Raw genomic sequence first — 72,089 nt, 5'->3', positions numbered from 1 at the left:
GTTTCTTAAAGAGAATGCTAGGATGTCTACCTAGTTAAATATACCTCACTCAACTACTATAGTTACATGAGTATTACTCATCTTTGTTGGCTTGTGTTATACTATTTCCATGACTATACCACGCGCGGGGGGAGGGGGGGAGGGGGGTTTCAAGGGTGGGGGGGTAGGCACCCCCACTGTACGTTGCACCGAGTGTTTTTGGGGGGTCACAGGGGGGGACGAATGCCCCCCTTATCGGGGGGTATGTAGGGTGGCGATAGCTCTCTACATGGGGTTTGGAGCAATGCCCCGAGAAATGTTTTTTGGACCCTATATTAGGTGGGCAGACCTACCTATGGTTTTATGCATGAATTTCACATATGGTTTTGGGCAAGATGGTTTTTTTCCATGGTATTTTGTAGATCCGGTCAAGGGAACTATGATTATGTTCTAATCTAGGGTTAATGGATTGGGGTTTATGGATGCTTCAACATGTATATATATGTATTATAACATTGAAAGGAACATAACGAAAATCAATCTGGTAGTCCCAGTTTGGGATCTAGGGGAAAATCTCTGTGTATATCTATTTTGTGTTTTATACTCTCGGCATTGTTTATTTTCTATTTTTATAATTCGTATGCAGGTAATTTTTGTACAGGTTAAAACCTACATTTGGTATAAGAGCTATTTTGGCTTCATGGGGACACCTTTGTTGCTGAGGGGTTTTTTCTCGGGCCTGTGGTAGACCCTCTTTAGTGGGAGATCTACGGGATCGATTCTTGTGGTGAAAGAAGATGGCGAGCAGTGGAAAGATAGAGATCGATAAATTTAATGGTCAGAGTTTTGAGTTGTAGAAATTCAAGATGGAGGATTTGATGGGAGATAAAGATTAGTGGATCGCGGTAGATCTAGGTACTAAATAGATAGCAATGTCAGCTGAAGACTGGGAAAAGTTGGATCAGAAGTCAAAGAGCATAACATGATTGTGTGTCTCAGATTCAGTATTACTGAATGTATCATGGGAAGCTTCAATGAAGGCTTTGTGGGAAAAGTTAGGGACTTTGTACCAATCTAAGTCTCTCATGAATACACTGTTCCTATGGAAAAAGCTGTATAACCTAAGGATGAAAGATGAAGACTCGATGACAGAGCATATGAGCACATTTAATATTGTGGTAAGCCAATTATTATATGTTGATATTAAAATTTTAGATGAAGATAAGTGCATTAGTTTATTGTGTGCTCTACTAGATTCAGGGGATAGTCTGGTTGTTGCAATAGGTAGCAATTCAACTGCCTTCCAATTTGATGAAATAGTTTCACCCTTGTTGTCGAAGGAGATGAGACATAAAAATATGGAGGGCTAGAATGGTGATGCCTTGTGTTACTGTCGGTATCTTCATCCCTCCATCAGTGATAAAATTTCTCTTTTTGCATGCATATTAGGTGTCTCATCCGATCAGATGCATTCCATTAGGTCATGGATCATCTGATGGTAGTGGTTCTTTGTCAATTTCCCTCATGCCATTTATCTGCTGGCCTATTTTCACATGTACAGGTCATTTTTTGTCATTTTATTTCATTCCATTTGCAAAAGTCATTTTAGGGTTTTTAGGTGTCACTAGGTCTAGGGTTTGCCACCATGGTCTTCGAAAATTCAATAAGAGGTCAGCAAGCACATGAGGATGTCCAATAAGTCCATAAAGTTACAAAATTCACTGATGATTTGCTTCATAAAGGGTTTTTACCTCAAAACTCTATTTTGAGGTGAAAACAGGGTTTTTTTTTTTTTTTTTTTGTTTTTGTTTTTTTTTTTTTCATGTAAAAATTTTATGTAATTTCATTGTTTTCATATGTAATAAGCTCCAGCTACTACCCTTGGTCACCTTGCCAACTCCAACACTCCAGCCACTACAAGAAACAAAAGTATCAAAGCATCAACTCATCAAATGATCAAAAAAGTCAAATTGCAAAATGAAAAATAGGGTTTTTAAAGGCAAAGTGAAGAGAAATTTAGGAAAGTGGGTTTGTAAAGGAAAAAATTAAAGTCAAGATGGATATAAAATTGTCCTTGTGTTTGGAAGATTTAATTTTGTGCAAAAGAGAGAGCAAGAGGGAGAAAATCGAGTTTGAGGAGAAGGAAGCGAAATTTGCAGCAAAACTTCAAGTTTTCACCAACGCTACGCACCTGGGCACTAGTGTGATGCACCTGCCTAGTGCTACGCACCGGGTGCATGTTTTGAACTAAATTTTGGTCATGCGCAATGCATAGAAAGTGTGTTATGCACCTGGGAGGCAGCGCTACGCATCTACCTAAGGAGCTTCAAATCACATTTCATCAATTTCACAAGCCTCCAATTTTGCAAATAACCTCTCAACAAGTAAGTACATCCTCTCATCTGGTCTAGCAATGAATTGTTTTATCCATGGTGGTGATTTGAGTGCTTAAAAATGAAACCCTAGCTGCCTCCAAAATTTCCTTGCCAAGCTTGCATAGGGTTTTTTTGTTTTTGATGTTTTAACTCCCTTGTAATCATCTTCCTATATCCCATACCCCTGCACTAAATTTCCCTAAATTCCCTCCTCTTTCCCTCTCCCATTGGCACTCACCTTACCCCCCTATTACCAAAACCCTAGGCCCTATACATAATTCTTACCATTCTCTAAACCCTAATTCCCATTTCCTAAACCCTATACATTCCCTAAAACCTCTCTTCTATCATCAAAACCCTTATTCACAGTTCTACTATCAGTCAATCCTTTTATCCCCAAAAGAAAAATAGCAATCACCCTATACTTTAAAAAATCTCTTCATACTCATCATTCTTCACTCCACATTTACAAGTATGGAAACAGATTAAGTATATGAGAGGGATGATGAAACTGTCAGTGATTCTTCGCAAGAGGATCATGCACCAAGAAAACCACATAAAGGAGGAAAACACATCCGGGAGGAGCCCACCACTCTCACAAAGTTACTAGCTTTCCCTCTTGCAGTAACATGTTTTAAACATCAGCCTTGTTACCAGTTTTGTGAGATGGTGGAGAGGGTGAAATATCACCATGAACTTGCTAGGTTACTTGTTCTTCATCTTCACAATGGCCAGGTGAACCTAGCTGGTGTCTCTTTCACTTTGACACCTGAAACCATTGCAGCAGCAACAATCATTCCTAATGTGGGAGAACAGTGGAATAAAGGGAAGCATGTGGGCAGAGAGCATTATGAGCCTTACATCAAGGCTAGTTATCAAATGCAAAGCAGTAGAGTCTTTCCTTTTAGATACTTACAAGATACTTATGCTCCACTCATGAAACTCATAATCAAGTATTTCAACTGTGAAGGGAGGTTTTCTCGTTTGTATACTTACCATGTTAGATTGCTGATGCATTTCACAAGAGTGAGGATGATGAACCTCCCCTATTTTATATGTATAAATATTGAGAAGATGGATAGATATGTGCAAAGGAAACCTCTTCCTCAGTAGTTCAGTAGCATTTACCATTTTTCATTGATTAAGATTGTTGTTTTGCATCAGCTAAGCTTGCTGAATATTTCATGGGATTCCTTCATTGCACATGAGATTTTCAAAAGCCCTCAGGTGACTCCATCAGTGCTTCAAGAGGAAGGAGGGCCTTCAAACCAGCCAGAGGTTCAAGAGACTGAAACAACAGGTGTTCCAGTGTTTGTCACTTATGAGAAAGGCACAAGGAGACTATTTTCAGTTTCCAAACGAGTATTATCTCCACCAAGGGTGGAAGGGGTCTTGTTTCCTTCACCAGACCACAAGAAAATGCTATCTTCACCTGGGGTGAAAGGTGCTTTGCCTTCTTCTTCAGTAGTACAGGTACAGGATAAAGAAAAGCAAAATTTGCATGATTAAGGGCCTTCTGAAGGTCAAGATAGAGATTTTATTTTGATTTAGGAAGAGGACATTCATTTGGGCAACCAAAGCTCAAGAATCAAGGAGGTCATCAAAGAGAAAGAAGCTGACATCCATGCCTTATCACTTGACCTTGACAGGGCTAAGTGGATTGTTAACTTTCTTGAGCAAGAGAATAAGCAATTGATGGACAAACAAACAATCATGGAGCTGCAAAACATTAGGGAAAATAGGCAAACAACAAAAAGAAGGAAAATCAAATTGACACCCCTTGAGCAAGAAATTGAGGCTGATCGGGAATCATGGCTAGAGAGGGCAAACATTCACTTGGAGAAATTGGTTGATAAGGCTAACAAGGAGAAGAAAATGTTGCGCCACATGGCTTATCACTATTTGGCATGGAACAAAATTTGTAAGACAAGGATAAGAAGCCTAAAAGCCAAGTTAAAGAGAACATTGAGGAGAGAAAGAGTGCAAGATAAGCTCATGGTCAAATTCATGATGTAATATGATGTAAATTTATGTAATATGATGTAAAAATGATGAAAATTGACTTAAGGAGGTAGATACATCAGTTTTAGGTGGTTTTGAGTTGAATGAATAAGTTTCCATAGTTTTAGAGGCAAGCTGTTCCACTACCTATTTTTCAGTTCCTAGTTTAGATCTTGTTAAAACAGCTCCTTGACTCATGGATTCAACCCCTGATGGCTAGCATAGGTGGTTTGATGCTTATATCTTGTACTTTTTTAGTAGTTTTTCAAGGTTGGACTCTTGTGGATGCTTTGAGCACTATTGTACATCACTTCTGCGGTTTGGCAAGGAAATAGACCAGGGTTTTGCAACATTTTGTGGGATTCTTGTGGCAAGGTGAATTAGTATTGTTTTCTTCTCTATGATTCAGTTTATCATATGTTTATGTGTGCCATTATCTCTCTCTTTTTCTGCATAACTAAATGAATCAAGCGTAAAAGGTGGAATTCATTGATGTTTCAGTGCTCTCCCTTGGGGTTTATTTAGTTTTACATGTTTTCTGTTGTTTGAAGAGGAATCATGACACTTGCATGCCCTCTCCAACTCCTCACTAGTATTTATACTCACCATCACACCTAATTTAAAGCACTAAAACACTTGCCTACTTCACCCCACAGAAACCTCTGCAAATCTAAGTTCATTCCCCGGACCCAAAACTGCCTTCCTCACCTAATCCAACAAACAATCACTAAAATCAATCAAACTTCTCTGAGCATATACCTAGCCTAAAATTAGTATTTAAATCAATCATCTCTTGCATTACTTTCCATATTTCTCGAGATTGACAAGGAGAGAGCCCTCTCCCGACCTAATAGGGCTAGCTACCAGGTTAAGCATGGTTTGATGTTACCCTAGACCTGCCTTTCTCAGCCTGAGGTAGATTTAGGCTATAACACCTTGTCTGTACAAGGACGGTCCCAAAACATAAATAAAAATAAGTCCTCGAGTGGGAGATCTAAATCTAGAGGGAGATCTAAATTTCCAGGAAAACTTGTAAAGGTGTGCTGGAAATGTGGAAAGGGGTTATAAATCTAAAGCTCCTGAGAAAGGAAAGGGATCTGATGATGCTCCTTTTGTAGAGGTGAAAACCAACTCATATGAAGGTGGGGATGTGTACTTGGATTCTTCTTCAAGTACACATGTAGATCATGAGGCATGGTTTATTGACTTAGGTGCATCCTTTCACTTCACTCCCCATAGGGAGTGGTTCTTCAAGTATGAGAAATATGATGGTGGTGATGTCTTCTTAGGAGAAGATAGGAAGGCTAGAATCTTCAGTCATGGAAAAGTCAAGTTGAAGTTGCAAGGTGGAAGGAATAGAACACTTCTAGGTGTTCTACATATTCCTGCATTGGCCAGAAATATGATTTTTGTGAGCAAGTTGGATGATGCAAATGTAAAAATAGTGTTCAAGAAAGATACCTGCAAGATGGTCTGGGGAGCACTGGTATTGATGTGGGGAGTTTGGATTGGAACTCTATACAAGATTCAGGGTAACACTATTATTGTTTGGTGCAACATTTTTCTGGTTCCTGAAAGTGGAGCAGAAAATCTAGTGGTCTCTCGAAAAAAGACCATGTTATGGCATCAAAGGCTTGGACATATTAGAGAGAAGGGCCTTCAAATACTTCATGGTAATGGTATGGTATAAGGTATGTCTAATTTCTCTCTGGATTTTGATTTCTGTGAAAATTGTGTATATGGGAAGCGGAATCCGGTGAGTTTCCCCTATGGTGGTAAGAGGGCAAAACAAATATTAGAGCTTGTGCATATTGATGTGTTTGGACCTATGTTAGTTCCATCACTGGGTAAGTCTTTGTACTACATATCATTTATAGATGAATTCTCAAGGAATACATGGATATATTTCTTTAGGAAGAAATTTGAAGTCTTTGACAAGTTTAAATAGTTTAAGGCTCTGGTGGAAAACTAGACATAGAAGAAGATAAAGGCGCCGAGAATAGATAACGATGGAGAGTTTTGTAAGAAGGAATTTGAAGAGTTATGTAAGAAGTTTGGTATAACATGGTAGAATAATACTCCATACACACCTCAGAAAAATGGATTTGTAGAGAGAGTGAACAGGATGTTGATGGAAAGTGAAAGAATCATGCTCAATGGTGTCGGGTTAGGACAGGAATTCTGGGCAGAGGCGGTGGAGACTGCATGTTACTTGGTCAACAAATCATCTTCATTAGCATTGGAAGATAAGAATCCACAAGAGGTATGGACTTGTACGAAACCTTCAATTTCACATTTGAGGGTATTTGGATGTGATGCATATGTACATGTTCCAAAGAATAAAAGAACAAAGTTGGATAGTAAATCTGAAAGATGCATATTTATTGGGTATAAGGATGGTTTAAAAGGTTATAAGCTTTGGAACCCAGAAATGAGGAAGGTTGTGTACAACTGAGATGTGGTGTTTAGAGAGGCGAAAGATGTTATTAAACGTGAATTCCTACCAAAGGAACCCGAGAAGATAGAGTTTGTGCGAAATGAGGAAGAATCAAACTCTACAACATAAGAGGAATCAGAAGATGAAGAGCCACAAAGTCCAGCCCTGAGAAGATCAGTTCGAGAAAGAATGCAATGAGAAAGGTATAGTCCATGTTTTTTCTGTTCAAATTTTTCTTTATCTATTATTGATGATGATCCTAGAACTGTGAGGGAAGCAATAGATTGAGAGGATGGAAAACTCTGGAAAGAGGCCATTGTTGATGAAATGACATCCTTGCACAAAAATGAGGCTTGGTATCTGGTGGAGTTGTCGGCTGGAAGGAAACCCATTAGCTGAAAATCGGTGTTTAAGAAGAAGATGAATGAAGAAGCAAAAGTGGAGAAATGCAAAGCTCGATTGGTAGAAAAAGGTTATTCCCAGGTGTTGGGAATTGATTTTGGTGATATTTTTTCTCCTGTTGCCAAGGTAGCTTCTATTAGATTACTTTTATGTGTTGATGCTGCTTTCTATTTTGAGGTAGAGTAGATGGATGTGAAGACAACATTTCTTCATGAGGATCTAGAAGAAGAGATCTACATGAAGAAACCTGAAGGCTTTGCAGTGAAGGGTAAGAAAAAACTTTTATGCAAGTTAAGAAAAGTCTTTGTATGGGTTAAAACAATCACCAAGGATGTGGTATCAAAAATTTGATACATTTATATGGGGACTTGGCTTCACGAGAAGCAAAGCAAATCATTGTGTGTATTTTAAATTAATTGGTGACCCTGTTATTTATCTGGTCTTGTATTTGGATGATATGTTGATAGTTGGAAATGAAAAAGAAATTATCCAGGATTTGAAGACCCAATTTTCCTCTGACATGAAAGATCTCGGTTCTGCAAACTATATTTTTGGCATGGAAATTAAACGAGATTGGGCAAAGAGGAAGCTCTGGTTAAACCAAAGGAAGTATGTTGAGACAATACTGGAGAGGTTTAATATGCAGGATATAAAATCAATGAAGGTTCCTATTCCTGTAGGTGTAAAGTTATATTTTGAATAGTGTCCTAAGACACAAGAAGAGGAAGAGGACATGTCCCATGTTCCATATGCAAGTGCAATTGGTAGCCTAATGTATGCAATGGTCTATACTAGACTAGACATTGCATATGCAATGGGAATATTGATCAGGTTTATGTCAAAACCAGGGAAGGAGCATTAGACAGAAGTGAACCAGGTTTTCGGGTATTTGCGTGGAACTATTGATTATGATTTGTGCTACCAAGGAAGACCAAGATTGGACAAAGTTTTTGACATCCGTGGCTTTGTTGATGCAGACAGGGCTATAGATGTGGATCAAAGAAGATCTATAAGTGCGTATGTGTTTAACCTATTTGGAGGTCCAGTCAGTTGGATGAGTAAGAGATAGTTTATAGTGTCACTTTCAACTACAGAGGCAGAATACATGGCAGCCACTGATGCTGGCAAGTAAGCATTTTCATTGCAGAGATTGTGTTCAAGTATGGGGTTAGTACAACGAGCTATAAGGATAGACTGTGACAACCAACGTGCAATTTTCTTGGTAGAGAACCCTGCTTATCATTCAAAGACAAAGCACATTGATGTTCAGTATCACTTTGTGAGGGATATGGTTGAGGACAAAAAGGTGTTGTTAGTAAAGGTGGACACTTTGAAGAATACTGCAGATGCATTGAAAAAGTCTATGAGCACTAAGAAGTTCTCTTGGTGTAGAGAAACAATGGGCGTTGTAGGGTTGGATCAATGACTAAGCTCTTCTGTGACCCCTTGTGGAATGAAAATAACAGGTGGGAGAATATTGTGTTGTGTTATATTCTTTCCACTATTACCCTATATTAGGTGGGCGGACCTACTTATGGTTTTGTGCATGGATTTCGCACATGGTTTTGGGCATGATGGTTTTCTGTCTATGGTATCTTTTAGATCCGGTCAAGGGAACTACGATTATTTTTTAATCCAAGGTTAATGGATTGGGATTTATGAATTCTTTGGCATGTATATATATGTATTGTAACATTGAAAGGAACATAATGAAAAACAATCTGGTAGTCCCAGTTTTGGGATCGAAGGGAAAATATCTATGTATCTATGTTTAATGTTTTATGCTTTTGCCATTGTTTATTTTCTATTTTTAGAAAGGTAATTTCTATACGGGGTTAAAACCTACAATCTTCAAGGAAGGTCTCAAAATTGGATCGACCATATAAATAGAATGGAGATTTTAGCATCCTTACTAAGTATCCTTTATTTTCATGGGTCTTGAAAGTTGCTTTGTCAAAAAGAATTAAAACCTGTCATCCACTCCTCATCTAAATTTACTTACTTTTTGGAATCTTGTAGTACATTTCGATGTCTAAGGCAATGAATGAAGTGATGGGATTTCCATGGTTGTCCCTAATCATGACTTCCCCAGGGTCCAACATATTTCAATAGGAACTCAATTTTTCTAGTCATAGAAGAACATGTGGATGAACAACCATTTTAGTCTACGCAAATGTTTTAGTAACATTTTAAATGTCTAGTCTTGTGCCATTTGGAGAAATTTTTTCTTTCTGAAATAGATAATACACTTCCAACCATGTATATGTGGTATATTTTCACATGAAGCATGGAGTATCCCATAACATAGGACCATATGACTTGTCAAGTGCCTCTTCATCTAAGGTCTTAGCCAATGGGGATTTATAGGCCCTCTTCTTTGACACGTACATGATTCCCATACATATCCAATAAAATAATATGCACCCATTATACATATTAGATCACAATATTATACATATTTGGGTTTAATTGAACCCAAGGTAACATGTTCCTGATGTAAAAATGAAAAAGAAAGGTTAGCAAACGGTGGCCATAGCATTATAATCCTTGAAATAAAAATCTTAGGCAACATGGATTCACATCCTACCACATAAATGAGTCATTGTATAATAGAGACTAAGTTTAGTTCTTTTAGGTGAGGAACACATGCATTCATGCATATAGTGCTAAGGATTGAAGTGACAGTTAAAATATGGTTGAAAAAGCTAAGCTAGGGCATACAAATGCTACCATGGGCATGAAATCCTAGGTACCATAATGAGATTAACCCTAAGAGGCAAGGAAAGAGAGAGTTCTTAGTGATGGTAGCCACAAAGAAAGAAAAGAATAAGGCTTTTTGTGTCGTAGGGAATCAATCTGGAGGCTAAAAAACTAAAGGTTGTTAGGATGCTCTTTTATAGTTGAAATGCTGGAAACATGAGCGAGATTGGTTGGATGGGGTCATGAGGTATTTTCTCTCATGTTGGTGATGCTCTCTATGGATCATACAAGGTATTACAACACATTTTGTGTGTTATGGGAGCTTCAGAAGACTATGGTTGATGGAGAGAGAGTTTTGTAACCATATTATTAGAAGGGATTGCTAAAAATATTTATTAGATGAAATAAAAGGGAGTGAGGGAGTGTTCTAAGGAAATAAAATATAAGACTAAGAAAGATAAGGGTCTTTCATCCATCCGAGATCATGACCATGTTATTCATCCACAACCTAGAGGTGTATCACCTAACACAAGGCCCTATAGACATCCACATGCACAACACGTGAGATTGACTGCATGGTTCAACAAATGTTAGAGGTAGACATCAGTCAACCTAACTAAAGTGATTTCTGTTGAACAATGGTGATGATTATAAAAAAGGATGGTTCATGGCGTATGTGTCCATATTACAAATATCTCAACAAAATTACAATCAAAGATAAGTTTCCTATTCCTTTCATTGATGAATTATTAGATTAATTAAATTGAGCGATTTTCTTTACTAACTTGTATCCTCGTTCTAGATATCATCAAATCATAATGAGGCAAGAATACATTTTGAAAAAGGTCATTATGAGTTTTGGTTATGCCATTTTTACTTACAAATGCACCTTCAACATTTCAAAGCTTGATGAATTGTATTTTCAAACCCTTCATTAGAAAATTTATGATAGTATTTTTTTGATGACATACTAATCTACCACAAATATTGGGAAGATAATGTAAAACATGTTAACAAGGTCTTGAAATTATTGGAAGAGAAACAAATATGTGCAAACCTTTCCATATGTGCATTTTGGGTTCAAGAAGTAGAATATTTTGGTCATATTGTATCACATGATGGTTTCATGGTGGTTCATAACAAAATCAAAGCTATGAGAGAATGACCAATCCCGAATACATTGCAGAAACTAAGAGGATTCTTAGGATTGATAGGATATTAGCACAAGAATCAATAATTATGGTCAAATCAAAATACCTATAACAAAATTATTGAAGTAAACATTTTATTGGACTAAAGAAGTAACCAAAGTTTTTGAAGAACTTAAAGAGGCAATGTGTTCAATTCCTGTGTTGGTGACACTTGAATTCACAAAGATATTCATTGGGGAATGTGATGCGTTAGGCCATGGCATTGATGTAGGTTTGATTTAATAAGAAAGGCCCCTTTCATTTGAAAGCATCAAACTTAAAGGAAATAAATTACTTAGAACCATCTATGAAAAAAAATGGTGTACATACTACACGTTGCTAAGCAATGTCATCCATACCTAATATGAAGGACACATCAAAGTAAAAAAATATCATGATAGTCTAAAGTATTTCTTGGAGCAAATAATATCTTCTGAAGAGAAACAAAAATGGGTCAAAAATATTTTCTTTTATGAATTTAAAATTAAATACAAAATAGAAAGCAAAATATTCTGGTAGATGCACTCTCAAGGAAAGAGGAAGACACAAATCGTTTACTATGTATTATTTCCGTTCCACAATCTGAATGGGTGGAAGAAGCAAGAACAAATTGGTAGAAAGATGAGAAGATACTAAAGATCATTCAACAAATATATGATAGTCCCGATGCATTAGAAAATTTTATGTGGAAAAATGACTTTTTATGGTATCAAGATCGCTTATACTTATGTAAGGATTCTAAACTCAAACATAACATCCTTCTAGAATTACAAGTTTCCTCTATACGAGGAAATTCAAGGTTCTTGAAGAGATAATATAGGATCAAGAAATATTTTATTTGGAACGTATTAAAGCATATGTGAAATTTTTTTTGGTGGTATGTGTGGTACTCCAACAAAATAAAGGAGGCCCCAAGGCTCGTTCAACCATTAGCCATACCAAGAAATCATTGGGAACATTTTTGAATGGATTTTATTACATGTTTATCCAAATATGAAAGAAAGAGTTTCATTATGGTAGTGGTAGATCAAATGAAAGAATATTCCACTTTTTCTCTCTTTCTCATCCTTTTAAAGAAAATATTGTGGTAGAAGCCTTCATGGAAACAATTCAAAATATACATGGAATATAAAATATTATTATACATAATAGGTATCCAACTTTCACTAGAAATTTTTGGACTGAATTATTTTCTAGTTTGAGTACTCAATTGGCTCACAACTCATCCTACCATCCTCAATCTAAAGGGACAATTAAGATAATGAATATATGTTTACAACGATATCTATGTTTCTTTGCATCTGAAAAATACGTAGAATGGGTTAAATGATTTCCCTTGGTAGAATGGTGGTACAACACATATTTCCACAATTCATAAAAAATGTCACCATTTATGGTACTTATGGATATCATCCTCCATCCACCACATCACCATTGAAAGGGACTATAAAGGCTCAAGTAGTAGAGGAAAACATACAACATCAACAAGAGGTTCTCAAACTATTGAAATACAACATAGTTATGGAAAAAAGTAGGATGAAACAATAAGCAGATCAACATTAAAGTGAAAGGGAATTTGAAGTAGATGATTTGGTATTTGTGGGACTACAACCACATAAGCAGATGTCCCTCAAGCTACTAAAAGAAGGATGATAAATTATCTCTGATTTATTATGGCCCCTATAAGGTGTTGCAAAGGATTGGAAGTATGGCTTACAAATTGAAGTTGCCTCCATCTTCACATGTACATCTAGTCTTCCATGTTTCTTTCTTAAATAAGGTAATTGATGACAAGATCCTAGTCTAAACTATTCAACTAGATATTAATGAACAAGGGAAAATAATAATAGAACAAAAAAAAGAATTGGAAACAAGGAATAAGTAGCTCAGAAATCAAGCAATTATTGAGTACCTCATCAAATTGAAGAACCTAGCAGTGGAAGAAGCAACATGGGAAGATGAATTGTTCATATACAAACACCCACAAATAGTCAAGTTTTGAGGAAAACACTTTTTTGAAGGGGAGGGGCATGTTAAGCCCTATGTTAATCCAAAAACTCCTTATTAAGCCCTAGATATTGAGTGATTATATTTATATTATTATAGTTTTATGTAGGCTAGAACCCCTCAAGACCCCATTTTATTATAATTGTATCCTTTGTCTCCAATAGATGCTAAGGAGACCTAGTCTTAAGATCATCAGATATTGTCTTGTATATTGTATTCTTTGTAAAAGGAGGTTTCCCCCTCTAAGAGGACTATAATTATTGGTTTATTATCATTTTAAGGTGCAAGAAGAAGAACACATGTTTTAAGAGATCAAGAAAAATATGATGTTGTTTGATGACTAGCACCTTGAGGATACCACTCCCTATCTTCCCCTAAGAATGCCAAATTTTCCTCCTCTTCTTGATCGAAACCTATGTCTTCTAGGTCCTTTATTTGAATTTCTTTGGTTCTACATATTGGATATAATTTTGATGAATATTCTATAGCTTTTAGACAGGGCGAGGCATGTTTTGTAAGTGGATTATTAACTAGTTTCTAATAATGTGTAGAATTTATCTCTTTTTGTAACATGTGTACATATTTATATATTTATATTATCCATATTTATTTTTGTATAAATAAAATATTGTTTGATGTAGTTCATGGCTCCATGGTTCTCATTCAATCATAAAACAACCATGGAAATCTCCACAACTTTGCTACACAACACATTAAAGATATTCATTTTATTTTCTCAATACTCCCTTGGTGATTTTCTTCCCTTCCAATTCCCTTTAATGTAGGTAGAAACATATGCTTAGTATTTTGAATGATTTATGGAAATATCCTTTTGATTTCAGCAACCAATGAGAAGAAATACGCAGTGATGAAGGATTCCTAGCATCCCCAAACTTTATTTTCATTTACATCCTCTCTATATCTTCCTAGAGGTTCAAAATTCCTCCTTAAAAATGTTGTTTTTGTCAATTTTCAGTTTTACTTTACAAGTCTAAATGGAGAATGTATCATGAGGAGTGCCAAAAAATGAATAGGAGAATAAATTGATCCCCACAATGGAATGGGTAGTTTTCATGAAAAAGTAAGGAAACAAAATCCCGTGAAAGAGGATTCATTACATCTTATCTCTTGCAAATTGTACCTATTGTGGCACTAAAACAACCCCCCATTTATGTATTTATAAAAAAACATAATGCAAACCCTTATGCTTCCGAAATCTCATTCATGTCATATTAAACTTTTAGAACTATTTACTTTTGAATCAAAATATTTATAACAATTTGATTTCCAATGTATTATAAGTTTATATATATATATATATATATATATATATATATCCGCTCTATGTCATGACATCATCACGTCTCCACATCCCTAGGTCAGTCAACTAAATTTACATCACAAGGCCACGTGGTTGTAAGTTTGGGACCCTTGTAGTCATATGTTAAGTGTTGTTAACCTTCCTGTCAATTGAGACAATATTGTCATCAACCCAAGCTCCCAAGTGAGCACATCCAAAACAACCTTCACAAACCTTACTAGGACCATGAGGTTAGGGCTTGCAGTTCTTTGTCGATTCCTAGAAACTTTTCCCATTAGCTAATGGTAATATTTCCTTCATGTCTTGAGGTACCAAGGTGAGTTTTTTTAAACTCACTTTGCAAAATAAGTTGGGGCCACAATGTAGTGCCACACATTCCTCTATTAATTCCTAGAATAATTTCTTATTAGTTGACGTTGATATTCAAGTCGAGTCCTTGGACCATTTCCCCTTTAGCACCAACTCCGTTTAAATTTTGTCGCACCATGCATTAAATTTTTCCCATGTTCACAGAATGCAACGTTATCCTAACCAATAAAATGCCATGTCATAATGGCCTCGTGTACTCGTTATTTCTCATAATATAACATCACACACAATTGGGGCTATGAGATCAAGGATTAGGATTAATCACAAATTAAATTCATTTAGCAATGATTAGTGAAATAATTATTAGCTAGTATCATGATTAACATGTGAGCTCATGAAGCTATCATTTGAATACCAGTGTTTTCACAATGTTAATGTTCCACTCTACGAAGAAGAGTTTAATAGTTTATCTACAAAATTGTTACTAAATTCAAAAGTGCACCTCTAGCTTTATCAAAACATAATTTTTTCTCTGGGAAATTTCTTTGGCATTCTCACTTATTGATCCAGGTGGATCCCTAAAGGATAAAATATTAAGTTGTTGGATTGCAGGGAAAATGATACTATATTGAAGAGCTCATTGCAATATTTCCAAAGGTGCATATGATGCCTCAAGTCGATTTCATATGCATAAGTTACACTCAGTCAAACTTTTGGTCAAACTTGTCCTATGCGATAAATTAGCTGGTATGCAGATAAATATGGAAGAAACAAGAAAGTTGGTGTTATAGTGATCTAGGTAGATATGGATGGCCACCTAATTATTCCACTTCGACCCCCACCACTGTTTCTTTCAGTTTCCTTAATTATGGCATAGTTTACTATATTTGGCCGTTTTTCAGGTCTTGAACTTTCGGAGCCGTTTTGAGGCCCTAAATGATGTTTTTTTTGGAAAACATGAAAATTCATAGCCCATAGTAAGAATTTGCAATAAAAATTTATATTTATTAGATAGATATTTCTAAATATGTATATTAATCGTCAAACGAAGATCGTATGCCAAAGTTGTGACCCCGAGAAGTTGGAGTATGAACTAACTCCAATATGGCCGACAAACTTATTGTGGTTCATCTCCTAGGGTTAGGTTTTTGGATGCTTATGGTTTTCCATTTATTCTAAATAATAAAAAGACCTGCAAACCTCATTGTAACACAATTCAAAAGGCATGTAGTTGTCACAGATCTTCTCAAAGATAAGCTACCATCGCCTAAGCTAGTTTGTTTTCATTCTGCATGTAAACAATTTTCAGTATTTGTTATTAATCAATTGAAGTTTAGTTTTATTGTAGCTCTATGTTTCTATTTAATTCTGTAATTCATTTTGTTCCTACATAAATGTAGATCATCTAGATACGTTTTGCAGCAGACAACTAAAATTTGAAGACCTCCAGATAAATTTTATGAACCACTTTAGTTGGTCGAATTGCCAAATATGGCAATACTCTACTAAGTTTGGTGGCAGTGACTAGTGCTAGTTGGACCAATACAAAGAGGCAATGTGGCACAATCAGCTGGCACCACATGGCACGCATATGGTATTCCATTGGCCCCGAGTAGGCTAACTTGGTGGATGACGGATTTATTAGCGACGATTTTGACGTTACAAGGACTATTTCTTTAAAAACAACAGTTACAAAAAATATTGGCTCAACGATTAAATATAATACAAATTCGGCCGAAATTTTTGATTGCTGCAATGAATGGTTTGAACACAGTCAACATTTTTTTTGGCATATGATGGAACCAACACATGATTTTCGGCAATTGTGGTAACTTTTATAACAAATATGGTAACGACAATTAATGTGACGACCAACAATTAACACATATGTTCGGCAGTCAACATTTTCAATAAATAATAGTCCAACAGTTATACCAATAGTGTTACACACACAGATATATCTATATATATCTATGTATATATCTATATCTATATATATATATATATATATATATATATATATATATATATGGTTATGAGTGGTAAGAATAAATGTTTAATATTTAGTTGCAGTTATGAATTCTTACAATGAAAACCATAAATGGCAGATGATAAATGGGCAGTCATTTGTATTATATATAAAAATGGTTTGTGCAGGGATTCTAACCTAGGACCAACCACACTGCCCACCCTCTAATGTTACTGCACCAACCAATGGCCCAATGGGCCAACTTTGTTAAGTTTGCCCATTGCGACCTATATAAATCTTATTTTCCCATTTGATGGGGAGTCGACGGAGCAAAGATGTGAGTAGGTAGTGGAGGGTAGGAACCTGGGGTAACGAAACCCAATTCCATGGACCAATGCACGTGAAACTTTGAAATCACAGTTCTAAAGGAGCATATTCTAGGGGAATATTCCCTAAAATATTCACAAAATATTCCTTTTTGATGTTGTGTGGAATCTTTAAGATTCTCTAGGGGGTTCTAGAGATGACAATGGTGAAATATAGCCAAGTTTATACTCATTTTAACCATAATTTTACAAGGATTGCAATGGTGTAGTTTATTTTTGCATTTGAGTAGTAGATCTTAGGGGCCATGGTAGAAACATACTTCTTTCATTAATTGTTGGGCACGAAGTCTGAGACAACAATGCACCTTTCATAAGTAGGTAATGTTAATAGTCAAAATTCTCAGGAGGATGAGACGAACTTGCTGGTGTTGTGATTGTTGTGATTTGAGAAGTTAAATTTCAAGTCAATCCCAGGATTGGAGGTATAATGAATTATATTTCCATGTACTTGCCTTTCTTTTTGATGAGATGAATGAAGCGACCTCCCACTATTGAAGTATGGCCTAGAAATGTAGTCCACATTGGACGAAATCAATTATCGGACTTTGTGTGCATTGTATTTATGGTGTCCTTTATGTTGTTTCTTCTTTAAGTGTTTTCACATATGGTTTTTACATGCCTTTTCATGCAATTATGAAAAAATCAATGAAGAAAATATCTTAGATAATGCTGGTATCATAGGAATGCTTGATCACTTACCACTTCCCTTCTATTTACAGGTCTCACATAGAGCATTTTCTTCAACAACTCATATCATGAAGAAAACTTCCAAGAAAATATAGAAGGCCACATCAAAAGAAGCACAAACCCCACATATGGAGGATTTTCATGATAAGAATTGAAATGAAGGGATTTTATCTTACGCTACATTCATATTTGAAGTTATTACTCTATCCTAGAAAGAATTGTACAAATTGTTTGAAGAGGAGGGCCAAGTTGTGACACGTCTAGTATGTTTCCCCTTGTTTTTGTAATGTAATGATACTTAAAATTATAAAAGAAAAGTATATTTCATGTAATGGACCAAAGAGTCAGACTATAGATACATGATTTAAGAGGGAATAGGAAAAATAAACCCAAGTGGGGTTAGCTGGCACCTTTAATTAATTTTATGGTACAAATAATAAGAAAAAGAAGAGGAAGAGTCCAAGCGAAACATAGAGAAACACCTCAAGGAAATGATAAAATAGTAAATGAACAACATTGTGGGGGTTGGAGCTAATCTTGGTGAAGCTCATGAGGAAATTTGGTAAGAGCTATGAGTTGAGGGAATGGGACTCCCCAAAAGAGGAAAATTATGACCAGAAGTGCAAGAGGATAATGAGGAAATGAGAATGAGTGTTGGTGAAGGACTGGATGAAAAACCACTAAGGGTGCTAGCTAGGGTTGATAAACCACATGCATATGGGTGCTTACTGAGAGAAAGCTAATAAACCACCTAGTGTGATTTTTGTGAGTTTATGACCCACTCTCAAAGTGCTTGGCATAGCTGATAAACCAACCAATCTTATGAAGGATACTATGCTTGACTAGCTAATAAGCCACTGAATATCATATGTACTTCCTATCCTCTATGATTCAAAAAATTGAGATGCAAGAAGAAGAAGAGAACACAAAGAAGACAAAACCAGAAAGAAACACTTTTATTAAAAGAAATAATAATTCTAAAAGCTACATTGTGGTGGACAATCTTCCCTCTTACAAAAGGAGGCTTGTTAGTTATAGCCTTTTTTAGTTACATTACCATGGGTAAATTGCATGGGTGGATGATACCATTTAGATCATTCCTCCCCCATTAGGAAGTAAGGGTTCCCATTGCGTTAAGTTCCCTTCAGAGAAGCCTTTGTCGAGGATGAGTTGTGGATGAACAAGTGTTATTGGAGACAAGGGTTTTGCATTGTTCACCCATAACTGAGGGTTTGTGGATGACCCATAACCATCATGCACGAAGATTCGAGGATAAAGATACCCTGTAATTCTTGTGAGCAAAGTGTGTGGCCAAGCAAATGGATTTATATGGTAAGGGCTTTGCGTGGTTGAACCATAATCATGATGAACGAAGAGCTAAGGATAGAGATACCCTGTAATGTTTGTGGGCCAACTGTGAGGTGGATAACGTGTGGATGATAAAATGGATTTCATTGGCAAGTGGTTTTTTGTGTGGTTGACCCATAACAATGATAAGCAAGGGTTTCAGGATACAGATACCATGTAATGAACCTTGAGATTTATTATTGATCTATTTGGTAGAGATTTGGTGGCTTATCAAGTTTCATGTTTTTATTCCTATTGCTATGAGTTGATAGCCACACCATGACACTACCTTGGCATCATAAGGGGAATTTTGTTGCAACAAAAAATATGCTATAACCAAAAATGATATTAATTGTGTGTTATGTATATTGCTTTCATTAGATTTGTACATTGGCCACCAAGATCTGTATCGAAAAAAATTCATAATATGTTTCAAGACACAAAGAGAATATAAAATAGTCAACATGGTCCTTGATATTTGACCCTTTCTAGTCGACCATAAGAATGCAACGAGAAGCCAATCCTTGACAACACCAGCGATGTCAAAAGAGAAAATAAAATTGTCAGCATGGTCCTTGATAATTGGCCATGATATTGCAATGAGAATCCAATCCTCCATGCATAAGCGGGCCCATGATAAGAGCGGACCCAATTGATGTATCCTCCGAGACTTCTTCACCAGTTCTTGTAGATACATTAGCTTCTCGATGTCATCTTCATTTTTTATTTTTTTCTACCCGATAACCTATTGAGGTCTGGCAATGTACTAAATCAACATGAGAGGAGTTGCTCATCATAATCCCGATTAGATTCTTTTCCATTGTTGATAGTCCTAACTAGAATTTTGGATCCAGTTATCCTTTACGAGACAACACTCCAATAAATGGAGACTTGGTTTGGGAAAATGTTTTTTTTTTGTATTTTTTTTGAAAATATGATGAGAAAACAGAGCAAGAAATTAATCTAAATGAAACTCTTACTGTAAACTATTGATATATTTACAGTCCCAGGGTTAAACTTATGTTTACGGAAACATGAGATGCATAGAAAATTTGATAATTAAATGTTAATCGAACAAAACTATTATTGAGAACATAACTGCAAATGCAAAATTTACAGTGTTCCCACAACATGCAAAATGGATGGAACAAACAATATGTACGAGAAATAAAATAATCCTTAGCTAAACATCAATATAACCAAGAGATCATTTTGAGTTTTCCTGCAAGTTAAAAATATCTTTTACTAAGTGATCTAGAATGAGCTTAACACAACCTGCAACATCCACACACATATAATAGCAACATGTAAGTATGAATGAGAAAATTGAACATGATAACTAACATATTTAAATCTATTAGTATAACATCCATTGATATGAATATAAGATCGCCTTCATAAATATAAAAACAAAAAAACAAAAACCAATAAACTTGTTCAATTACCAAAAGGAAAACATTAGATGAGTAATGTTTTCTAAAAGAAAAAATAACAAGTTGATAACACAAGAGTTGCCCTTTTGTTTTGATGTGAGATAGAATGTATTATAAAAAAACAAATTACAGTGAATATATTTTATATAATATAAATTATATATAATATATTTATATATTTATTTTAAAAAAATAACATTCATCAAACATAGCTATTAAAATGATGGTGCAAAACACAGAGGAAATTCAACACCAATTAAACGCAAATAAATGCATAAAAAAAATGTCAATTATATATATATGGGGCATATCACATAGCCAAAAAAGTTATAAGCCAAATAACATTAAGTGACAAGTTTTACTTTCATGTTAATCGAAATAGGAGACTATAAAATAAATATTTGACATAGAGAATGAGTCACCAAGGGGTTTTACAGACTAGAAATGGTCTCGTTCCAGCAACTTGACTCAGACCTCCAGCGCAAGAATACATAAGTCTTTGATACCTGTAACATCCCTCGTGAAAATTCCATGTAAAAATACATAAATACCACGGATGATGGGACACGTATTCCAAGCTGAATGGTGGGAAGGACATCCTAGTGAGTGTTCATTTGGTTGTTTATGGTTAAGGAAATTGGCAAAGGCAATGACTATGAAATTAAAAAGGCAAAAAAGGTATTTTGGCACATTTATTTATGAAAATAATGGAAAATAGGAGAAAAAGGAGGTGAAAGGTCACATGTTTCATGTGAGAAGGAAAATGAAAGAAAATAAAGGAAAATGAAGAAAATAAAGGCCTCATTAATAAAAGGCTTCTGAGGATCAGTTGGCAAACTTATTCCTTTCAGGGTGAACCTTTTATCAGTTTAGTTTTGGAGATCTTTCTCATTATTCTTTCTCTCTCTCATACTCTTCGATACTTAGATTTTTCTTGGAGCACTCTCGGTGGGTGTGGCATACTTGGATTCTTGGAGCAAGAAGGAAAAGGAAGAGCAGGAAATCACAAGAAGGCATCAATATCGACAACTACATCAGATTTTTTGCAGGTACCGAGTTGCATGTATGATTTCTTCACTAGTTTTGACATGCATGGCACATGCATGTGGTTTCTTGGTTATGATTTGTCATTGGCATGGAGGATGGCCAGGATCGACAGTGGATTGCCTTGCCTTGCCATTTCCTAGATAGCCATGGTTATTGTGGGTTTACTTCAATTTCTTTGTTTTGGTTGGTTCTCATGTTTCCTTAGCTTGGGTTGAGTTATTAGTCATGGAAGCCCTAGTTGAAAAAACGCTCTAGAAGCCTTGTAATATCTTGGGTTGAGTTACTAGTCTTGGAAGCCCTAGTTGAACAAATGCTCTGGAAGCCTTGTAACATCCTGGGTTGAGTTATTAGTCCTAGAAGCCTTGGTTGGAAAAATGCTCTAGAAGCCCTTGGTGGATTGAGTTACTAGTTCTCGAAGCCTTGGTTGGAGAAACGCTCTGGAAGCCCTGTATAAGTTATGGGTTGAGTTACTAGTTCTGGAAGCCTTGGTTAGACAAATGCTCTGGAAGCCCTATATAAGTTGTGGGTTGAGTTACTAGTTCTGGAAACCTTGGTTGAAAAAACACTCTAGAAGCCCTGGAATTCTTGGATGGAGACAAATCTGATGATGGTTTTTGGTGATGTCCGACCGTGAGGTGGAATCACTATTTGATGGGTTGAGGTGGGTGGCCTCTAGAAGCCCTAGATGAGTTTTGATTGATGTGTTCTCTGAGATCCCACATTCATGCTTGGAATATGGCATGGGGCTGATTGGCTAAAGAGAGACTTGGCTCAACCAATCTATGGTTGAGTGGAATGTGGTAGTCCCATCACTGGTTGGTTCATTGCATTTATTAATGAAAAAATTCATTCCCTTGATTTTCATATGCAAATGTACTGATGTATATATGGATTTTGATGGCTGATATGTTTATTGTATTTCTATTCCTAGTATGTTGTTTATATGCACATTTACCTTGAAGGTTGTTACAAAGTGGTATCAGAACATGGTTCAAACACTTGGACTAGATAGGCTCTATCATAGGTGAAATGAAGATCAAAAGTTAAAGTTTAGACATTTCTATCATATCTATTATAACTTTTCTTCTGTGGAATATTAGAAGCTGAAAATTTGTCCATATTGAAGGTAAATACCACTGATAATGCGGTAAAAATTTCTGATATTGGTTCAAAATACTTTAGGAATTATGATCTAAGGAAGATGACCTTCCTAAATGCACCTTTAAACAGGCCATGTTGGAATTTCTGTAATAACTCATCTTCTGTAGGCTTTCAGAAGCTGGAAAATTGTCCACATTTATGGGACATATCTCTGATTATGTGATAGAAATTTCAGATATTAGGTCACAATATTTTAGGAGATATGAGTATAGGGAGTCGAGCCTTCTGAATGCTCCTAAAATCAGGCCTCAAATAGGTCACGCTGACATGTTTTTTATAACTTTTCTTCTGGGCACTCTCAGCAGCTGAAATTTTTTCCACAATGAGGGGAAATCCCAATTATATTGTCAAAAAAATGTTATAGCTCTAATACCACTTGTTATAGATCTAACCAAGAAATACTATAGATTTGATATGAAAATATAAGATAATGCAAATAAACCCAAAAATAATATGAAATGATTCTTTATTGATCAAACCCTTAAGGTAGGGCAACACCATACATTCACTCCTTAAGGAAGGAGAACACTCCACAAGCCATATGCTTGTTCACACAATAATCCTTCACAATATTCCTTGACATCTCTCCATGTGGAGTCTCTAGCCTCTATATAGGCCTCATACATACAATACCATGGATCATTACCATGGTTCCCTCATACCATCGAACTAATACCATGGGCCCATTACATTATTACTAACTACTTATGGTCCCTTACATGATATGGGTTAACCACCTTATTTATTACTATGGCCCATCCCATTATTACATTATTACCTTGGATACCTCCCTTTGTACCCCATATTATCCCCCCTAGGTATATAACAAAAAATTCAGACATTTATTCGCTATATGTTAGGAGATATGACTAGTGGAAGTTGAGATTTCTGGATACTCCTAGAATTGTGCACCAAATAAGATTGTGTTGTTGGCATTATGACACAGGTTTGGAGATATGGCACAGGTATTGTCCTTGATGGCAACTCTCTTTGGTAACAAATCTCAGTTCAGGCTTTTAGAATGAAGGAAAAGACATATATGCAGGTTCATCTAGACGAAGACGCGTATACACACAGGTTAGACGTTTCAAAGGCACGTATCGTATACACGCACTTTCATGCAAGGAAAAGCGCGTATATGTTGGAGAACTTACCCTTGGTTTGTGGTATTTAGTCCTTGGCATTTGAACCTATGGTTTTGGACCCTGGTACCTCGTCAGAAGTGTTGATCCCAAGTATTGGGTCCGTGGTATTGGTCTATTATGGTTTTGGACCGTGGTATTGTGGAAGGCCTAAAACTATAAAAGAGGAAGGAGATCATGTGGCAAAAGTATCATCTGAATTATTATTGAATATTTGATAAAGTGCGAGATCTGAAATATTGGTGATTAGCGTTGTCCAACAGATCTGGATCTGAATGAAGTAGGAACCTTAGCGCAAAGAAGGATAAGTTCTATTGATGGGTCATAATCTCTTGGCTTGAATGATAATATCTTTGCATAATTTTGATTTGTTATATATGGCGCATGCGTGATCTATAAATCTGATAATCTGGGTTAATCAGTGCCTAAATATTTGAAAGAGTGAATTATCTTTTATAGATCTGTGCACAGGTTCAGTTTAGCGAAGGCGCGTATATATGCTGGTTCAATGAAGGAAAACAGCGTATACGCAGGTTGTTCGATATGCAGAAGCGTATGCACGCATGTTTCAGGCTATTGAATTAGCGTATATCATCTGAATTTGAAAAAGGGAATTTTTGGCTTAATAATACTGATTCACCCCCCCTCTCAGTATTATTTCCAACAATTGGTATCAGAGCAGATCCTTCAGAAGAAGCTTGATCGCTTGAAGGAAGATCGTTCATCATGAGCAACTACGAGAGGGAAGCATCAATCGGGCCACCTATTTTTGATGGGACAAACTTCGTATATTGGAAGGTAAGAGTTACTGCCTATCTTCAATCTCCTGGTATAGAAGTCTAGGATATCATAGAAACAGGGTATACTTTTCCATCAGCAACTCCTACAGATCCGGCTGAGAAGAAGAAATATGAAACAAATGCAAAGGAGGTCAATACTCTATTAGGATGCCTATCTCAATCAGAATTTGTCAAGGTTATCCAGTTTAAATCCGCAAAAGAAATATGGGACAAGATTGTACTGAGCTATGGAGATTATCAGGTAAAACGAGCAAAACTTCAAACCCTCAGAATTCAGTATGAAAATCTCAGAATGTACAATGATGAAAGTGTGGCTAACTATTTTCTTCATGTAGATGAGATTGTTAATTGTATGAAAAACTTGGGTGAAGAAATAAAAGAGGCTGTTGTGGTTGAAAAAGTTCTAAGATCTTTGTCACCTAGGTTTGAATCTAAAGTTTCTGCAATAGAAGAAAAAGAGAATCTACAAAACCTTAAAATGTCATAGCTGCATGGAATTCTAACTGCTTATGAAATGAGAAAAGGAGTTCCATCAGACAGGAGAGAAGCTACCTTCAAGGCTTCCGGCAAAGGAGATTACTATGAGTCAGGACACGTGTTAGAAGAAGAAGAAGAATCAAATTTTGTCAAAAATCTTCAACAGGGTGCTGGACGATTCCGAGGTAAGCTACCTTTCAAATGCTTTGCTTGTGGAAGAGTTGGTCACTATGCTGCCAAATGTCCTCATAAGGATAAGATTGACAAGGGGAAGGAACCTATTAGATGGAACAAGAAACAGAATGCAAATAAGAAAAGCTATTACACTCATGAAGATAGTGATGGACTTTCAAATAGTGATGAAGATGAACGAGGTAATGATTATAAAATTTTAATGGCTTTTGAAGATGATGATTACATGGATGCTATAGATGAAGAAGGTTTTTATGAAGAGATTTCTAATCTCAAAATTTTCTTAGAAGATAAAAATGTGATTATTGATTCTCTGCAATTTCGACTGGCAGAAAGGGAAAAACATCTTGAAAAATTGGAATGTGAAATTGTTGGTCTTAGAAAAGAGATTGAGAAAAAAAAAGCTCTTAATCTTAAATTTGTTAAAGGATCTAAAACTCTGGATGAGATTATCAATGTGCAGCGTTCTCCACTAATCAAGACAGGTCTGGTATATAATGGAGAAGCATCTCAAGCATCCACCTCCAAAAGTAATCTTGATGCAGCAAGGAGGAGCGAGCAAAGGCCTAATAGAAATCATCAGGTAAATCAAGGACAGTCCACCTCAAGAACGAACAAAGTCTATCAAGAAAATCAAGGGCAAACTACCTTAAAGACAAACAAAAGCTACAACAAGCCACAGGTAAAATCTTCCCAATTTGCCTCAATAATGGATGTTGGTAGAAACTACAATCGGTTGGATGATAGATTTGATAATCATAGAAGTTTCTTCAATGGGCAATGTTTCTCTTGCCATAACTTTGGTCACAAAGCAGCTCAATGTGTTGCCTATAAGACAATCATGACTAGAGAAGCTCAAAAACAAAGAAGTATGTCTAGAATCACGAAGAGGACCTATAACAATTTGTCCGCCATTGAAAGTGAAATTGAATGTTCTATTTGTAATAACTTCGGTCATGAAGAGTTTGAATGCAGGAGCAGGTTTTGGAAGACAACTCAGAAGGAACAAACCCCGAATGCCAAAACATGGAGAATGAAGGAACCACAACCAGAAAGATGTGGGATAGCCTTTTATGCAGAAGGACAGGAAAATCTATGGTACATCGACAGTGGATGTTCGAAGCATATGACAGGTGATAAAGAAAAACTTGAATCATATAGTGTTTTAGAAAAGGGAAAGAAAGTCTCTTTTGGAAATGATACCCCTGCAGTCATAAAAGGAAAAGGCACTGCTCATTTGAAAGAAAGGGTCAAAGCTGGAAACGTTTTGTATGTTGATGGCTTGAAGCATAATCTCCTGAGTGTCAGTCAGATGTGCGATCAAGGAACTGAGGTAATATTTCGATCAAATGGATGTAATGTTCGTGATCTTGATACAGGAAAAACAGTGATCAAAGGCAGAAGAACTCCAAATAACTTATATATATTTGAAGAAGGACAACAACAATGCTATTTGAGAAAGGATGATGAACACTGGTTATGGCACCGGAGGTTGGGGCATCTAAGCTTTTCACAAATAAGGAAAGCATGCAAATATCAAGCAGTTCGTGGTCTCCCAGAAATCAAAATTCCAGACAACACCATATGCAAATCATGTCAGTTTGGTAAGCAAACCAGAACCAACTTCCTTGAGAAGGAAGGCTCAACCAGCAGGCCTCTTGAACCAGTCCATATAGATGTATGTGGTCCACTTAGGACAAGGTCACCTCGAGGAGAAGAATACTTTATATTATTCATTGACGACTTCTCCAGGATGGTTTGGTTAGGACTTATGAAACACAAGGACGAAGCATTCGAAAAATTCAAATCTTTCAATGCCTTGGCTGAAAATGAATCAGATCACAAAATTAAGTGTCTCAGGTCTGACAAAGGTGGGGAGTTTACCTCAAATTAATTTTTCGATTTCTGTGAAGAACATGTAATAAGAAGGGAATTCTCTACATCTAGGACTCCTCAGCAAAATGGAGTGGTGGAAAGGATGAACAGAATGGTTCAACAAATGGCTCGTGCTATGCTTGATGAGTCTAGAACTCCCACAACCTTCTGGGGTGAAGCTACATTTGCTGCGGTTGTTATTCTCAACAAAACAAATGTCCGAGTGAGCAACATTCAAACTCCGCATGAGCTCTGGTATGGTGAGACTCCTTCGGTAAAGCATTTCAAAATTTTTGGGAGCAAATGCTATATTAAGAATACTGATGAACAGCTTGGCAAACTTGAACCTAGAGAAAATGAAGGAATTCTCCTTGGTTATTCTCCCCACAGCAAAGCATATAAGTGTTACAATAAAAGACTTGGAATAATTTTTGACAGCATTGATGTAGTGGTTGATGAAAAAGGATACATCCCTAGGCAAGTAAATCATGAAAATATAGAAGAGGATTAAGACTACTCTCCAAATCAGACTGATGATGAAGAAGAACCTCAAGAGGCACCAGAGGAACATATAAGGATAGAAGAGAAGACTCCATCCAGGTATGTTCAAAAGAATCATCCAGAATCTCAAATTTTGGGGCAGAAAGAGGCAGGCGTACAAACAAGAAGAACAATTGCAGAAGCTTCAAGCTATTTGGCATTACTCTCCTCCACTGAACCACAAAATGTAAGAGAGGCATGCAAAGATGAATGTTGGGTCAAGGCAATGGATGAAGAACTTGAGTAGATCGAAAAGAAAAACACTTGGGAGTTGGTTCCTAGACCAAAAGATAAGAATGTCATAGGGACAAAATGGGTCTTCAAAAATAAGTTGAATGAAAATGGGGAAGTAATTAGAAACAAGGCCAGACTTGTTTGCAAAGGGTATGCTCAACAAGAAGGAATAGAATTTGAAGAAAATTTTTCTCTTGTTGCAAGACTTTAGGCCATCCGAATGTTCCTTGCTCTCTCAAGATTTTAGAAGTTCAAAGTATTTCAAATGGATGTGAAATCAGCCTTTCTGAATGGAAACTTAGAAGAAGAAGTATACATTGAGCAGCCAGATGGTTTCATTCTTGGGAATGATCCAAATCTTGTATGCAGACTGAAAAAGGCTCTCTATGGTCTTAAATAGGCTCCAAGGGCTTGGTACTACCACTTGGACAAATATCTTCATCAACAAGGTTTTTCAAAAGGTTCAGCAGATAGCAATCTCTATATAAAAGTTGAAAATGACAAATCGCTAATACTTGTTGTGTATGTAGATGATATTATCTTTGGCAGCAATGAAGAAGCTACGAGTCAAAGCTTTGCCTTAGTGATGCAGAAAGAATTCAAAATGTCTTTGCTTGGAAAACTGACATACTTTCTTGGATTGCAAATGCAACAAAATGAAGGCGGTATCTTCTTGTCTCAAGCCAAGTACCTCAAGCAGATTCTGAAGAAGTATGGCATGGAAGATTCGAAACCAGTATGTACCCCTATGGTTACAGGATGCAGTCTCAGTACAAATGATGAATCAGTAGCAGTACATCAACCAACCTATAGATCTATGATTGGAAGTATACTCTATTTGACAGGTACCAGACCAAACATCATGCATGCAGTGGGAATAGTTGGAAGATTTCAGGCAAATCCAAAGCAAGGAAAATTTTCTTGAAGTTTAAAACATTGGCGAATCTCACTAATCCCTAATATGCAAATTATAAATGTTTATTGATATATTTGTAAAATTAATCAAATTTATAATTATTTTATATATAGTCTCTATATAATTTTGGCGATTTTTAAGGTAAAATAATTTTATATTCTAAAATTTGGGCGAATCGTCTGTTATAAAATTGGAAATTGGCGAATCTTTTTTGTGGACAAATCATGGAAAATTAGCCCACTGGGCGAACATTAGCCCCTAAAATTTTCCATGATCCAAAGGAAACTCATCTTCAGGCAGTGAAGAGAATTTTCAAGTATCTTCAAGGAACTCAAAACTATGGCTTATGGTATCCTAGAGATACAGATCTCACTCTTCATGCTTATACAGATGCAGATTGGGCTGGAAGCGTGGATGACAGGAAGAGCACAAGTGGTGGTGCATTCTTTATGGGTTCCAGATTAGTATCTTGGTTAAGCAAGAAATAGAGTTCGATTGTTTTATCTACAGCTGAAGCGGAATATGTGGCTGCTGCATCTTGTTGCACTCAACTTCTTTGGATGATGCAAACCTTGCAGGACTTTCAAATCACTTGTACACCACCTATCTCCATCTTATGTGATAATACAAGTGCAATCAGCATTTCAAAGAACCCAGTCATGCATTCAAAGACCAAGCACATACCGATCAAGTATCACTTTCTCCGAGAACAAGTGTTGGAACAAAAGGTCAAATTGGAGCATGTTCCTTCTAAGGAACAAGTTGTTGATATTCTCACCAAACCACTTCCCAGGGAGACATTTGAATACCTCGGACAGAAGCTGGGAGTAGTTGATGCATCATCTTGCTGTTAAATCGTGTCTGTTTTAGAGAAAAATGGGTGCACGCGAGTTGAATGAGGAAGATCCGCGTACATACCCGATTTATGCAGGTGCAGTCGCGTATATGGAGTTCTGAAGAAAATCAACAAGGACAGACTCTGGTTGAAGAGAGTTTGATATGGGTCTGACAGAGACCATTTGGCACAGGTTCAGGGGGAGCAGATAATCTTCTAATAATGCATTGTTGGCATTATCTTAGAATCTTTTGGTTCTAGTTCACAGTTGTTGTTGGTTTTAGGTGGAGCAGAGGCAGAGGGAGAACAGAAGGAAATCTTGGTTACTGATCTGAATTGTGATTGACAGATGTTGCTGCTATCAGTTATTTGTGAGTTTCATAAGTCTTGTTCTAGATATTTCGTCTCTATGTCATGTATCTTTTTTGTGGTATCTCTTTTATGGTGTCAAGGTCACGTAACGGTCTATTTTTGGTTTCCTCACTATGCCTGGGATGAACATGTAATGAACTTGGTTGTCATATGTGAATTTCTGATGTATCCCCACTTGGTTGGGTGGATGTTCCCCACTTGGTTGGGTGATGGATGTATGTATTGAGTCTTTTGGTGATAGGAAGGTCTTTTATTATGTATAAGTCATGGTTCTTTTTGAAGAACATCTTTTGCAGATCTTGCCTACAGTCAGGGGGAGCATGGTCAGCACAGCAGGGCAGAAATTTCAGCATGCACTCAGGGGGAGCACAACCCTTTGCCCTTGATGACAAAGGGGGAGAATGACTTTGAGGATTTTGGGTTGCCATCAAGTCCAAAGGGGGAGATTGTTGGCATTATGACACAAGTTTGGAGATATGGCACAGGTATTGTCCTTGATGGAAACTCTCTTTGGTAACAGTTCTCAGTTCAGGCTTTCAGAAGGAAGGAAAAGACATATATGTAGGTTCATCTAGACGAAGACGCGTATACACGTGGGTTAGACGTTTCAAAGGCGCATATGCGTATACACGCACTTTCATGCAAGGAAAAGCACGTATATGTTGGAGAACTTACCCTTGGTCCATGGTAGTTAGTCCTTGGTATTTGAACCTATGGTTTTGGACCCTGGTACCTCGTCATAAGTGTTGATCCCAAGTATTGGGTCCGTGGTATTGGTCTATTATGGTTTTGGACCGTGGTATTGTGGAAGGCCTAAAACTATTAAAGAGGAAGGAGATCATGTGGCAAAAGTATCATCTGAATTATTATTTAATATCTGATAAAGTGCGAGATCTGAAATATTGGTGATTAGCATTGTGGAGCAGATCTGGATCTGAATGAAGGAGGAACCTTAGCGCAAAGAAGGATAAGTTCTATTGATGGGTCATAATCTCTTGGCTTGAATGATAATATCTTTGCATGATTTTGATCTGTTATATATGGCGCATGCGTGATCTATAAATCTGATAATCTGGGTTAATCAGTGCCTGAATATTTGAAAGAATGAATTATCTTTGTAGATCTGTATGCAGGTTCAGTTCAGCAAAGGTGCGTATATACGCTGGTTCAGTGAAGGAAAACATGATATAGGCAGGTTGTTCCATACGCAGAAGCATATGCACGCATGTTTCAGGCTATTGAAGTAGCGTATATCATCTGAATTTGAAAAAGGGAATATTTGGCTTAATAATACTGATTCACCCCCCCTCTCAGTATTATTTCCAACATGTGTTGGTATTTTGTTATAAATTTTCATCTATGAAATCTAAGAAGCTGAAATTTGAACCGCAGTGTTATAAACATTTTTGGGCACTGCAACTCCAAGCATAAATGTCCATAAACCAAGGGCTCCTAAGTCCCTAAAGGTGTTGTTCCAACCCCTAAAAGAACAAGGTCAACTGATTACAGCATCTCCCATAAGTTCTCCATGAAAAAATACTCAGAACTGGTCAAAACTGGACCATTTCACCTTCTCCATAGGCAAAGTGCGTTGCATCCCACCTAAATACACACAGTAGGTGTGTTACATGTCAAAAATCACTTCTATGGGGTGCGATGGGCGAGAAGGGACAAATGGCAGGGTCAATCTGCGAGGTGGAGAAGCATGGAATCTTCCAGAAACTTCTCCTGTGACACTTGCCTCTCTGAATTCGACCAGGGATGAGTAAGAGATCATCAATCTCCAAGTGGAATCAAGAACTATCAAAGGGGAGACACTAATCAAATCTCAAAAGCTGACTCACCTCCCTTGCAGACATCTATATATGGATCCCTCATCCTAGAGATCCAGAGGCTGGAATTTTGTATCTTGTAAGGAAGTGTTGCTGGTTTATTGGTGCAATATCATAGTGTTGGGTGATCTAAGCTTTTCATGAGGTGAAGAAGGGCTTCTTGCTAAGAGGATGATGCTGGGTCAGAACAATTGGTTGTAATTCTCTTGGCTCTTTCTTGATTATCAATAAAGCTATTCAAGTTTTCCTCCATACTCTTGTATGATTTATGTTTTATGCATTTGTATGGTTAATATACATCTGATCCTATATTGCTTATGATAATAGATCTATGTTCTCGTATAGTGTTATGCTGCTTTGATTCTATAGGTACTCTGTGAAGCTGGGTATACAAGAAAGCAAGTAGCAAAAGACTATCAGAAGAGAGAGGAATCGAGCAAGGAACTAAGCACAAGATAGAGGTTGGTCTCCTTTATTCTTCTCTCATCTATCTTTCATAAAGGAAAACGAAAGTAGTTTTAAGTTTGTTTGTTTCTAAGGTAGCTACCAACCTTAGTGGGATTAGCAGCTTTGCATAGACACTATTCCCGGTAACAAAATGGCGACTCCACTGGGGAGCGAGTATATTGTTTTTCATCTACATTTGTTTACTTTATAAACTTACAGACGGAGCCTGAAGTCAAGCTAGCTAGCCTTCGAACTGCATTTGCAATGCATGTGCAAAGTAGATCAACGCTGCTTCAGTCAATCTCCAGGTTTTGTTTATGAATTAAACAATTGATTTACAAGCTCTCTAATTTCTCTTGTGGTGGCTCTAGTAACCTCCTTAGATATAGCCCTGTGATTGATTTACTGATTACCACTTGCTCGACCAAAATCCCTGAACTGAACTGCAAACTGTGACCCGGAACCCAATCAAAGTTTCATCCCTGGTCCAACGCACTGTCTGTTCTGTGAACTTCAAATGCAGCGCACTTCCCTAGTGTAGTAGGTGCGTTGCATTTTAGTTTCACTGTGTTACAGGTGCGCTGATCAGAGAAGGCCTTGTTCCTATTTTTTTTTTTCTGTGTTCACTCTTTTCAGACCTTTTCAGGAGTTTTGCTGCCTGTAGTCAGTTACCTCTATTTGAAACCCCTTTCCTTGCTGTTATTCCGCCTCCATTGTGGAAAGAACTGTAAATTTTTTTTATGTATTTTTGAGTCATTTTCAGTTCTCCTTTATAAAGAAGTAGCGTAATTGTACTGTCGTTTCTTGATTTCAAAGTGTCGTAAGTGTTGTTTTCAGTCATAGAAGAGAATCTGATTGTTCTTGATAGTTGATTACCCTGTTACTCTTGTATTTGATCTGAATTAGTAGTTTTTCTAGTGTCGAAAGCAAGTTTTCGATTCCAAATCGCAAAGTGTTGTCATTGTCCTCATTTTGTTTTGAAAAGAAACTTGTTAGTAATTGTCGCTTTGAAAAATAATTCAGATTTGCACATTAGCTTTCTTTTTATCATTTACACATTAAGAAGGCTGAAAAAAAATACATGCATGTGCATTTGCATTTAGACTGTTTGTTGGTTTGACTTAGGACAGTGCATATAGTGTGTGCTCTTTGCTCTTTGTTGAAAGAACACCATCTCTCTTTCCTTAGTAGCTAGGATTTTCATTTGCAAAAAGAAGACTAAATGACTATTTATCATCTTAGATTGCATTTTAGGAATTGTACATTTACATCATGCGGTGAACCTAAAAGGAAAATTTATTAAACAAGATCAACTATAAAATAAATTTAATGAATCTAAAAACGCTTTGGAACTTAACGCACAACATCTAGAAGTCTAGGCTAGAGACGTATTCCGGCGTCGTAAAGCCTAGTAACTATTGCTTTCACTGTTGGTTGGATGATTCCTCCACTTTGAGACGATAAGTGCCAATACGGACTTGTGCTCCCACGTATCGTCGAGTATATTTTGGGAGACCACAATAGGCTTAATCCTTTATCCATAGGAAGCCGTGTCTGCCGCCCTATTGATCGAAATGCGCTAAACACAGCATTCGGGAAGATTGACTGCCGTACCATAAAAAGTATTCTGCAGTTTTGCGATTGGTTTGGTAATCCCTCTGTCTAGATTTCCAGAGCAGTCCCTTTCGTTCCTTTTCAGACTCCTTAATGGAAAAGGTCCATCTGAGCAATTGTCACTTCAGGCTCATTAAAAATCGAAGGCGACTAGAGTCATCTTTTTTTTTTTCTCGACTCTTAAAAATTGAAAAAACAAGTTGTGTCAAAGTGTCTAAAATTTATTTTAAACGGAATAATTATCACCTTTCCTACGTTGGTCTTAGGTTGAAGAAAATGGAGTCCACCAACCAAGGAGTTCCCCTTGGAGGAAATCCTAGTCCCTTCTCCTCTTGGGGAGATGTTGGTGCACCTCATATGGCCACATTGTCGCTTCCAGGATTGACAATTGGCTTGCCCATATGGCTCTTCTCAACCTCCATCGTTCAGAACACCGCGATTCCTGAACAATCGAGTCAGCAACTAAACGATTCCAGAGTTACCCCCCAACCCTCTACTTCATCCAATTCTTCCTCTCCTCCTTCCTCTTCACTTGATGAAGCTAGTAAAGCCAAAAATCAAGTACTTGAGAAGAAGAAGGAAAAGAATAAGAAAGAGAAGAAGAACAAGGAGCCAAAGGCGAAAAGGGACAACCAAGCATCGTCTAGCGAAAATCCACACACTGCACCGACCAAGCCTAAATCACCATGTGTCATTTGCAAAGGGGACCATTATCATCGAGATTTTCCTTGTATCCCTCGGATCTTAAGGGACTGGTGTCCTCGTTTGCACAACCCGGTGTCATCAACCTCTGATGATCATGTTGAAAATACATCGTCAACTAGTGAAAGTGAAGCCCTTGGACAAAAAGGAAAATGCAAATTTCCTTGTAAACTGTGTAAAGGCGATCACGCCATCCACCGTTGTCCCTTCTTAGATGAGGCTAAAAGAGTTTTGGACGACCATCCGGTTTCACCGCTACAGCTTCCCCCTGGATATAAGAAACTCTTGCCGAGTCCACCACTAGTTGAAAATCCGGCTGACACGCCCTTGTGGTCGGCCGAAGCGTCTATCATTGAAAATGAACCATCTGAATCCACACTAGATGAAAGTCAAAAGGTCGAGGCGGCAGTTGACCCGGTCTTGCCTTTAGAGGTTCCATCTTCAAATGATACAGTCATCGAAGAGAATAAGGATGACACCGTCCAAATTATTTTCGTAAGCACAGACTCCGATGAACATGTGGGTAGTCTACCCGTTCCTTTACCGCAGGAAGGAAGTTCATCAGTGTCATATCCGACCATCTATTCTGTCCCACCTCCAAGCAACCTAGTTGTTTCCTTTGACTGGAATCTACTAGGCAGACCCCGTTTACCGGCTAGTGTACCATTCCGAATCATCGCTCAAGTATATAGAATGGTTATGGCTGGTACCATCATATATGAAGGGGCTTCTGTGAGTATCCTTTCCTCAACTGCTTGGAAAGCACTTGGTTCGCCATCGCTTTTGCCTGAAATGAGAAATCTAACAGGCTTTGACAAAGGAACCAGTCGACCGTTAGGGATCCTTCCCAATGTGCCCATTACATTGAGAGGGAAAACCGTTCACATGAACGTAATGGTAGTACAGGGACCCCTAGATTATAATCTACTCCTTGGACGAGATTATATTTATTGCATGGGAGCCATTGTCTCCTCACTCTTTAGAGTAATGTATTTTCCGCACGAAGGAAGAGTGGTCAAGCCCGCAGACCAGATTTCATTCCCCGGTTCACGCATAGCAAATAGTCATATACCATCCCTGAATGGTCTTTTCACGCAAGGAATGTCTCATCAATCCCCAGTCCATCCACCTGATGAGCGCGAGTGATTCGGGGGACATGACTGAAACCTAGGGGGAATGCACCCTGGTCTGCTTCGGCATGAAAACTTCAGGTATAGGGTAGGTTTCCGTGAAGGATATATGACTAGTCTGACACACTCGTCCGTTTAGGAAAATGGGGATTAGACTAGAATAAGATTCCCTTGTCAAAGTTATGTGAGTGGAGGCGTCTGCGCCACTCACCTTTGTCTATTTCAGTAGACATCGCTGAAGAAGTGTTTTGTTTGTGGCACAGATAGAATAGTCTTTGGTAACTTGAAAGAGGTAGGCCTTTAATGATAAAAAAATGTTTTGTCTCCAAATTGAGGGGTAACCTGAAAAGGTAGGCCTTTCCCGATAAAACAATTTTTTTTGTCTGCAAATTGAGGGGTAACCTCGAAACTCTATTTCACTATACCTGGGGGCATGCAAACCTTTTGGCATGCAAGCGAAGAGCAACTATTTATTTTTTTAAATTTGTAGGTCCTCTAACCCATTAAACTCGTAGGATTAGTCGTTTCCTAACTTGCATAAAGAAAGGATCCGGAGCAAAGCTTTGTAAGGTGCAAGCTCCACAAAAATGGCATCTTAGATGAGACATCCTTATTATACGACTGGATCGAGCAGTTTTAACGCGGACTTCATGCTCGTTAAAAAATAAACATAAGCAATGAGCAAGTGTTTGCCCCGGCGTTTAAGCTCATTTTAAAATAAAAAATGAACCAATTTCCGGTAAATAACCATCGTGAATGTAGTACTTCAGCCTTTGAAGCCTTAGTCGTGTTCTCATCATCACCTCCACTTTGTATTGGCTGATCATTCACCTCCACTTAATTGTTTACCCCTTTTGAGGAACAGCTGCGAAGAGTGATCCTGTTAGCCATCCTTGTAACACTGTTGTGATTGGAAAATTCCAAACCTTACCTAGAATCAGCTGCTACCTGAATTTATCACTCGTTCCTCAAAGACGAGTCTCCTTTAAGCTCTTTTCAACTGACTCGTAAAATATGAAAAGATTGCCAAGCCATTGGCCTCTCCAGCTCATTAAAGTGACCAGAAGTGCTATCCCTCCTTTAGATTTTAATCTTTTTGGACTCGAGGGATTATTACACAAAAAGATCGAGTGCTTGTTTTGTTCGACTCGTTAAAAGTACCGAAAATTCATCCCTTCTGTATTATTTTATACTTTTTCGGACTTAAGGGATTAGATGACGAAAAAGGATTTTTGGAGTTTCCTTTACGTCCCTTTTCAGACTCTCTAAAATTGAAAAGGACCGAGTTATCTTTGTCGTTAAACTCGTTAAAACCTAATAGCGACAAACTTGTCCATAACAGACAAGAACGAGTTTCACTATCACTAGGCTCGTTAAAACATAGCGATGGGTTTGCCCGAAGGGAAAAATATAGAACAAGCATATGTTATCCTCCTCAAGCTTGACAAAAATAAAGAGGTACTGGTCAGCAATGACTGGGGAAAAATCGGGAAGAAAACTTGAAGAAACTTTGTTGGTAGCAAGTCGCTCTTGAACATGACACTTTCACTCCGCGTCCAAGTCGGGTTGGGTTGTTCCATTCACTGGTCACATCACCATGGTTCCATCACACCATCCACATTTGGGGTTAATGCTACCAATCCATCATGTCAGTGTCGCTGATATGTTCAAGAGAAGTCGCTCAAAGAATTCACCTATGTCTCACCCACTGCAATACATTTACGCTCCATTCTTTCATGACTGCCACCCTGAACCTTATATCACCAGATCGTTTTCACCTCCATTAAAATAATTTGCTCCATTCTGTGTCATTGATGTGGGATTCATTAAGGCCCTCCTATGACGGATCGCTTCTTGTTGACATCAGCTCATTATCCAAGAAGTCGATCTAGGAACAACCCTTTCAGTACTTTGAAGCTTGCATGCCTCAATGGCAAGTTTCTCACTTCCGGCAACAGGTTTACATCAATGGCCTTCGACCGAAAGATTTTGCATGGTGTTCGACGCCAAGTCCCTTATTCACACCACATGAATTGTATTGCAGTACCTTGAGGATCATTATCATTATCGGTGATTCCTCTCGTGCCTGTTAACAGCTTACATCATTGGCTGGTAATCAGGTAATGTCTTTCCATGTCAGACTCCAGAACATCTCTCACATGGATCGACTTGTACTTTGAGTGAAGATCGAATGAGATTGAAGACCCCAGATCTAGCTTCATCCATCCAGGCTGCGATATATATTTAGGAAAATAAAGACATCAAATGTACATCATTGCTGCACAGATAATCATCCAATCTAAGGTATGATGGCTCTACCAGAATCATCAGTCTACACTCAGACGATTGTCCATCTCATGTACATGAAAATGAATTTATAAAGCTGAGCATGGGAGTGCCCGCCTCAGCTAGATCATGAAAATATTATGAAGATAATGTGTTGTATTGTATCTTATTACAGGTCTCCTTCCAACTTGAAAGAACTTCGGATCCTCATGATAAAGCATTTCACCTGACATCAAAAAGATTAACGACCTCATGCTTTAGGGGGCAACTGCTATAGACATTTTTGGGCGCTGCAACCCCAAGCATAAATGTCCATAAACCAAGGGCTCCTAAGTCCCTAAAGGTGTTGTTCCAACCCCTAAAAGAACAAGGTCAACTGATTACAGCATCTCCCAGAAGTTCTCCATGAAAAACTACTCAGAACTGGTCAAAACTAGACCATTTCACCTGCTCCATAGGCAAAGTGCATTGCATCCCACCTAAATACACATAGTAGGTGCGTTGCATGTCAAAAATCCCTTCTATGGGGTGCGATGGGCGAGAAGGGACAAATGGCAGGGTCAATCCGCGAGGTGGAGAAGCATGGAATCTTCCAGAAACTTCTCCTGTGACACTTGCCTCTCTGAATTCGACCAGGGATGAGTAAGAGATCATCAATCTCCAAGTGGAATCAAGAACTATCAAAGGGGGGACACTAATCAAATCTCAAAAGCTGACTCACCTCCCTTGCAGACATCTATATATGGATCCCTCATCCTAGAGATCCAGAGGCTGGAATTTTGTATCTTGTAAGGAAGTGTTGCTGGTTTATTGGTGCAATATCATAGTGTTGGGTGATCTAAGCTTTTCATGAGGTGAAGAAGGGCTTCTTGCTGAGAGGATGATGCTGGGTCAGAACAATTGGTTGTAATTCTCTTGGCTCTTTCTTGATTATCAATAAAGCTATTCAAGTTTTTCTCCATACTCTTGTATGATTTATGTTTTATGCATTTGTATGGTTAATATACATCTGATCCTATATTGCTTATGATAATAGATCTATGTTCTCGTATAGTGTTATGCTGCTTTGATTCTACAGGTACTCTGTGAAGCTGGGTATACAAGAAAGCAAGTAGCAAAAGACTATCAGAAGAGAGAGGAATCGAGCAAGGAACTAAGCGCAAGACAGAGGTTGGTGTCCTTTATTCTTCTCTCATCTATCTTTCATAAAGGAAAACGAAAGTAGTTTTAAGTTTGTTTGTTTCTAAGGTAGCTACCAGCCTTAGTGGGATTAGCAGCTCTGCATAGACACTATTCCTGGTAACATCTAGTGAGGGAAATACCACTGATAATATGGTTCAGCTTCCATAACCTTTACTACTACAGTTTAGGATATATGCATTGAATCATTCACTATATTAGTTTGCATGCAAAGTGTTTGATGAAATGATTAAATGGTTCAATGATTAATTGCATGCAAACTGTTTGATAAAATGCCCCAATGTGTATGTTGTTTATGTCTGGGGATAGTATTGATGTGTAATAGCATTTTTGTAGTTGATATATGCTTACTTGTATGCAAATAGTTTTCTATATTAGTTTTCATGTAAGGTGTTTGAAGAAATGCTTACACGAAAACGTAATAATATAGTAGTTGTTTAAAGAAAAATGTAAAAGTATGGTAATTGTTTGAAGAAAATGTTATTTTTTTGGATGGCATAGTATTGTAGTATGATATTATGGCTGTACCTAATCTATGCTTATTTTCATGCAAAGAATTTGAAGAGTTGCATGTAAGTAATTTGAAAGGTCGCATGTAAGGAAATGGAAAATTGGCATGTTTTTAGTTATTATGTTACAAGTGGAATAAGTGAAATGTTTTGACTTAATCTCATACAAAATGTATGAGAAATAAAAATCAATTTCTTTACAAGTGTGGTTAAATTTAGTAGAGCTTTGGAGATCCCATTTCCATAATTGGACATTGGAGATTGGACCATTATAGTAGCTTCCTCCTTCTACCTTAGTGTGGACCATGGATAGTAATGGGGTATGCTTATAGGTTGTCAGTATTGGTGAATGTTGATTTCAAATTAATAGACATGATGTCTCGATTTTTGGAACACGTGATTGACTTTGTATGGATTATATGTCGCTTACATGTTGATTTCATGATACCTACTTACATCCTTATATGTTAGGTTACATTTTTTACTATTTTGATTACATACATCAGCCTTGTAGGTTGATTACAAGAATTTATCGCTTATGTTTGAGTACATGCATTTATGCGTAGGTGTAGTTGATTTGGCATTGCTTATGCATACGATTGGTTGCATGTGGCAATGCGTACAATGAAGTAATGGTTGTTTCCATGCATGAGGTCGTGGTTTGTGTACTTGATATGGTCATGCATTGATGACTAGACTCTAGCTAGAATGATGCGTATATGGTTTTGTACTCATTTGTTATGTGTGTATATGTAGTTGTTATGCATGTATGGTTGTGGATATGATTATGCATGTACAATAGGTTAAACATGCCTTGTGAATTCATTGTATGCACTTTAGGTCATCATGATGCTATTGGTTGTTATGATGCTAATGAGCTAGTTGAGATAGAGAAAGGGATGTAGATCATCATAATGAGGTTGCAACATTAGACTTTGGGATAAGAGCAGATCGTCATACAGGTAGTGTATGTTTGGCATGCAGGTACGTAAGTTAAGGATTATTATATACATTAGGGTTATATACATTAGGTTTATGAACATGTATTTGATGTTATGGTTACATTCATGATAGATGTTAGATGATTAGTGTGGTTATATGCACATGTGTCAGATAGTCAAGAATGATAGTAATCTATAGTCGTATGCATTGCTATTGTTGTTTTATATTAGATAACTTGGTGATTATGTTGTATGTTGTTGATGAGTATGATATATAGCTTATTATTGTTATATGATGTTAACTTGATGATTAGGGTTATTTCATTTAGATCTTGATGTTATATATTGTGTTAACCTAGTTTGACCTATGCAAATTGTTATGGTTGCGATATTCAAGTATGAGCCAACATATTTGTGATATGGTGTCATATTAATCTAGATTGATCATACATATGTGATTGTTATGCATGAACGACAAATGCTTATGAGCTTATGACGTGAACATGTTAGTTAGTTACTGTTATGGATATCATGATTTATGTTTGAGTTGATATGTTGTGAAGTTGTATCATGCTAACCTAGCTTTATTGTGTAGACAAGATAGCCTCCCTTGATATACATTAAGGTATGAGTTTTCTTATGTTGTATATTTGGTGCTTGGTTGTTTGATTATGACGTCTATTTGGTGTTTGAGTGTTTGGTGCCTAGTTGATTTATTTAACATGGTATGTTTGCAAGTGGTTGAATGATTGATGAATTTCTTAATATGAGTATGTGTTCAAATGATTTTGTTTTAAGATGATTGTACTAACATGTATGTGTTGAGACAGTTGATATGTACTTGAATGTAATTGATAGTTGTAGCATTATGTCTAATGACTATGGATTATGACATGATTTTTTGTAAAAGTTGATTTCAAATTGATAAATATGATTATCTTGATATTTGGAACATGTGGTTGACATGTGTGAACATGATGCAGCGAGTTGCATGGAAAGAGAGGTTGCCATGAAATCTTGAAGAAGGCTCTGGTTGAGCTTTCCCTGGAAACCATGGGGATTGAGTCATGGTGTTTGTTTTAGTCTTGTGCTTTTGGTATTTTATGAATTGTTGAGCTTGAATTGCGGATTTGTTTACGTCTAGTGTATGGCCATACCACTTTGTTTCAGGAGTCATGTTGTTATTGGTTTTCATAGTTTTTTTCTTGTTGTTGTTTTCGTTCTTTCCTTTTGTGTTTTGTGTCTGGGGAATTGGCTGGGAAAAAGGAAAGTTAATGTAGCTCGAGGACAGCTATGTGGTACCCAATAGGTGATGTAAGACTCAGATGAAGCATTGTGCATGAGAAAGCATGACGGAAGGTAAGACTATCACAGTTGGTTGGACTACTTGGGTCCATTGTGGTAAATGGATAGTAGTAATGCAGACACAAGAAATGTAACTAGAAAAGGTAAAGTAGAAGGATCACAGCTGTCATATGCTTTGGCTATGTTGGGAATTGTTGCTCTCAATCCCTGTGCATAAATAAGGAAGTTCTCTTAACATAGACGTTATGTTATCTAGTAATTATTTTATGATCATGATTATGTTGAAGTTTATATATGTATATGTATGTATGTATGTATGTCCTTGTTTGACAAGATCGTGATTGTTTTATGCTAACACACACACACACACATATATATATATATGTTACTGTCTAACAGGGTTTTCAGGGATCAGTCTTGTGGAGGAATGATTGCTTATGCAAGGGAATGGCATGAAGAGGTTCCTAGTCTTATGAGGAATCAATTGGGAAGAGTAGTCACGACAAATATACAAGACAATATCATGTGGATATAATTTGGTATTTTATACTTTTATTATGCCTATGTTTATGTTATGACAGGTAATGTTGAAGGATACATCAACAAAGTGAAAGCAGTGTGGTCTATCGCATGCTAGGATAAGCATGGATAAGACATGAGAAACAAAGTTTCTTGGTAGAGGTAGTGTGGTTTCGAATGTGTGGCATTACTGTTGTGCATATATTGTATATCTTGTACATGTTGCATCTATGATGTGTGCACATGCAGTGTTGTGTATATATAGTGTGTGTACATGTTGTTTATGCAATGTTATGTACATGTTGGATATACGACATTGTGTACATATTGTACTGTGTGCATGATAGATATGCGGTGTTGTGTGCATATGGTGCTATGCACATGTTGGATATGCAGCGCTGTGTACAGATGATGTTATGTACGTGTTCAATATGGAGTGCTATGTACAAGTGGTGTTGCATGCATGTGGTACATTGGTACTATGTACACATGGTGTGGTGTGCATGATTGTACAAGTGGTGTTGTGTGCATGTGGTGCTATGTACATATTGTACAAGTGGTGATGTGTGAATTTGGTGCTATGTACATGTCGTGCATGTGGTGTTGTGTACATGTGGTATCACGTACATGTCGTGCGTGTGGTACTGTGTACATGTGGTATTGTGTACACATTGTATAAGTGGTGTGGTGTACATGTGGCATTGTGTACATGTTGTGCAAGTGGCGTCTTGTACATGTGATGCTGTGCACAGATTGTGCAGGTGGTGCGGTGTACCGGTAGTACTGTGTACATGTTGTACATATGGTATTAGTGCACGTGTGGTATTGTGTGCATGTCATACATACTGTGTTGAGGGCATGTGGTATTATGTATGTGAATCATGTAGTCATGGTATTGCGGCATGTGTACTCATTGTGTTGTACTCTGTGTAGGTACATGTATTGGGTGGTATTGCACATCAGGTATATATGGATGCATTTTGTTGTACACTCACTGTAAGTGTATACATTTTATGTGAGGTGTCGGTGCATGTATTGCATAGTGTTGTGTGTCAAGTGTGGTTGTATGTGTGTGATGCACACTATGCGTATGTCCACCTAGTAGAGGAGAAGGCACTGGGTGTTTTCTAGGTATGGAAACCGATCTGGTGTCTACACAAAAGAGCTAAGGTAGAAGTAAGGATCGATGAAGGATAGGTATTGGTATTGTATTTTAGTTTTATTATGCATGTGATTTATGATTCTAGTATATGTCGGTTACATGTGAGTTATGATTCTAGTTTATGATCTGTCGTTCTCATTTATGATCTATGATTCGTGTTTATGATATATGATTTTCGTTATAATGGTTACATGTGATTTATGATTTTGATCTATGATGGTTGTGTTTTGAGCTAACCTGATGTGATATTTTTATACATGTTGATTTTGTTAAAGATGTTAGTTTTACTTCTTGTGACCGGAAGTGAACATGATTCCAAGTGTACCTTATTGAAGAGCTACCATTGAGGTATGATTTGAAGTTATTCCAATTTATTTTGAATTTAATCGAAGTTATGTTTGTGGTATAGGAAGAATGAACATGCCCAGTTGGGTGGTTGAAATCGACTACAAGAATTAGCAGCAACAGTGAAAGAAATTAGAAATGCAGCAGTATACTGGTAAAGAACTTCAAGAGCAGGCCCATTGTGGGACATTGATACCCAATAGTGTCCATTCATTGCCATGTGCATGTTATGATTGGTATGGTAGCTTTGAGGCAAGTATATGCCTTGGTCTTTGAATATTCTGATGCGAGGAAGCCTTGCCAAGGGATGGACTGCCTGGGATGGGGGTGCTAGCGGAACTTGGAAGGTGAGTGACTGCACGGAAGAGGTGATTGGATTCCAAAGGGATTGTGTAATAGAGAAGGGAAGGTCGTCGATGGATTTGATTTGGTCATTAGAATTATCAGATGGAATCAGATGCACATTGGGAGTGTGCCCTAGGACAATGAGCCGATAACTATTCATTGAGAGGACAAGTGGTGTGGGATTATAGCGTAGGAAATTGGATGTAAATTTGACTTTGCAGTGGATTCTGGACTTCCTGGGAAGGAGGTGAATCCTTGTATTAATTTGAGGCTGGAGGTATGAGCCTCTGGATTCCCTTGTTGATTGATGTGGGCATCATAGCCTTTATTTGCTGGTTAAGCCAATGTGTATATGTGCATATCATCGTAAATATTGTAATGAGCTGTGTTATAAAGCCCCAATATGCGATATGGTTTTTATCTGGTCATTTTGTCATGATGTTTTGATTTTGAGCGGATCATTCATTGTAAATACTACAATGAGTTGTGTTATAAAACTCCATTGGTAGTATGTTTTGTTTTTAGCAATCTTGTTGGTTATAGGTGTCATTAAACACCGAGGACAGTGTTCCCCCAAGGGGGAGGGTTCTGTAACAACCCTGGTGAAAATTCCATGTGAAAATATATAAATACCAAGGATGATGGGACACATATTCCAAGCTGAATGGTGGGAAGGACATCCTAATGGGTGTTCATTTGGTTGTTTATGGTTAAGGAAATTCACAAAGGCAATGGCTAAGGAATTAAAGAGGAAAAAAATGTATTTTGGCACATTTATTTATGAAAATAATGAAAATAGGAGAGAAGGTAGGTGAAAGGTCACATGTTGCATGTGAGGAGGAAAATGAAGGAAAATAAAGAAAATAGAGGCCTCATTAATAAAAGGCTTTTGAGGATCACTTGGCAAGCTTCTTCCTTTTAGGTTGAACCTTTTATCAGTTTAGTTTTGGAGATCTCTTTCATTATTCTCTCTCTCTCTCATACTCTTCGATACTTAGATTTTTCTTGGAGCACTCTTGGTGGGTGTGGCATACTTTCATTCTTGGAGCAAGAAGGCAAAGGAAGAGCAGAAAAGCACAAGAAGGCATCATCATCAACAACTACATCAAATTGCTGGCAGGTACCAAGTTGCATGTATGATTTCTTCACTAGTGTGCCATGCATGTGGTTTGATTTCTTGGTTATGATCTGTCATTGGCGTGGAGGATGGCTGGGATCGACAGTGGATTACCTAGCCTTGCCATTTCCTGGATAGCCATGGTGATCATGGATTTACTTTCATTTCTTTGTTTTGGTTGGTTCTCATGTTTCCTTAGCTTGGGTTGAGTTATTAGTCCTGGAAACCCTGGTTGAACAAATGCTCTGGAAGCCCTGTAATAGCTTGAGATGAGTTACTAGTCCTGGAAGCCCTGGTTGAACAAATGCTCTAAAAGCCCTGTAACAGCTTGGGTTGAGTTACTAGTCCTAGAAGCCTTGGTTGGACAAATGCTCTGGAAGCCCTTGGTGGGTTGAGTTACTAGTCCTGGACGCCCTGGTTGGACAAATGCTCTAGAAGCCCTTGGTGGGTTGAGTTACTAGTCTTGAAAGCCTTGGTTGGAAAAATGCTTTGGAATCCATGTATAAGTTGTGGGTTAATTACTAGTTCTAGAAGCCTTGGTTGGAAAAACGCTCTGAAAACCCTGTATAAGTTGTGGGCTAAGTTACTAGTTTTGAAAGCATTGGTTGGACAAACGCTCTGGAAACCCTGTATAAGTTGTGGGCTGAGTTACTAGTTCTGGAAGCCTTGGTTGGACAAACGCTTTGGAAGCCCTGGAAGGCTTGGATGGAGGCCAATTTGATGATGGTTTTTGGTGATATCCGACTGTGAGGTGGAATCGTTGTTTGATGGGTTGAGGTGGGTGCCCTCTGGAAGCCCTGAATGAGTTTTGATTGATGCGTTCTCTGAGATCCCACATTCATGCTTGGAATATGGTATGGGGGTGATTGAGTGAAGAAAGACTTGGCTCACCGAATCTATGGTTGGATGGAACGTGTTAGTCCCATCACCGGTTGTTTCATTGCATTTATTAATGAAAAAATTCTTCCCTTGATTTTCATGTGCAAATGTACTGATGCATATATGGATTTTGATGGCTAATATGTTTATTGTATTTATGTTCCTATTATGTTGTTTATATGCAAGTTTACCCCGAAGTTTGTTACAATACCAGCATTGGGCTATGCTTTGAAGCAACTGGTCTAGGCATGAAAACAAGCTAAAGAAATGCAATTCGTGCAGAAAATAACGTGCCCAGGTATATGAGATCTTTGAACCCTCATCACGAAACAAACTTCTTTTATGGAGCCTTTCGAGGATCTCTTCCTCTGGCAACTATTAACTAATTCCTACTTTTCCTCCGAGGTCGAAACAACCAATTCTTTTTTAAGAAATATGTTCCTCGTAACCCTCTGGAAGTTACATTGTCAATTTGTAGATTGGTAAGTTTCTCTGTTCAAAGTGTTTTGATAGGGCTTCCCTGGATTCTTCAACAACTTAAAATCCTCTAATGCGGGTTTCAAACCTCGATGTTCGAAATATTTTTCATTTTCAGATAATGCTAACAAACATGGCTGCCTTAAATTACATAATTCTTCCTTATTTATTACACAATTAAGTCAAGGTGAGAGGTTGCCAAAGAGGGCCATTATCTAGCTCAAACTCCTCGCAACTACCTGTTCGAGTAACCATTGGAGGATAACGTGTTTTTGTTATATTTGTTGAAACTTGAAACAAAACAACAGAAAAGAAACGTTACTGTCGATAATATCTATGTAATGAAACAGTAAATAAACAAATAATATAGAACTAAACAAGAGAATGTTATTGATATTGAACCATATTGACGAGCCATTTAAAGGAATCAAAATTGTTGCGAGGATTCACGTTGTCAGGAGCCAGTGCTACCGTGGAGGTGAAGACAGGTCACAACCACCGTGGACTTTCGATTTTTAAAAAAAAAAAAAATTGTTTTATTGTTTTGCATTTGAATTAATTAAAACATAAACGAGTGGAAGAAAACCGTGGTGGAGAATCCTTACAAATATGCCATCATGACCAGTCGAACACAATTATCAATTGAATTTTTTGAACATTTAAAACAAATTCGATTTTAAAGCTATGGCACTTAAGTCTCTTGGAATGAGAGGTGAACATTTTGTTTTTTTAGTTTTGGACAACAACCTTTTACAAAAGTATTAAAACTAAAAAGGATTTTTCTTAAAATTAAATATTAACAAAACTACAACAAACAAAAATAACAATATAATAGAAATACCAAAAAAACAAATAAATAAACATGTATAAACAAGAATATATTTGTATATATATATATATTAAAAAAAATAAAATTCTAAAAGAAAATAAAAATAAAATATCAAAGAAAAATATTAATAAACAACAAAATATCATTAATTAACAAAACAAAACATTAATAATAAAGAAGGAAAAAACAAAACAATTACAAATATACACATTATTTACAAAACATCTAATCCATTTCTCTTCGTGCAGGTGTAAGTGTTCCAAGATAATGCAGTATCCTTAGGAAAGATGATGAAACACAAACAAAACTAAATTGAGCTTAAAGCGAAATGAGAATGGTCCCCATTTATTGTTAGAACACCAAACCAAATGGGGGTTGTTGCAACTACAACAACTAGCGACAAACTGGGAGGATTAGTTATCTTTGTTTCGGTTAAAAGAAAGAGGATAAATATTAGTATGTAAATGCAGAGCAATTCATGACAAAAGATATTCATAATCAAGAAAATACATTCCCATTGAAATAATAAGGAAATAAAATTCTTCAATACCTTCACAACTTGTCTTAATATGGAATGCAGAGTATGATACGTTGAAGTAAAATAAAAGATATATGATTTGATTACTGAGCCACACCTACTACCATTTAACATTTAACATGCATGTTTATATACTATACTTTCTTGACCCGACATAGCTTCACTGCCAGCGAGCTTGGTAAATACTCCACCGAAGTTACCATAGTATCATGCATGCATTTACCCGCTTTAGCGAGCATCCATAGCCCCAACGGTTCACTGACACTTTCCACACAATGAGTGTTTTCAACTTTCCTGCTACCATCTTTTTTATTATTGTCACTTGTTTAAGGAATTGCTTTCAATATTTTATTATTATTATTATTATTTGCAATTGGGCGAGGAAAGCGGGGTGATATAGAAATTTATGTAAAAGGGGAAAAATACATGGGATGGAGTTCAATGTGTTTTTCACCTTATGATTTACCTTATCTTGCGTATTTTTTATGAACATGCATTTAGTTAAACTAATATGCATTTCTAGGTAAGATAGAAGTGAAGAGAATTTAGGAATACTTGTTAAAAGTAATGCAACATTAAAATACGACTATGATGAAGATGGTCATGCATTATGACATATCAAGATACTTTTAAAATGATTCTGTTATGAACAAAGAAGACCTAAATTAGACATAAAGATGAGCTTGTCACAACTCTTATATCTAAAACAACTCTCACACTGAAAATATAAAGAGGATTAATTACATATTTACAAAAGGTTGTTTCCCATCTTCAAGAAAAGTATTTTTTAAGAATTTTCCCATTTACTGGTAATTTTTCCTCTATTCCATCTAGTGTTTGAAGGATGAAAGTATATGAGCCTATATTTTTGGCAATATGTAATGGTCCAAGCCACAACTTTTGGAATTCTATGTATTTACCTTTGTCTTTGTGGGCTTTGTCCCATTTCAGGACTAAGCCTTCGACATTGAAAGTTTTGTCACTTGATGTATGATTATCAAACCATTTTTTGAAAAGTTTTTGATGATTAATGAAAGATTATTTAGCTGTTTTTCTAGCTTCTTCTAATTGAAATTTTTGGGCTTGCCTATTTTGTAAGCTAGAACAAGGTTCCTCCTGTATAGATTGGAGAAAGGATATTGATGGAAAAGTAATGTTTAGGGGTAAAATATCTTCTTTACCATAAACCAAGAAATAGGAATAGGTACCTATCGAGGTTTTACATGTTATCCTATCATCCAATAAGGCGTTAATCAGTGCTTTGTGCCAATTCTTCTATTTGTCATACAAAATATTCTTAATTATTTTTAAAAGTTTCTTATTAGTGGATTCTGCAAGACCATTACCATGTGGGTAATAGATAGCAAAATATTTAAGTTTTATACATTTTTTAATTCCAAAAACTGTAAGTGGGCCAGAAGAAAAGTAAGGGGCATTATAAAAAAGTAAAGTGTTGGGAAGACCAAATATAGTAATAATATTATGTTCAATAAATGAAATAACTTGGTCAAAATTATCAGTTTTCAAAAGCATAGATTCCACCCATCTTGTAAAGAAATCAGTTGCAGTAAAAATAAATCTATGTTGGTTTGATGAGTTTGGAACAATCTCACCAATGACATCAAGTCCCCACCGTTCAAATGGTTGATCTATGACCACAGGCTATAAAGGGAGTGTTGGTCGTTTGACTCTTCCTGCTGATGTTTGGAAAAAAAATCATTTTTGCACGTAGGCATGTGCATCTTTGAATAAGGTTGAGCAGTTGTGTCGCCTCCAAAGTGACCACTGGTCGGTCCATCATGAAGTTCCTGTAGAACTTTGTTAGCATTTGATTTTCTTAAAGAACGAAGCAAAGTGGAATCATAATTATTACGAAATAAAACACCATCAATGATGTGATACTGATTAGGTTTTAATCTCAAAGAACACTTTTTCTTAGTATCTAAATGTAAAGGTGCGGTACCATGAGTCAAACAATATATCAAATTAACATATTATGAATCAAAGTTTAAATTTACTTTTTGTATTTCCTACACTTCATGTTCATCAGAAACATCATGAGAATTATAATCAATAGTTTGAGTCATTAATTTACATAACCCTTGATCACACACGATTTTGGCAAGTTTTATTTCAATATCATATTCGTAAAGAGAAGTTACCCAATGGGCTCTTTTTCCTCCAAGATATTTCTACACTAACAAATTTCGAACTGCAGAGAATGGAACACTGCCTTTTGTGTGGGATTTGATTAAGAATGGTCGAAAATGTTTGATGGTTTTGAATACAGCATAGGTTTGTTTCTCAACATTAGAATATTTCAATTCTGCTCTCTGAAAGCTTGAACTATGAAAGCAAATTGATACTTCAACATTTTGATCATTTCTTTGAGTTAGTATAGTTGCATGAGATAGATCTGATGCGAAAGTGTAAGGAATGAATTCATTTTCATAGTTTGGAGAGAGTAAAGCAGGAGAATTTATGATGGATTGTTTAATAGAATTGAAAGCATCCTTCTCAAGGTTATTCCACTTAAATGAGTTATTCTTCTTGAACATGTTTCTGAAGAGGTAGGACAATTTGAGTGAAATTAGGAACAAATATCCTAATGAAATTAATTTTTACAAGAAATGATTGCATATATTTTTTATTATTCGGTAGTGGAATGTTTGATATTGTTTCAATTCTATTAGGGTCAATGGAGATGCCTTCCTTTGATAAAATGAATCCCAGTAATTTACCTTAGGTGCATGCTAAAAAAGGTTTTTTAATATTCAATGAGATTCCATATTTTTGACATCTTTCAAAATTTTGTTTCATATTATGCAAGTGATCAAATCATCTTTTCGAGTAGATGGTGATTTCATCCAAATAAAAAACAAAAATTTTGTTGATCAAACCCATAAAATTTATGTCCATTTGCCTTTGAAAAGTTTCACCCGCATTTATGAGCCCAAAAGGCATCTTTTTATATGCGTATGTACCCCATTTAGTTCTAAAGGTTATTTTGAGCCTATCATTTGGGTGAACTAAAATTTGATTGTAATCTGAAAATCCATTAAGAAAAGGCAACATTTAATATCTAGAAAGTGCTTGAAGAATTTGTTCCATAGGAGGAAGTTGGAAGTTATCTTTTTCAGAAGCTTTATTTAGGTTTCAGAAATCGATACATAACCAGATGTCACCATTCTTCTTCCTTACCGACACTAAGTTAGAAACCCATTTAGAGTGTCTTACAAGAAATATTATTTTAGCCTTTAATAGTTTATTGAGTTCAGCCTTAAATTGAGATTCAAGATTTGGATGAACTTTCCGTAACTTTTGTTGAATGGATTCTGATTGAGGCATGATTGTGATTGTGTGTTGAATAATGGATGTATCAAAAGTTTTAAGATCATTATATGACTAAGTAAAAATATGCTTATACCACTTGAGGATATTTATTAATGCAATTCTTTCTGAAGGTGAACACCCTAATCCAATATTAACATTTTGCGAACTTTGGTCTGTACCTAAGTTGATTATTTCATGACTCATAGTAGTATTGTTTGTTTTAGTGTTCATATGTACCTTCAAATGAAAGAAATTTAAGTATGTCATTATCATCATTGAACACATGTATATTAGTGATGTTATCGAGGATGGAAGGTTTGAAAATTAATTCCATCAAAAATCGATCAAGATTAAAATATTTTCGGGGAATCAACATTGAAGATACATTAGCCAACAAGTTAGCACTATCATTTTGAAGTATTGAAATGGCAGTAATGTTGCATGACGAAAAATTACAGATTAGACCTTGGACTAAAAATTGGTAATTTTTCAGATTGTTGGAGACACGGTGAATAACAATTTTGACTTGTTTAACTATAATTTCCGAATGACCAAACAATTTAATATCTTGCACATTCATATTAATATCCTTTTTAAGACCTTTCACTAATGCTTCATACTCAGCTACGTTGTTGGTACATTTGAATTCTAACCTGCAAGTTAACATTGTCTTTTCACCATCAGGGCTTACAAGAATGCAACCGGCATTGGCTCCGTCATTTGATTTTGATCCATCAATGTATAATGTCCAAAATGGGTTACATAAAGAATCATCTACATGAATATCTACAAACCTTACATAATGGGATGAGTCAATCTGAGAAAAATTCTCAATTTTGGAGAGTCGAGAACCTTGTTTGAAAGGATACATTTGTGCAGTAAAGTTTCGAAAGAAATAATAGAAGGAATAATTACCAACAATGGAATTTGATGTGTTACTTGGTTCAGTTTCTTCTCCAAACTTGGTAACTTTAGATTTCATATGTATTTCTCTGTCTACTCTAGTTTGATTTGGATTCCCGTGTTATGAAACCAGCTCACAAAAAGATAGAAAAGATAGAGCAATGCCTTAGAAATAAGCCTCTTCGAGGGGGCAACCTCCTTTACATTACACAAATGAACAATTCTTAGATGATACAAATGACAAGACCTCCTTTCCATATATGCGTGTCTAAGGGGTCATAATATAATCAGAGTCGACATAACAATAATAATGTAAGGGAACAATAACAACAATAGTGGGCTTCTATGGGGCACAATAATAAAAATATGGGGACTACATGGGTACAACAATATAAATAAGGGGGTTGTACTAATAACAATAATGGGTTACACTAGTAGTATAGGGGCCTAACATACCCCTCTCCTTCAAAAAGTGTTTTCCTCAACGCTTGAGTAGTTCTTGATGCTTCTATATAAAATTCTTGTCCTGCCATGTGGAATCTTTAGTGGGTAAGTTCTTCCACTTGATGAGATACTATGAAATTGATCGATTTTGTAGCTGTTGGGTTCTTGTTTCTGTGACTTCTCTAGGTTCCAATATGATTTTTCCTTCCTCTTCAAGTTCTGGCAATATTGTTTGAATTGGGATATTCTGCAACTTTTGAATGAGTGGCCACACTTCTTTGTCCTTCTTCCATTCATCCATTGCTTCGTTTATCCAATCTGGTTGGATAATAGAAATAGCACAAAACAATGCTTCCACATCCTCATTCTTTCTTGAGACTACATCTGCAACAAAAAATTTCTTCCCTTCTCTGTAGATGATGTCAAAGTCATAACCCAACATATTTGTTACCCATTTTTTTGTTCTTATAAAGATAATATTTGTTCTAAAAAGTATTTAAGACTACCATGATCCATTTTTACCTTGAGGTGTCTTCCCACTGGGTAAGGTCACCATTTATTAATTGCATGTAGTATTGACAACATTTCCTTCTCATAAATAGCTTGGTTGAGATGTAGCTATAAAAATACCCAATCACCTACATCAAAACTTTTTTCACTGTGATGTTGATATACCTATTGTTTCATTCAATTCTGCACCAAAGTGGCACTATCCTTTAAAAGTTGGAGAACTTGTTGTTGATGCTCGATGTGATCTTTCACTGCTTGAACCTTTTCCTTCTTGATATGTCCTTCTATCTTGAGAGTTTGAGGAGTGGTAATTTCTTCCAATGCTTTACAAGATATCGTCGGATTCATTTCTTGATGCTCGATGTGATCTTTCACTTCTTGAACATTTTTCTTCTTGATATGTCATTCTATCTTGATAGTTTGAGGAGTGGTAATTCCGGCCAATGCATTACAAGATATGGTTGGATTCATTTCTCCTTTCTTGATGTGATCTTTCACTTCTTGAACCTTTTTCTTCTTGATATGTCCTTCTATCTTGAGAGTTTTAGGAGTGGTAATTCTTGCCAATGCTTTACAAGATATGGTTCGATTCATTTATTCTTTCTCTGGGGTTGGGTCCTGGCATATATCCTCTTCTTTTGATGTTTCTTTATCCTTTTCTTCCTACTCTTCATACTCTATGTAAAATAATTTCTTCTCAGCACACTTATGACATTTAGTACATTTGCTATCACAATTGTAACAAAGCCCTTTTTCTATTTTTTCTTCCAATTGTTGTGGCATAAACCTTGTTGGTTGTGGAAGGCTAGGAGAAGAATAGTCGTGAATGGTGGGATCCTTGTTTCCATAATTTCGCTTTCAATTTTTCTTGTTCACCTGAATTCCTTCTCCAATGAATCAGGTTCCCAAATACAAACCTCATGTTGAACGTTATCCTTTAAAGTACCTATGAAGACAGCAATCCTTTTCTTCTCTGGAATATCATTTACCCTTATATTCAAATTTTTGAAAGTCCTCAATGTGCTCTACCATTTAACACTTTTGTTTGAGATTTATCAATTAGCTAAATAAGGTGTTTCTCTTTGTATCCTCGTAATGTGTTATCATTTCCTCCATGAAAATTGACCATGTAACAAGTGGTTTATGAGAACAAAGCCCTTTATACCATAAAAGTTGATCTAGTTCTAAATATGAAGATGAAATATGTACCTTTTGTAACAGTTGCACCTCATGTAGAACAAAATATTTCTCCATCTGTAGTATCCAATTTACTGGATCCTTGTCATTAAACTTCCTCATATCACCTTTTCTTGATTTTAGGAGCTTGATCTTGAAACGACTATAACTCTATAATTTCGGCTCTTCTAGTTCTAAAATTACGACGTATAGTAGCCCTCTATGTCCTCTTTCCAATGCCACCAATCTTATCAAAATTGAATTCTCCACGAAAGCGTTATCCACAATCTCCCAAGATTACCTGATTATATACCTTTTCATTAGAGCGAACTTGTATGAAGTGCCACGTGTAACAGGTTTGACCTTTGCATCTGAAAAATATACACAAGAAACTATAGTCTGTCCTCTTTCTGTAACTTCTTACGAAATTTCAATCTGATGCCCAAAGAGACATTTATGATGATTTTCCCATAGTGACCTATTTGTAATGTAATTCGGGGGTATGTAAAAACCCTAACTTCCTCAGACTATATCTCCGAAACTATAGCAAGACAGTATCTGAAATTTGGAACCAAGGTTCAGACCGACATCTTCTCAAATGGGTTTTTGGTTTAGCTTATGAAACTTCCTAGCGAAAGAGTTATAGTGAAAATACCACGATGACCTATTTTAGTTGAAATTCTAGAGCTTGCCAAAACCCTAACTTCCTCGGATCATATCTCCCAAAGTATAGTGAGATAAGATTTGAAATTAAAACTCGACGTTCAGCACAAGTTCGTCTCAAATGGGTTTTTTTTTTCTCCAGAAACAACACAGACACAAAGTTATAGCGAAAATGCCATGATGACCTATTTGGAGCAGGGAAACCCTAGAATCCAAAGCTCTGATACCAAATGTTATGAAACCAGCTCACAAAAAGATAGAAAAGATAGAACAACGCCTTAGAAATAAGCCTCTTCGAGGGGGCAACCTCTTTTACATTACACCAATGAACAATTCTTAGATGATACAAATGACAAGACCTCATTTCTATATATAGGAGTCTAAGGGGTCATAATATAATCAAAGCTGACATAACAATAATAATGTAAGGGCACAATAATAACAATAGTGGGCTTCTATGGGGCACAATAATAACAATATGGAGACTACATGGGTACAACAATATAATAAGGGGGTTGTAATAATAACAATAATGGGTTACACTAGTAGTATAGGGGCCTAACATCCCATTAGAAGTAAGTAGAAAGTGAGAGAGATCTGTCGCGAGATATCCATTCAATTGTTGTAACCAATATCGACTTAAAATTAAACCATAGTGTTCATGAATGTCAGCGGCTACGATGCCTATGTTTTGGTGAACTTGAGGATTGGAGGAGATCCTAATGAGGATATTTGGTAATTCTCCAAAAACCTTAACTTTTTTTCCCTTGTCTAATTGTGCGATATAGATAGCCGATTGTTGAGGTTGAGCATTGAGTTTCAAACAAACTGAAGAAGGAATAATGATGCAAGATGCCCCAGAATCAACTAGATAATTGTGAACATTCTTGTTGAAAATTTTAAAATTAAGGAGGAAGGGAGGTGTACGTGATTTGGATCTATCTCCAATCATTATAGAATCAATATCGCTATCAGTAGCAACATTTTGATTAATAACAACTTTTCCCTTTTTGGTTGATGTGATAGGAGGAAGGGGAGACTTATCAACATAACCTAAAGCTTTCAGCAAAATGTTCTTTTGTGATTTGAGCTTGCTTAATTCATATAAGTTGATGTTAGCTCTACTTCTTTTCATGTCTTCCAAAATGTCATATTCAATTTTATCGGGTACAATTAAGGTTTTGGGATTAGAAGCCGTAGTATCATTATTTGGGGACTAATTTGATGTTGATGCTAGTTGGGAGGAAGTGGGTGTTTGTTGAAAATTTTTACTTCTAGTTTGTACTGCTAAGACTTCTTCAAATGTACCAGTTATATCCAAAAAATAATTTAAATCTAATTCCTCTCCTTGTTCTTCTTCATTTTCTTCCTCATCTGCATATACCTCTTCAATCTTAGCAACAAATATTTCACCACTAGGGGCAGTTTGTTGATTCCTGTTAACAAAGGGTCTAAATGGTCTCTTGGATGTGGATACCTCAACTATTTTTTCTTTGACACTAACCATTCCACTAGCTAAATTTTTCATCACCTTTTCTAAACTCTCCATGTCAAAATCATCTTTATCTTTATTTTCCTCTTTTGAAAGAGTTCTCCTAATAGGTTGAGAGGTTTTAGGTTCTTCAGTTGATGACTTGTTTGCAATACCAGTCATTTATTTCTCTACCTTTAAGGCCTCTTGCATGGCTTCATTGAGAGTGGCTTTTGCGGCATGTTTAACAAACATGGAAATAGACACAGGTAAAGAGGAAGTATAGAAATCTATTTGAATTTCAAATCCTAGTTTAGATGTATCAGGAATCTTGTTAAGAAGCTTGAGGAATTGTTGGTTAAAGTCTTTAATCTTTTCTTTTGGGCCCATTTTGATCCTAGACAACTCAACTAAGATAGTGGATGAAGTCTTGTCATCTCCAAACTTCTTAATAAAAATGTCTTCAAAATTATCCCAATCTCAGATGCCATTTGTTTGAAGGGAAAAATACCAAGTTGAAGCCTCTCTATCGAATCTGTAAGGAAAGAGTCGTCATAAAACATCCTCTTCTTCATCTCTTCTTAAATTGAGGGATAACATGAAATTCTTGATATGATCTTTGGAGAGTTGTTTTGATTTAGGATCAAATTTAGGAAGCTGCCTTTCAGGATTTTTAGGTAAATCATGTTGATCACCAAGAACTTTAACCTCTCTCAGTGTCGCCAACAACAAATGTGTCGTGGTTGTTGACCTGCCATAGGTGGTTGATGAGGTGGATGAAGCAGTAGAGATATGGGAGGTGGTGTAAGTGGTTTATTTCCACTACGACCAGCTATAATATTAGGTCTTTTATGTGGGTGTTCTGGTAATGGAATTTCAAGAGGTTTGATTCCTAATCTAAGGCTTTGAGATCTAGTAAGAACACTTGGTTGCAGAGAAGAAGAAACGGTGATACCAGAATCAGAAGAGACTCTTGATGATTGTCCTACACATTTTAATCCTTCAATTCTCTGTCTAATGGATTGGATGTCTTTAAGGGTATTTTGATAATATGAATAGTTTGGAGAGAAATTAAGAGAAGGTGAAAGCGTGTGTGATTGCTGAAGTGAAGTTTCAAGATTAGAATCAATGGAACTAAAACACAAAGAAGTTACTTCAAAGGAAGCAGGGGATATGCAAGAAGTAGGTATGGAAGAAAGTTTAGGATGTACAAGTGTTGATGAGGGTGAAGGTCTCGAATCAGATTTAATTGATGTTTGTTGAGACCATCTGGCCATTCATTTCCTCGTGGCCTTCCTTCTAGCGGAAAAAGTGTGAGGTCTGGAAATGTACTGACTCAACATGAGAGGAGTTGGCTGGTCAGAATCCCGATTAGATTCTTTTTTGTTGTTGGTAGTCCTTACTGGAATTTTGGATCTAGTTATCCTTTATGAGATGATATTCCAATGAATGTAGGTTTTATTCGGGATTTTTTTTGTTGTATTTTTTTGAAAATATGACGAGAAAATAGTGCAAGAACATAATCTAAATGTAACTTTTACTCTAAACTATTGATATATTTACAATCCTAGGGTTAAACTTATGTTTACATAAACATGAGATGCATAACGAATTCGATAAGCAAAGATTAATTGAACAAAACTATTATTGAGATCATAACTACAAACACAAAATTTACAGTGTTTCCACAACATACACAATGAATGGATCGAACAATATGTACAAGAAATAAAATAACCCTTAGCTAAACATAAATCTAACTAAGAGATCACTTTGAGTTTTCCTGCAAGTTAAAAATGACTAAATGATCTGAAATGAGCTTAACACAACCTGAAACATCCACACACATATAACTAGCAACATGTAACTATGAATGAGAAAAATGAATAAGATAACTAACAAATTTAAATCTAATAGTATAACATCCATTTATATGAATTTAAGAGTGCCTTCATACATATAAAAACAAAAAGCAAAAAAAATCAACTTGTTCAATTACCAAAAAGAAAACATTAGATGACTAATGTTTTCTAAAAGAGCTAATAACAATTTGATAAGGCAAGGGTTGCCCTTTTGTTTTGATGTGAGATAGAATGTATTATAAAAAAATGAATTACAATAAATATATTATATATAATATAATTATACATGATATATTTATATATTTGTGTTAAAAAAATAACATGCATCAAACATAGTTATTAAATCGATGGTGCAAAACACAAAAGAAATTCAACGCCAAGTAAATGCAAATCACTGCATAAAAGAATGTGAATTATATATATGGGGGCATATCACAAATAACATTAAGTGACAAGTTCAACTTTCATGTTAATCCAAACAAGAGACTGTAAAATAACTATTTGACATAGAGAATGAGTTACCAAGTGGCTTTACAGGCTAGAAATGGTTTGGTTTCACCAACTCGACTTATACCTCCAATACAAGAACACATAGGTCTTTGATACCTGTAACATTTCTGGTGAAAATTCCATGTAAAAATATATAAATACCATGGATGATGGGACATGTATTCCAAACTGAATGGTGGGCAGTGTGAATTTGATTGTTTATGGTTAAGGAAATTGGCAAAGGCAATGGCTAATGAATTAAAGAGGCAAAAAATGTATTTTGGCACATTTATTTATGAAAATAATGGAAAATAGGAGAAAAAGGAAGTGAAAGATCACATATTGCATGTGAGGAGGAAAATAAAGGAAAAAAGAAAAATAAGAAAATAAAAGCCTCATTAATAAAAAGCTTCTTAACCTCAATTAGAAAGCTTCTTCTTTTCAAAATAAACTTTTTATCAGTTTAGTTTTGAAATTTAGTCAAACAACCAATTCTTTTTTAATAAATATGCTCCTCATATCCATGTGCAAGTTACATTGTCAATTTGTTGATTGGTAGGTTTTTGTGTTTTGAGAGGGTTTCCATGGATTGTTCAACAACTTTAAATTATCTAATGCTCATGCGGGTTTCAAACCTCCATGTTCGCGATATTTGTCATTGATGATTGATGAGTCATTCAAAGGAATCAAAACCGTTGTGACGATTGACGTTGTCATGGGCCAGCGTTGTCGTGGAGGTCAAGACACGTTATAACCACCGTGGACTTTCGATATTTTTAATTTTTTTTATTGTTTTGCATTTGAATTAATTAAAAATGTAAACCATGGGAAGAAAACCGTGGTGGTGAAGCTTGGCAAATATGCCGTCGTGGTCAGTCTAACGCAATTATCAATTTTATTTTTTGAACATTTAAAACAAATTCGATTTTAAAGCCATGGCCCTTAAGTATCTTCGAATGAGAGGCGAACATTTCGTTTGTTTAGTTTTGGGAAAAAACTTTTTACAAAAGTATTAAAACTAAAAAAGATTTTGCTTACCAACCCATATTAATAAAACAACAAAAAACAATAATAACCATATAATAGAAATAACAAATAAATAAATATATATGAACAAGAATATTTTTGTATAAATATGTATAAACGAGAATATTTGACAAAAACATTAAAAAAAAAAAAAAAACTAAAAATAAAGTAAAAAGAAAAATATTAATAAACAACATAATATTATTAATGAACAAAACAAAACATTATTAATAAAGAAGGAAAAGACAAAAGAATTATGAATATACACATTATTTACAAAATGTCTAATCCATTTTTCTTCGTGCAGGTGTAGGTGTGCCAAGCTAACGAGAGATCCCTAGGAAAGATGATGAAACACAAACAAAATTATATTGAACTTAAAGCGAAATGAGAAGGGTCCCCATCTATTGTTAGAACACCAAACCAAATGGGGGTTGTTGTAGCTACAACAACTGGCGACAAACTGGGAAGACTAGTTATCTCTGTTTAGGTCAAAAGAAAGAGAATAAAGATTAGTATGTAAATGCAGAGCAATTCATGATGAAAGATATTCATAATCAAGCAAATACATGCACGTTGAGATAATGAGGAAATAAGATTCTTCAATACCTTCACAACTTGTCTTAATATGGAATGCAATTTATGATATGTAGAACTAAAACAAAAGGTTTATGATTTGATTACTGAGCCGCACCTAGTGCCATTTAACATGTCTGTTTATATACTATACTTTCTTGACCCAACATTGCTTCGAAGCCAGCAAGCCTGGACAATACCCAAACAAAGTTACCTTAGTATCATGCATGCATTTACCCACTACCAGCAAATGTCCATAGCCCCAATGGGTTTATAGACACTTCCCACACAATGAGTGCTTTCAACTTTCCTATTATTTCCTTTTTGATTATTGTCACCTATTCAAATAATTGCTTTAAGTATTTTCAATTTTTTTTCTTTTTCTTTCCAATTAGGCGAGGAAAGTGGGGTGATACAAAATGTTATGTTAAAAGGGAATAATACATGGGATCACGTTCAATGTATTGTTTATATTATGATTTACCTTATCTTGCATATTTTTCATGAACGTGCATTTAGTTAAACTAATATGCATTTCCAGGGAAGAGAGAAGTGAAGAGCATTTAGGGATAATTCCTTTTTAAAAGTAATGTGACATGAAAATCCGACTATGATGAAGATGGTCATGCATTACGACTTATCAACATAATTTTAAACCGATCCTCTTATGAACAAAGAAGACCTAAATGAGACATAAAGATGAGCTTGTCACAATTGTTATATCTAAAACAATTTTCACATCAAAAATATATAGACGATTAATTACATATTTACAAAGGTTGTTTCCCATTTTCGAGAAAGATATTTTTTAATAATTTGCCCATTTACTCATAAGTTTTCCTCTATTCCATCTAGAGTTTGAAGGATGAAAGTAGATGAGCCTATATTTTTGGCAATCTGAAACGATCCAAGCCACAACTTTTGTAATTTTGTGTGTTTTTCTTTGTCTTTATGGGCTTTGTCCCATTTCAGGACTAAGTCTCTGATATTGAAATTTTTTTCACTTGATGTATGATTATTGAACCATTGTTTGACAAGTTTTTGATGATTAATGAAATATTGGTTAGCTTTGTTTCTAGCTTCTTCTAATTGAAAATTTTGGGCTTGCCTATGTTGTAAGCTAGAAAAAGGTTCCTCCTGTATAGATTGGACTAAGGATATTGATGGCAAAGTAATGTTTGGGGGTAAAATAACTTCTTTACCATAAACCAAGAAATACGAAGAAGTACGTATCGAGGTTTTACATGTTATCCCATCATCTGATAAGGCATTAATCCATGCTTTATGCCAATTCTTTTGTTTATCATTAAAAAATTTCTTAATAATTTTTATAAGGTTCTTATTAGTGGATTCTGCAAGACCATTACCTATTTAAGTGGTAATAGTTAGCACAATATTTAAGTTTTATACATTTTTGAATTGCAAAAATTATAAGTGGAGCAGAAGAAAAGTAAGGGGAATTATAAAAAGGTAAAGTGTTGGGAAGACCAAATCTAGTAATAATATTATGTTCAATGAATGAAATAACTTGATCAAAATTAACAGTTTTCAAAAGTATAGCTTGCACTCATCTTGCAAAGAAATCAGTTGTAGTAAGAATAAATCTATGTTGCTTGGATGAGTTTGGAATAGTCTCACCAATGATTTTGGTAGGTTTGATTTCAATATCATATTCCTGAACAGAAGTTACCCAATAGTCTCTTTCTTCTTTGATCTTTCTGCACTAACAAATTTCAAAATGCAAGGAATGGAACAATAAATTTTGTGTGGGATTTGATTAAGAATGGTTGAAAATGTTTTATGGTTTTGAATACAGCATAGGCTTGTTTCTCAATATCAGAATATTTCAATTTTTCTCCTTGAAATCTTGAACTATGAAAGGCAATTGATACTTCAGCATTTTGATAATTTCTTTGAGTTAGTATAATTGCATAAGAGAGATCTGATGCGAAAGTGTAAAGAACGAATTCATTTTCATAGTTTCGAGAGAGTAAAGCAGGAGAATTTATGACAGATTTTTTAATAGAATTTAAATCATCCTTCTTAAGGTTATTCCACTTAAATGATTTATTCTTCTTGATCATGTTTTGAAGAGGTAGGACAATTTAAGTGAAATTAGGAACAAATCTCCTAACGAAATTAATTTGTCCAAGAAATGATTCCATAAATTTTTTATTATTTCATAGTGCAATGTTTGATATCATTTCAATTCTATTAGGTTCAATGGATATTCCTTATTTTGATACAATTAATCTAGTAATTTACCTTTGGTGAGTGCAGAAAAAGATTTTTTAGGATTTAATGAGATTCCATATTTTTGACATCTTTCAAAAATTTGTTTCAGAATATGCAAGTGATTAGATCCTCTTTTCGAGTACATGGTGATGTCAGCCAAATAAACAACAACAATTTTGTTGATCAAACCCCTAAAAGCTATGTCCATTTCCCTTTGAAAAGTTCCTCCCGCATTGATGAGCCCAAAAGGAATCTTCTGATATGTGTAGGTACCCCATTTAGTTCTAAAGGTTGTTTTGAGCCTATTTTTTGGGTGAAACAAAATTTGATTGTAACCTAAAAATCCATCAAGAAAAGACAACATTTGAGAGCCAGACACTGCTTAAATAATTTGTTCCATGGAGGAAGTGGGAAGTTATCTTTTTCAGAAGCTTTATTCAGGTTCCGTAAATCGATACATTAGTGGATGTCACCATTCTTCTTCCTTACGAGAACTAAGTTAGAAACCGATTTAGAGTGTCTTACAGGATATATTATTTTAGCCTTTAATAGTTTATTGAGTCAGCCTTAATTTTTGATTCAAGATTTGGATGAACTTTTTGTAACTATTTTTGGATGGGTTTCGATTGAGGCATGATTGGGATTGTGTGTTGAATAATGGATGTGTAAATTTTTTTAAGATCATTATATGACCAATAAAAACATCCTTATACTGCTTGAGGATATTTATTAATGCAATTCTTTCTGAAGGTGAACACCTTAATCCAATATTGACATTTTGTGGATTTTGGTCTGTACCTAAGTTGATGATTTCATGACTCATAGTAGGACTATTTGTTTTAGTATAACCAATGAGTAATGGATCTTGAGTGGGTATTTTTTAGTGTGATAAATGATTAAGGGCCATGGGGATGGCTTCTCCGTTCACTAAACAAAGATCATGGAGGAAAATCAAATTTTCCAATGTTTGTCTTGATCTATGTTGCAAGAGGCATCAATTTTCACAACCTTGGTCTACATGTCATTTTACTGCTGGTCCAGAGTCCATGGTTATGAAATCAACGAATTTTCCGGTGGCCTCAACTCCTAGTTTCAGAACCAACTTATCGTCCATGATCTTTTTAAGCTCTATAAAAGAACACTGATGTTACAATATTTTCTCCTCGAATATGCACGAAAAGGAAACACTTAAGACTGTGGATGACAAACAGTCTCAACAATATAAATGGATGCTAAATGATCTGCAACAACTAATAGAAACAAAACCTGTCGAAGTCATGATCTATGTCACCATCATAGTTAAACAACAAAATGAAACAGTAGTAACTCCAATAATCCAATGGAAACTAGATATACAAAGAATATATTTTATTATAACACCTATGAAGGGAACAAATAAATGTTACCAGTCCCCCTCTATGGGATGGGTTCTTGGCTATCCTCAAACATCTTTAGCTTAGGTAGAGTCTCTCTCCTCTATAATGTGTAAACCCAACATAAAATGTTTGAGCTCAATGGGAACTCAAATGGAAGAAAAGTGGTGTGTGATGGTGATAATAATGAGAGTTACAGCAGTGAGTGCAACAATGAACATAATCAAAAGTGAATAATGAATGGAAAACCCTTCTATTTATAACAAAATATTGAGCTATCCTCAAATAATGAGCAATAATAAAATATTATTAACCCATTCTTGGAATAACCACTTGGAATATTTTATTATATTTGTTTAGGAGGAAAAAGTAAATTTTAAACTTCTATTTAGAAATAATAAATAAATAAATGATTTATTTATCATCTCAAGAAATATGGTTAAGGAATAATAAACAAATAATGATTTATTTAATTATTCCTAACGAATTTAGTCAAACTTGACAAGGAATAATAATTAATTAGTGATTAATTAATTATTCCTAGAGAAAAATAAGACAATTAATGATTTATCTGTTTATTTTTCATAACTGGGTCAAATGCAACAAGGAATATTAATTAAAAAATGGTTTAATTAATTATTCCTATAAGACAATTGAATAAATAGTGATTTATTTAATTATTCTTCACGGGTTTAATTATAAATTACTTAACAAATTGGTTTATTAAGTAATTTCTCACTGTGAAAGAAATTTTACCATGGTTAAATTGGTCTTACATGGTGTACTTCGATCCATCTAGTAAATTAGGTTAGATGATCAATTTTTTGGTGATAATAGATTTCCCCCCAATGCACGAGTGTTAGGAGAAAAACATATGACCGAAGTACGTTGTAAAGACATGATCAGTAGACAAAAAAGTGAAGTTAGAGAGAGAGAGAGAGAGAGAGAGAGAGAGAGAGAGAGAGAGAGAGAGAGAAATAGAGCTGAAGTGAAAGAAGATAGGGACAAAGGGGGCGAGACCAATGCAAGTCTCCTTTTATGTTGTGGTACCAGATCTTAGTGAGGCGGGGGAGGCATACCTATGCTCGTTGAGAAAACTTAGTACAAAAATAATGATGCACTCAAAAACATAAAACTAAACAATGAAGTAAATGTTGAATGGTACATGACACACTGGCATAACTGAGCCATAAAACAATACAACGTGTCCCATATACATAATGCACCTAGAAAAAACATGAGCTAGGACTAAATACAATATCATCTAAGTACATGAGATATAATGGTCCTACCCTAAAAAAATGGATGGGAGGGAGGGTAGAACAATCAAAGAAACCCTGCTAAATAGGGAAGGGGTCTACAAAAACGAATGGATAATCTAAAGGGGATGTGTATGCTATGAATACTGCAATTGGTAGGAATCAAACCCATCAAATCTATGAAACTGCATCTGAGGTTGTAGCATAATATGAAGGCATCCGGGCATGTGGGGGGCTACCTGAAGGGTGAAACCCTCATGAGCACTGAAACATTTCACACACACCCAAAAATCGCTAGTACAATCTGTTGCATCACTGGATCATCAAGTGTATGAATAAGGAGCATAAAATGACCAAGTCAAATGGAAATAATGAGTCTCTTTGCTTGATTTGAGGCACCAAACAAGAATGGAAGCTAGAACCAAGATACACCACCCTCTAGGTCATTCTTCTAGAATAAATGAGATGATGTCGACAGAATAAGGCCCACGATAGGTGAGACAATGAGGATCCTCAACTAAGGCACGAGGGAAAATACTAATGTGACTGATGGACTGACACCAGGGAAAATGGAAAATGTGGGACTGAGGGACAAACAGACGACTTCCCTTGTTAGAGCATAAAGTGCATGGTTGACCTGGCAGCGACTGACTCGACTCCGGAGGGGATGGGGGACAATATGACTAGAGGCCAAAATGGGCAACACAGGATGAATAGTATGCAAATATGGATGGAATATTGTGACATGATATAATGGGACATGAAACAGACTCCATGGATGCAAAGGTGACTCATCACGGATGCTTTGAACAAGGGTGACTCGATGACACTGCCACACAGAATAGGCCTGGTGGGGACCATGAAAGCATGAGTAAATGATGGTTACTCATGACAAAAATTGACACGTGAGATGAAAACTGCCAAGGGAAGGTCGTCCCCAAAGTACAAGCATTGGATATGAATAAATTTTATTTTGAGAGGAGACGAAGTGACCCTTCGTGGAAAAATGGCTTCCAGGTGAAGTGTCAAATCATCAAAAACTGAAGAGGACCCATTATAGTATTCGATGAGAGATTTCCAATGGTGCTAATGGTTCATCAAATGGAGCCACGATCTAGTTGCAATCTGTGATAGAAAAACTGTGGGTTTTCCTATGAAAGGACATTTTCCGTCCAATTCGAATTCATTTGCTAAGTGAGCTATGGTCAATTTGGAGAGGAGGAAGAGGACCTAAATCTTGTGAAGATCATAGTGGACAAACTGACCATCAGAATCAGGATCCGTGAGTTTCAGGAAAGTGGCCTTACTTGTCTAAAGGTGGCCTTAATGCTTCTTGGAATGATGGTTCCTAATGAAGAATTAAGGGAAGAGGAAAAGGAGAATGAACTACTAGAGGAGGTCTAGAATCATTCTCACCCACTAAGTCAAACATGGGGATTATGTGGACATAGAGTATAATATTTGAAGATGTGGTATGAAATGTCTATGATATGAAATGTGAATATGGCTCGCCAGAAAGGCCGATAGGACAAACTATCCAAGGAATGGGAGGATAATTGACCATACCTAGATTTGGCAGGTTCTAGGATGAGAACTATGTTAAACAATTCAAAAGATGGCCAGGGGAAAACCATCATGCCCCCAAGCATGGGATACTGCCCACAATCATATTTGATGGAGGGGACTGATCTGGTATGTAAAGGTGGGAATGATATTCCCTAGAAGGAGGATTTTGTGGAGCGCCATTGCGTTTTGAGTGCTCAAAAAAGGGATTCAAGCATCTCGGCCCAACTTGGCACGAGATTTTCCAAAGGATGATAAGGATATGTAGGGGCCTATGCTCCCCCCAGTAGGCTATGGGCGTACTGGATGTATTTAGAGTGGCGGACTCCAAATATGGAATGAAGTACACACAATGATGCATATCATTCCAAGGATAATCACAGGTAGTCATGGCTTCCATGATGTCCTCATCAGAATGGAATATGGGCGGATGGGAGGAAGACTGAGTACATTATGCAGCGGCGGTACATGGTGTATCAACCTGAGAGAGAAGGTTCACATACACATCATCCAGAATGGTAGACAACAAGCTAGTAGATGGAGGATTTATGGATGTTGAGACTTGGGATTCTGTCGAAAGAGGTTCGATAGAAGTGCGCGCAGAAACCTTAGAAAGGTTTGCCTGCTAAGAACTCAAGGATGATGACAGGTAAAGAACATCGCCCGTGGAGTCCATCATCTTGACATTGGGGGGAGGGATCATGATGGTGGGACCAAAGTCCCCCTATTCTGGTTTACTAGTGGTAACAGAAGCCATGGGTAGAGGAGTAGGTGATCCACTACGAGTGGTCTCGTATTCGCGAAGCGCCTCAAGGAAATCGTAAAATTTTCCGAGATGAGGGCAACAATGGGAATAGTGGCGATGATGATCGTACAAGGCACAAGGATGATTTGTGCATAAATTTATGAGTTTATTGCTTGGACTCAGTAAGGTAACATGGACTTCAGGGATATTTGACTGAGGGAATGTTTCATGAACCAAAGGTTTGAGATGAAGGAGTTCAGAACAATTATTGGTGGTGTGCAGAACAACTTTACACAAAGCACATAGAGGTAACGGCTTTGGGGCCTTAGGGGTTGGAGGAGCTTGGGGAGCCTTGTCCTTAGGTTCTTTCCTCTTAAAGTCCCCCCTGTCCCCCCCGTCTGAATGCTTTCACAACATGAGTTGGTTCCTATTGAGGTTGTGATTGATCTGGAGCAACGGTAGAGGTCGTAGGGACCGTTGAATTGGGGTCAAAGAATGATGAGGTCTTATCTAAATAGGTGGAGTGCTTCTAGGGGGGGGATTTATGTACCATACTAGGACCCCTAAAGTCATATTAGGGAGGACCAATGAAGCAATGACAAGGACAGAAAAGATTCTCGAAGGGGGAAACAAGAAAGGTAGCTGGCTTGCAAGGTAATACCATGGTGGAACAACTCCTGGATGGTTGAGACCTGGAGGAATAGTTCTTGGTGGGAACATAGGGGAGGCACCCACAAATGGAGGAGGTCCGGGGTGGGTTGGATCTAGAAGGCTTAGCTTAGAGGGTAACAGCAGGGTGTTAAGGATGTTATCTCAAAATCAGACCCTGGAAGGCTGCTGACCCAGAAGACCTTAAGTAACTATTTCAAACCTACTTTAGGCTGAGGCTTAGCCTCCCCAACCTGAGAGGGCTCTCTCAAAGGATTAATGATTTTTGATTATGATTAAGATGGCTAACTCTTGTGAAACAAAGATAAAAATGTGAGTGGTGGAAACACAATTAGAAAGTATCCATTGGGCTTATGGAGTCAGATATGCTTCAGTATTAACAATAAGGTTAGCTCTACATAGAAGTCAGGGCATTTAGAACTCAATGCATGTAGAAAACACCAGAAATACAAAGGACCAACACAATTTACGAATGCATGAAGGAAATTAGAGCACTGTTAGTGATTTCTAAGTAATCACACATTCATACCACTGAATATAATAGGAAGAGAACAATACAAGCCATTTCAAGCATCAAATTCCTTCTGATTCCTGAGAAGCAAAGCCAAAATATTGTATTACTAAGAACAGAGTCTTTACATAAAGCCAAATATCAGAGCTTTTTTCAATAAATTTCCAACCCTTAATACCTTAGTTCTTCTCCCATATATAGATTTCATGTAGATTCCTTCCTCCAACATGAGGGGAATTTAAATTCCTCCTAATTTCACACCTATTGACACTTAAAACTAACTATTTAATACAAAATACAGCTAATTAGGAGTCCTAGAGACCTAATACAACTAGGAGTGTAACTCCTTATTATGATTATAAAAACCTTATCTAAACATTTAAAGCATTCTTTTACACCTATAACTCCATGAAGTCGAATTCGATGGTGCTCATAACCTTCCAGCTGGCCCTTGATGACTCATCCTTTTGCTGTTCCTAGAAACTAGGAGATTGTCCCTTGCTCTGTTCTGGCTGAAAAATAGGTCTTGAGACAGAGCTCATAACTTCTCATAAAAAATGTATTTGGAAAAACTAAATGAGGCTTTTGTGAAAACATCCATGCTGAAAAAAAACCTCTCTTGGTTTTTTGAGACATCTTTCCTACCGCCTAGAATGAGTCTTTGAAAAACAGGTGTAAAAATATGCTTGTGAAAAACTGCACCTACAACATTTTCGTAGTGCAAGTTTGGTCCTTCATTTCTCCCATATCATAATGGATTTGAATAAAGTGGAAGAGGTTTTTGTACTTCAGTATCTTAGGAATGAAAACCTCTTTCACTTTTTAGAGATGAGGTTTCCATTGCTTGGTAATCCCCTTGGAATTCGACTGCTCTTTTCATAACATAAAACTTTGGAGTTCATAAATGTCTTTCCTTTCCTTGTTTTGCCTTTGCTAGACACTTACACTTCGTGAATGCTCCCTTTCAATACCTCCTCTTCAAAGAAGATTTCCCTTTGTATTACAAAAATGGTCCACCAAATCACAATATGCAACTACAGCAGTTTTGTAGCGCGCTACGAAACCGCTGTGAATTAGGCATTACTTACAGCAGTTTCGTAGCGCGCTACGAAACTGCTGTGTAATTTCAATACACAGTTTTAAACCAAAATTTAACCTTTTTGAGTCTTTCTTTTTCTTGAAATGGCTTTCTCTACATGTCATGAAGCTTGTTCAAAACTGAATATAACTTGACACCATTCTTTAAGGTAAACTTCAAAAGGTAGTCTATATCAAAATTTAGGATTACCTTACTTGCCTTGGTTGAGCCTTCAAAGAACTCTGATGTATGTTGACCCTAAATTTTCCAAGTGCTTCTTATGCATGAAAGGAGCATGAGAATAACCAAGACCAATTCTTCCTTACCTTACCCTTTTCCTTTGAAATTTATTTAGTGATAACAGAGGAGTTGGTTGTTGATTAGATGTACCAGACTACTTGAGTGTAGCCCGTGACACTTGTAACATGCAAACACTCAAAGAGTTAGTCTCAGAGAAGAGAGGAGGAGGATCAGGGAAAGCACCCAACAATGAGGAATCTTTATAGACTCCAGGTGAAACACCGGTGAGAGGATTTGAAGGCTGCTTATCTGACATTGACGAGATAATGGACTCGGGGGAGGTCACTGATGTTGGCTCGTAGTATGTCAACTGATCAATGGTAATGATATTCCATTCATGGGGGTAGAAAATCTTGTGTAAAACTGTAGATGCAACGACTAACATGGCATATGTGTAACTATGACCTAAGAGAATGTTATAATCTAAAGGGACATCAATAACCTCAATGTCTACATGGACAGTCTTGCCCGTAAGAGTCACAGGACAATTGCGATACATGCCAAGAGGCTAGGAGGAATGACTGTCCCAAGAACATAAACTGATGGTGGATGGGGATAGCTCAGGTGACTTAAGTTGTTTCCAAATGGAAGTTAACATCACAAAGGTGGATGCACCTTCGTCAATAATGCATTGGGAGATGATGGCATTACGGACTCGGATTAGTATCTGGAAAGCAATGGATGAACATAATGGGGGACATTTTGATGTATTAGCTAGGAATACAATCAAACGATCGTCAGAAGGATATACTACACCCAAAGCAGTTAGTAGAGCTTTCTTTTGAGATTCGCATGATTGGAGTACCTCTAGCATCAACATGGAGGTAGGTGATTGCACCAAGTCGTCTACTATATTGTATGTATGGGCAGCTCGGTTAGAAACTGCATTACCGAATAATGGTCTCTTTGGGATCTTGGAAATTGCCTCAACTTTAGGTTGAGGGATCTGTAACGGAAAATTAGGTGTCGTAAGAGGCTCAATAGATGCTTTTCTTTTGGACTCAGTGGTGGATGAAGTTGATGCCTTGTCATATTGATGCGACCAAGTTTGTAGGTTGATATTATAGGGATTAACCTCATCAAAATTCATCATAAGGATCTGGTAGTCACCATGAGTAGAAAGTTGGGGGGGATGGGCTACTTTGAACTGGCTAAGGTTGAGCAACAACAAATCCTTGCTGAGGGAAAGGATTTGTAAGCATTGTTGGTTGAGATGGCATAGGATTATGAGGCAATTGTTGGATGGGCAGTTGACCTCTAGAAGCCGCTTGAGCTTCCCACATTTGGCGCATCTAGGGTAAGAGAGGACACTCATGTGTATAATTACCATGTACACCACAACATGCATAAGGATTTTCATACAAATAGCCTTGTTCTACTTTGGCTAACTACCCTATTACTGGTTGTTGGTGTTAGGCTGGTTCCCCTGGGGTTCACTGGGTTGATTACCTTGATTACCTTGGTTACCATTTTTACCCTTCCCCTTATTATTTTACTTCGAATTTTGGGGATTGGTCACACTTTGATGTGCAAACACTTGACCTTGAGGGCGTGGTGGCTACTAGGGTTGAGGATGCATGGGAGGTTGTGAC

This window comes from Pinus tabuliformis, chromosome 9 (assembly GCF_031772625.1).
Source record: "Pinus tabuliformis cultivar Carrire ecotype Pingquan chromosome 9, CPIR1, whole genome shotgun sequence".
Lineage (NCBI taxonomy): Eukaryota > Viridiplantae > Streptophyta > Pinopsida > Pinales > Pinaceae > Pinus > Pinus tabuliformis.
Note: the sequence above shows the minus strand (reverse complement) of the source record.